Source organism: Calonectris borealis, chromosome 1 (assembly GCF_964195595.1).
Source record: "Calonectris borealis chromosome 1, bCalBor7.hap1.2, whole genome shotgun sequence".
NCBI lineage: Eukaryota > Metazoa > Chordata > Aves > Procellariiformes > Procellariidae > Calonectris > Calonectris borealis.
In genome coordinates, this window is record NC_134312.1 from 66307360 (window position 1) to 66379448 (window position 72089).

Below are 72089 nucleotides of genomic sequence, written 5' to 3' on the forward strand. Positions count from 1 at the left end.
CACACACTATTTCCTAGATTTAATCCAGACATAATAGGTGATAGACATTAATCTCCATGTAAGCATGGAAGCCCTTCCTGAATAAAAACTAACTAAACCATATGTTCATGGAACACTTTTGTGTGTACGAAGGTTGTGGGCTCAGGTTAGTAAATATTCATTCATTCACAAAGCATTCATTTTATCAACTACAGATACATATTCCAAATTCAGATATTTGTATGATAAAATAAAAAAACCCAAAGAAACAGAGCTTCTCTTTTCTATTTATAGAACAAAATGGAGCTCTTATATAACAACTGTATAAAAGCCATCAAAAGTTTTCATTCCTTAAATTTGTTACATTTCACATTCCCTTAGAAATGTCTTCTAAGTGACAAAGGTTGATTCTTTTCTTGAATGTTATTTAAAATATTAGCATTTTTATAAAAGCTCATTTGAATCTGCAGTATTTCTTTATGAAATGTAATATAATCAAATTGCTTATCCAGATCCACACTGCATTACTCTTTTTATAATGGTGCGATAGCTGCATTCATCAGAGTTATACTGGTATAAAAGCTAGATGGAAACAGTGAGGAATCAGGGCCCTATTCTCTTTATTAACAGATCAGTTTTTACTGGAAACAAAGCCTGAATGTTTTCTACTTTGCCTATTTTAAATTATCTGTACCAAAAAAGGGAATAATGTCTATTGCCAAGACCTATACACACTATTCATTATGTCTGGAAAGAGAGGACAGGCTTAGTTCATTAAGAAGTTGTTAAATTTTTTATTAGACCCTGGCTAGTTAATCCATAAAAATGAACAAACCACTTTTTCTGAAAGTTCAATAGCTTGCTTACATCACGCTGTGAAATACGTAAGAATGTGTGAGAGAGACAGCTCAAGTTTTGAAAAGTTTTGTCTTTTCATAGAGTTGCTTATCATATGAAACATTTATAAATGTATAGTAGTCTTGTTTAAGACACAGGAGTGTTTTTAATGAATATCTTGCATTACGTTTACTGTCTTTTATACATTATTTTGATCTATGATTTGTTCTGAGTGCCCTCTACTGAAAAGTAAGATGAAGTGATTAATTATTTAGTACCCAAAGATATAATCCTACAAAACACATTAGACAGTTGTACATTATTAAAAGATACATGTACTGATATATGAAAGCCTTTAGAGCAAATTTACTATTTCAAAGATAAGTGCATTATGCATATGTGTGCATATATATACTAAAAAGTGGTGTGTTTGTTCCTTCTGCTTCCGATTTTCTGAAAATATTTTTTTTTATTATCTCGGATTATATAACGCAGAAATCAGTGCACTTTTTGAGTAACAGACCTCTCTTGAGAGTTTGCTCCAAAACCCCTGGAAGTCAATAAGATCTTCTCATTGCTCAAGTGGCTTTGGATTGGTTCTATGTAGGTATTGAATAATTTTAATCATTTACACAGACAACTTCAGGACTGTTCTACTGCTATAGGACAATAATAAATTACAGAAAGCAAAAGCAGCAGGTGGTTGAAATTTGGACACTAAGAAACCAGTTATAGATGCATATATGTATGCTATATGTATATATATATAAAAAATATGCATATATCTCTCTCTACAACAGTTAAAATGAGATGTTCATCTCGAATGCTAATTGAATTCTTACTGTTCAACACAGCTTCCCATCAACTATGAACCATCATGGTTCTACTCAACTGAGATTAAACAAAATTCATACTTTAAAGTGCTGTATTATTATATTTTTTAAAGTGTTTAATGCATTATGTTGTCTCCCACAACATCCTTCTCTCAAAACTGGAGAGATGTGGATTCGATGGGTGGACTGTCCGGTGGATGAGGAATTGGTTGGATGGTCACATCCAGAGGGTAGTGGTCAATGGCTCAATGTCCAGATGGAGATCAGTGATGAGCGGTGTCCTGCAGGGATCCGTACTGGGACCAGTACTTTTTAATATTTTCGTCAATGACATAGACATTGGCATCGAGTGCACCTTCAGCAAGTTTGCAGATGACACCAAACTGAGTGGTGCGGTTGACACGCCTGAGGGATGGGATGCCACCCAGAGGGACCTGGACAAGCTCAAAAGTGGGACCGTGTGAACCTCACGAGGTTCAGCAAGGCCAAGTTAGGGTCCTGCACCTGGGTCAGGGCAACCCCCGGTATCAATTCAGGCTGGGGATGAAGGGATTGAGAGCAGCCCTGCCGAGAAGGACTTGGGGGGTACTGGTGGATGAAAAACTGGACGTGAGCCGGCAATGTGTGCTCACAGCCCAGAAGGCCAACCGTATCCTGGGCTGCATCAAAAGAAGCGTGGCCAGCAGGTCAAGGGCAGTGATTCTGCCCCTCTCCTCTGCTCTGGTGAGACCCCACATGGAGTACTGCGTCCAGCTCTGGAGTCCTCAGCACAGGAAATACATGGACCTGTCGGAGTGGGTCCAGAGGAGGGCCACAAAAAATGATCAGGGGGGTGGAACACCTCTCCTATGAGGAAAGGCTGAGAGAGTTGGGGTTGTTCAGCCTGGAGAAGAGAAGGCTTTGGGGAAACCTTATTGCAGCCTTTCAGTACTTAAAGGGGGCTTATAAGAAAGATGGCAGCAAACTTTTTAGCAGGGCCTGTTGCGACAGGACAAGGGGGAATGGTTTTAAACTACAAGAAGGTAGATTTAGGCTAGATATAAGGAAGAAAATTTTTACAATGAGGATGGTGAAACACTGAAAGAAGTTGCCCAGAGAGGTGGTAGATGGAAACATTCAAGTCAAGTTGGACGGGGCTCTGAGCAACCTGATCTAGTTGAAGATGTCCCTGCCCATAGCAGGGGGGTTGGACAAGATGACCTTTAAAGGTCCTTTCCAATGCAAACTATTCTATGATTCTATGATTCTATGATATTGGTGTCAATCTCAGTCTCCTGTTCTAGCCTGATTTTCTACTTTAGTTCCTGTTATAATTACCTTTTAAGCAAAGTTTGCTGCTTATTTTGTGGTTTGGTTTTTTTACTAGTCGGAGCAGGCATAACTTTAGGCATTCATTTATCTTTTATTTCACCAGTTTACCTATCTTTTCTTTGGTTCTCTCTTTTCAGATGTTTTTTTCTTAGTTCCCCTGAAGAACCTTTTCTGGTTGGAAATTCTCACCACTCAAGTAGCTGACTGACTGCAACTCATATTCATGCCAGTCTTTCTTCTATTTTACACTTTATTTTAATTACATTTGTTCACCAAATATCATATAAATATTGTGTACTGCAAGTTTTTCTAAATGCTTTATAATAGATTCCTTAGACGTCTGTCTCTATTACATTTGCATGCTGATTTTTCCATGAAAACCACTTTCAGTTCATGAGTTTCACCACCATTTCCACAAAAAATACCAATATAAAACGATTAGTTCACTAGCTCCCAGTCCTACTGTCCTCTCTAATGAGCTCAGATTACCTTACTATTTAGAAATTATATAATGTTATCTTATTTATGGTGTGGAAAAATTGCTACACAGATAATTACTATTTAGGTTTGTTCATCATATGCAATGTGTATAACATATATACAAGTTCATTTGCAAGTGTGCAGACACACACATTTATTTTATTCTTTTATTAAGGCTGTTCCAGTCCAGCCTATTCCAGTTCGTTCTTTGAACAGATTTACCACTTCTTAGAGGGCACGTCTCAACTCATTATAAGTAATTCCACATAAGCGCATAGCAATACCAGCTGGATCCATGGATATGCTTTGTGGGTCAGATTCTCATCTTCAGTCCAAACTCTGCTGTCATTCAGGCAGCTTAGCAGACTAAGGAATTTCTGGTTCTTCCTAATTGCTCTAACAGACTGCCATGCAACACCTAAAATACGTGGGTTCGGGGAAATGAACAGACTCCCAAAGAAGGTAGTTCCCCTTAGTGAGCAAGGGCTGTAATTACAAAGCCATTACATAAACAGTGGACTCTCTACACATCTCGGAGCTGCCGGTTTTAACATGTGCTGCCCACATGGGCCTATGCATATGCAGGAAATCTATTACTTTTTGACTGTTAGGCTCATGAGACCTGCATGAATCAACTGTTCATTGCACGGACAGTCATTGCCAGGGAGCTTTAGAAAGAACATGTTCTCAATCACATTTTGTAAAAGACCAAATCCTGCTCCTGCATGATAGCTCTACCAGAGCATGCTTTCTCTTACATTAGATCACTCAAGCAACTTAGAAAGGAGGGTGTCTGTTTCCTGGTGGGGATGGGCAATATGCAAATACCATATCAGTACTTAGTAATCTATTTGCTATAACAATCTTATGACCCACAATGGAGCCTCTGCATATTCTTTCGAGTCCCAGTCACACCTTGCAGAACTAAGGCATGGTTGCTCCAGAGGAAGGGAGGTTAGGTAGGGAAAACACAAACTGTTTTAGTCCTGCCTCCCAAATCAGTCCCACCTCCACCCCATTTCCAGCCCTGCCACCAAGCACCTATTCTTCTGCCTTTCTATGGCAGTCTGCCAAAGCAGACTGTGTGCAGGAGATCAGTGGAAGGGTTCTGGCCTCCCAGAAGATGAGTTTCTGAAGAAGGAGGTTGTGCAAGGGGACTTCAGGACTATCTTGGCCTGTGGCATCCATCATGGATGATGTTCATCAGGGAACAAATCCAAGCAATCCCACGAGATCAGACTGTGTGAGGCTAGTGAAAGGGGAATCGCTTTCCCCAGAACCTCTTGGTTCTATAGTTTCTTGGTGTACTGCAACATCTTGATGCTTTGTGTGGTGCCATTATCTTAGAAGACTGAAATTCTAAATCACAGCATTGGACTTACTGTACTGCACTGGGATTCATGTGCCTGTCTGAGCTGGTCATCCCTTCACAGTCAATGGAGAAGAATAGGTATGCTAAGGGACAAATTTATCTCATCTTAAGGTAAACAAGTAAGAGGGCTAAGATAAATCATGGTACACTACCCACTTCTGTCCATAAACTATAAACGGATGACTGCTGAGATACATGCATCTGCACTGTAGATATCAAAATGTAGGTAAGATGAATCCTACCCATAAATTATTCTACAGTCTTCTTGTATAGGCCTAGGTCTTAAGCACTCATCAGCTGTGATTTCTAGCTGATCTTTAGCTGATGGACAGGCACGATGGAGTGACAATCTGTTAATGTATTTTAAAAAAGCTTTTAGGCTGCTCTGAAATAGAGCAAAACCGCAAAACCTCATCAAAATCTGAATATAGTAACAGTCTCACAACTAGACCTATAAGCGGATTCTTTGCGGGCTTCTTTCCATTAAATCAAATGATGACTAGATATAGAGAAGAGTGTGGCCATATTTTTATCTTTACTGGCAGGAGAAATTGATATCTACAGTGCCAGACTCAGAATTTGTGTAAAAGCTTTTAAGTTTACGAAAAAGCTTGCTTTTAATTTTTTCTCCTTTTGCTTTAAAACATGCATTTTTAAAGTTTATCTTCTCAGAGTTTTCTCCCTAAAGGCATCATTCACTATTATGAAAGGAACACTAAACACTCAATGTTCACAGTTATTTGGCAGTGATTCTACCCTAAAACTGTGGCTTGATTTCTGAATTTCACAGTGAATGGGAGGATGCTGTAATTAGAGTACTCCAGAAGTTTGTTCTCAGTCAGTTAATATATGACTGATTCAAATCATCATTATATTATTTTATCATTATATTTATTGCCTTTGAGTGTGTGCGTTGTAAACCATTTGGGAAAAGCTCACTTTTTTAAGAGAAAAAGTATTTGTGACAACTAATTCTGAAAAAAAATGTAGGAGTGCGATTTTGCAGGTATAGATTTTCTTAAGGGACTTTGAAATGGTAAAGCATCCTCCACAACTCTGTCATGTTCCTTCTCAGATAGGTATTTTGTGAATGAAATACATATTATGACACCTTCCCGTAAGGACACAGAGACCAGATATCAAGAGAAGCTTCCTGTAAAAGTTAGTGAACCACATGTTTTAGAGGCTCAGATGTACTAGCAAGAATGTTTGGCTCTGCTCCCATCCCTTTAACTTTGTGCCTCACCAGAATTTATTTATTTAAATGCTGTTCATATATATACACGAAGACTGAATGACAAGTTAGAAATCCTGATATGAAATCTTGATAAGAATATTAATGATTCAGCCCCATTTGAAACATGTTGGTTTACATGCTTGAGTTGTTACTATGGGCATACTCTCTTATATCCTGATCCATTCCGACATCTGTGTATACATCACAGGACTCTTATCAGTGTGGTGGGCCAATGTGACAGCATATTCAAACGAACTGAAAAAATATTTTTTTTCCATAAACATGAAAAAAAAGAATATATAGTGCAATTAAAATAAAATAGCTCTTATATAGCCTTCACAATTATCAATAGCTGTGACCTCTAGGCAGGTTCTGCTGCTGTCAGTTTCCTCAATGCTCACACACTAAATCAAGAAATTGTACTTTGTGATATGATAGGTAATTCAAGATGGGTAACCAGAGTTTGGGATGGGTGGAGGGAATGAGCATTCCTGGCATTTATTTATGCCATTTGCAAAACCATAACTATTATATAAGGAGGAGTCCACCAGGAAATCTGACTCCCCTCAGGCCAAGTGAAAGGGAAAAGAGGTGCAGCACACTTCTTCCAGTGCACCAGACTTGCCCATTTTGTCAGTCAGTGCTGGAAGCAAAACCGATGCCATGGCCCTATGTACTCCCTTCCCATCCCTTCTGGGAAGCCATGCACATTGCCAGCCCCCATCCCTACCAAAGTCTTCAGTCAGTAGAAACTGCACTCTGCTTGCTAATGAAAGACCCCATAAACAGATCTCTGCATGGTGCTAACACATTTTCTTTGAGCTGTTTCTGGCTTATTCCCCTGACTGTAAACTAAAGGGAGAGCAGTCATTAAGGGCTAGGAAGAAAACCCTGAAATGACTGATTATGCAAAACTGAAGTTGTGTCAATTAAAATTACCAGAGATTAGTTCCTTTCTTTCACTGAAAAAAAATTAAATTACAAATTATTAGAGAATAGAAAACATCCTTCTAAGCCTAACATAATTTATTTACCATGTCCTAGGTGGGAAACAGGCTCTCTCAGAATCAGCACATGATATATCACTTTATGATCAGGCACATTACTATGGTCCCATGGTCCAGCCAAAGCATTATGCAGCAGTTGTTAAAGTACAAAAGACTTGAGTGCAGCAGGGACAATCTGATTAATTTTCAATTACCTAAGGGGACCGCTTTGGTTGAGGGTGGCCAAGGAGTACTGCATTCCTGCTGCCATGATCAGACTTTCAAAGAACATATCTCACTGTGCAAATAGCAAACCTGGCTTGTAGGACATCTCAGACACCCTGTTAGGGCAGCTCTACTTTTTCCCCAGCAGAATAAGGGCAGGTGGCAAGGAGAGGAGGCAGATAGCAGGGTAAGACTGATCCACAGATGTATATTGAATGGCATCTTCTCATTGTAAAAATTAGTTTTCTGAGTCCATTTTCCAGCATCTTCTGTGAACAAGGAAAGTGAATCATGAGCCACTGGTTAAGAGCTGAGAATTAAGCTCAGTCGTGACACAAATGGACATAATTTCTGTTGTGAGAAAATGGCATTGTACCCACTTAAGTCAAAGCTGAATTTGACCAGAAACATATACCAAGCTCCAAACTAGTGATGACAGAGATAATTAAGAAATAATGACAGTGGAATAGAACAATGTCACAGGATAAAGGTCTTCTGCCACTCAGCAAACGCTGAAATGAGGCTCATTTATCATGAATGAATGTCGAGGCAGAGCTACTGTCTTTTAAAAGCACGAAGCTTTACTCCTTTGACAAAGCTGAGTAGTAATTATTTGTTTCTATTATGTGGAACTAAATGATTGGTATAGATGTAATAATTCTGTTCAGTGGCTATTGATGAGCGTAGATGAACAGGTGTTCATTTCATAAATAGTTGATCTATTTTATTCTAATTAGCTTAGACAGGAGATGTCTTAATGTATTGTAGCAAAAGAGTGTAGTCCTTCAAAACAAATGTTTTTGCTGTTTGCACTGCCACAAATTATTTCAGTGAGTTTTGTACTGCTCCATTAGGACCTAATCATACATTCACCAAATAGTGTTGCTGTGAGAGGGAGATACAACATAATGGGCCACAAAATCATTAATTTATTAGGCTTTTTAATGAAATATTTTGGAAGCAAAATTTGGAGCTGTTATAGGAGGCACTTTACCATGAAACGATCAAATACAGAGGAATAAAACCAGAACAAAAATTATAATCACCAAACTACTTGTGGCTGGGTTCAGGTTGATAATAGCTTTTGGAAATCAATAAGGAGCATGCTCACAGCCATCTCACTAGAAGGCACACAGAGCCATAAATTCATTAGATGCAGATGAATAGCCCAAAATCATCAGTAAATCTGGCTGCATTGAACTATTCTAGTAGCAAAACATACCTTATTTCACCAAGGCTTATGGTTGGCTTGTATTACTAGAGACAGAGTATTTTGAGGAAGCTGGCTTTGAGGAAATCCTTTGAAAAGTCTGCTGAGAAAGAAAAAAATCATTATTCTATCATTCTGAGTTCTTCAAACCCACCTATTTCACAAATCATGAGATTATTTCAGCACGACTTCTTATCCCAGCTGAAGAAACCTCTCTAATGCCTGTCACAACCTCATTCCTCAATAAGTGAAACTAAAAGAAAAAAGGGAAGGTAATAGAAAGAAAAAAGGCAACAGAGATTGTTAACATGCTACCATTCGATAGAATATGTCCTTTTAAGGTACCACGTCACACACACATGCTCAAACACATTGCTTCTCTGTGATCTTGCCTTTCCTCTGTTTCAAAAGGTAGGTGAAAAATTATAAAAATGAGAGGCTGTGTGATGCATGTAATACAGGCAGCTGTCACAGAGCGGAGACAAGGAAGCCCTTCAACTGAGAAATGGCAGATATAAAAGGTTTATTAGCCTCAAAAATACTTTATCTGGTAAAAAAAACTATCAGAGGAGGAAACTGTCTCCAGACCGCTCTTCTCACCTCTTCCAACATGTAATTAGCCATCACACAACAGGAGTCACTGCTACCTTTGCTCCACTGTCTGTCACCAGCCTGGAGCCACCTCCTCACAGAGCACCACGTCTTCAACCACTGTCTCACCCCATTTAGGACTGAAGATTAGCCAGATGAGGTTTTCTAAGCACCCTTTACTTCCATCTAATAATAATTATGACCTTTTATGTACCAAGCTCAGGGCCCTGAGGGCACTGCCAGGCCAGACCATCCCTGCCCATGCTCTGGAGCTCCCCTCTCCCTGCCCACAGCCCAGGACTCCATTTCAGCCCCCGGGACCGTCAGGCCCTGCCCCAGCGACACCACAGCAGGGCCCGTCTCCAGCTCCCCACAGCCCTGCCCTGCCTGGCCACGAGCCGCATCAAGCCAGGCCCACCTGTGGGCCCACGTCCTGGCCAGGCCTCAGCCCATCCCCGTCCCCAGGGAGGTGCCATATGCCTGGGGCTGGGGCTGCCCCCAGTGCCCCCCAGCTGCCCTCCTCCTGGCTGCAGAGTGGGACGGGCCCTGGCTGCCAAGCCTTGCCCTGCTGCCACCCACACAGGGAGCCACCATCGCTCCCGGCTCTATGGGCCTCAGCGAGTTGCCGGCCCTTCGCACGCCCTGGCAGCAGTGTACTTGTTCATTTTGTGGTCATTAATCAATGGACATTCACAGCTCCTTTGCACATAACTGGTTAGGTAGGCCTTAAAATCTTCATAGGGGGTAAATGGCTTGCCATTCCCCCAGATGGCCAGGATGAGCTCTCGGGATCTGCTGGCTTCCCGATCGATTGTTTCGCTATTTCTTCTGCTCAAATAGCCACAGAAAAGACCATACCACATGCTTTTTATTTAATGTATTTTATTTAATTACCAGCTAGTAGCTGAAAAGCAAACAACAATTCACAGTGGGATTCAGGACTCTGAGACACCAGAAACTTCCCCATCCCATGTATCGCTTAAAAAGCACAATTTGAAATAAAATAGAATAGTAATCATTTTGCCCTCTGTCCCTAACCAATTATTCTCGAGGAATTATAACATCTTAAATCTCCATAAATTATTCCATGCCATACACCTTTTAAAAACATTTCCACAAAACTGCAAACGTTATTTGCTGCTGACTCTCAGAAGTTGCTTCAGCTGCCTGTGCAGGTCTTGTAGGACTCTCTGCTCAGATTTGTAGACTTAAGTATCAACTACACCAAATTAAGGGGAAAAAAATAAAGTAATAGTTGCTCAGCATTTCTGAAAATCAAGGAAGAATCTCTTTGGACCAAATGTGGGGGGCTCTGCTTATGATTATGTTTTTTAGTCATAGTGAATTAGAAGTTGGAAAAAGCAACCCAGATGAGGGCTCCATTGTACCAGATACTATGAAAGTATGGAACTGAGAAGGGCAAATTGAGAAGAATGGTAGAAAAGAGGAAATTTGAAGTTTTTTGTATTACTTCTGAAACTAAGACAGGATTCCTGTTCATAAGTGTTCAAACCTTACGTAGGCAAGAAAAATAAAGGATACCAGAAAGACTTACTGTCCTCATGTTAACAGTTTGTAACTCAGAGAAATTAAGGGTCTCCCTCAAAGTCACAGGGACAGCCCGAAGACTGTTGGAAAATGAGAACTCACACTTGGCCCTTCACTGCTGCAGCCAGGAGGCCTCAGTCCTCTTCCAAGGAGGCAGTTCTGAATATTCAAAAAGCTGGAAGCTCTCTCCCAACCTATTCAATATTTGCTCTGATGACAAAATGATGCCAAGCAGTTATCTTTTCATTTCACAAGAACGAAGGGTGTGATTTCATACATTGGATGCCTGTGCTAGCCTTTCACCCTAGCAGAGGCCCAATTCTGACCAAAATGATCTCATCTTCATTCAATTAGGATGCGAAGAACAGCAGTATTCCCATATCCAGCTGACATAATGTTTCAGTCTGTTATTACAGGCACCTTTACATAGCTCATGGCACCCTTCCTCTCTAATTTGCAGGTTAGGAACATTCCGCTTTGACTGTCTCCTGGATTGCTGTATAACTGTAATAATGCCTGTCAGACAGCTCTCTTTTTTTTTTTTTTTTTACACTGGAGTGAAAGGCATTTCTTATTCAAAATTAGAGGGTTAAAAATATGCAGCTAGAATAAAGCAATCTTTAATGTTTCAGGGTTTATTTTGCTTTTTAAAAGGAATTTAAAAGTTAAGGAGATGCTATTAGGAAAAAATTGTATTTCTAACTGTTACAAACGAAAACTGTATTTGTAACCTGTGTTTTCAATTTCTTCTTCTGCTCATAGCTTCTTAAAAGCTGAATGCTGAAATGTTTCTTTTCCCCCAACTCTGTTGCTTTTTTGGTATTCTTATTTAATTCTAAATCAAGAGACCAAGGCGAAACTCTCAGCTGAGGTAAAAAGAAATATTTGAAGGTCCCAGCTAAGACCGGGGTGCCATCTTGTTAAAAATACAGAGTGAGTTCTTATGCAAAATAGCGAACAGGCATGATATACAAGAAGCACAGAGGGGAACTGTTGAAGACTGCACAAGTCAAGAGCGAATCATGGTTCTCTCTGGGTATATCTACAAAGCCTCTATTTGGCCATGCCCAGCAATACCCTCAGAGCCAGCCCCTGCTTGCAGGCATGGCTACAAATGCAATCAGAGACTACTTTGTGTTGCAGATGTCCTTGGCATTGTACACTGACACTCTAGCTGAATTTCAGACAGAAATTCACTTCAGAAAGCGGTCAAAAGCTATGAACTCTGGAGTATACCATTACTATGGCTGCTGTTACATCTGCTTATCATCACCTGCAGCAGAGAGAGCACTTTTGATTTGACACTCACTAGACCAGCCCATTCTTCCTTTGCAAATTACTAGGCCTTCACTCATTTATACCAGATAATTTATGGCCTTACACTTAGTAGCTCAGCTTAACTCGGAAAGTCATCTGAACCTTATCTGCCTTTAGGCTACCCATATTGACTAAACTTCAAAAATCCTAACACAGTGTTTGTTAAAGGATATGTCTTACAAAACTGGGTATTTATCCCATGTTTTTCCAGCCCAAAGCGTAGTACCCTAACCACTGGTTGGATATTGCATAGGCAATATGAAGATATGAATACATGCAATTAATGTGAAAAAAGGAAATTTTCTCCCTCAGTCAACATCAGTCATTAGAAAGCAGTCAAGCCAATATGAACTTGGTAATGACCAGCAGTCAGCATATCAAGAGTGGATAGGTCTGGTGTGATCCCAGCAGCTGGAACCCATGAGGCACGAGTCCACTGTGTCTTAACAAATCACATGTGGTGAGACAGCCTCAAGTGCTTCCAAAGGGGAAATGGTCTTTGTGGATACAAGGGCACATGATGCAACTGCATATTCATTTAAAAACTGCCAGGCTATTGAAAATCCAAGCAGTGGGAGCTGAAGCTAGAAAACAAGCTTTTATATCCTTTCATATGCAGAAAAAGTAGTTTTCTACTGAAAGAACACATTGGAGAAAAATGCCATGAAACCTAATTTGAATTCACATTTTGGACTAAACTCCCCAATACAAAAGTGAAGAATTTCCTTCACCAATAACTTGACCCCAACAACAAAAGATCTCTCTGGATCAGGTTTAGGACAAGATTGTCAGCATATCCCACCAGCAGAATCATTCATCTCCTGGTGAAACTCATCCCATAGTACTTAGGCTGAGAAAAACTATTCTGTTGATGAATTAAAGTTTATATCTGTGCTACTTACTGAAGAACAGGATTTAGATGGTGATGCATTTGATAAAGATACAGTGATACTACTTACTGTAGTAAGGCTGGTATTTTCTGTATATCTAAAAGCATTTTTTAAAGTACTTAGGACAGCTAAGAGAGGTACCAATTGGGTACCCGTCTCCAGACATCTACCTGAAAATCTCAGTCTTCAAATTTTTTTTTTGAAATTACTAATGTAGAATATACTTGTTTGTGCTTTTCTATGTACTTATCAATACTATCAATAGTAATAGTAGTAAGGTGGTATGATCTTCACTGAAATGAAGTTCTTGTGTGCAAAGGCAAACAATATAAGAATGTACCAGAGTGTCACTACATAAGTAAACAAGCAGAGTGGCAAACTGATCTATGTGTGAAACTTTGACTCTATTATAATCGATGGCAAAACTGCCAGTAACTTCAGAGACAAAAAGAATCACTCATGGACTGCGTGATACATCCATGGGCACAAAGACAATAGAAAGGTTCAAAAATAGAAGAGCTTAGGTCTCAGCCTGTAAAAGCAGTCCTTACTCTCATTAAAAACAATTTCTGTTTAAGACCCTTCCTTCATCAGTCTGTATATGTATCTCCTGTTAGCTTCTGCTAGAGTTCTGAGTATGTCTCAAAGATAAACAGACTGCTTAATTATTAGTTGGTGGTGCATGACAGAATTTTGGGAACAGGACTGTAAATGTCACACGAACAGTAAATATGTTCACATTTTGAAGTTTGGAAGTAAGAATCAGTTGCCTTCGCTGTAATGAAAATATGTACACACCTTTTTATTGCTAGCAAGCCTATTTTCATTATATAATTATACAGATTTAGGTCCCTATGAGGGTTAAATGTGTCTTCAAATAGTACTACACAGTTCTGTGCCCTGACTAGTTACAGTCTAAACATTCTAGGATTTGTCAGAACATTTTGCAGAAATAACACAGAGTTTTGACAATGCTAGTCTCAGGAAATGCATCAAACGGGGAATGCTTTCTTTAGTAGCATCTGGTATTTCTGAAATACCTGCTAGATCTGTGAAAAAGCTTTATGGAACAGAATTTCTGTTGATGTTACAGTTTGTATACAACAGAGTCTGTAACTTTCCTACGATTTTGAAAATACATATGTATGAATTCATATCCATATATGCATGAGCCTTCAAAATGCCAAGCGGCTGACTTTCAGAAGTCTCATCTTGTGTTTTTTACAAGTATCTATACTATATAAAGTACGGAATTTCAGAATTAAAACTGAAATAAACATTTCTGTATTATTTCATAATTTACAGTTATTGATGTTTATAAAGTTTTCAAATGTTAAACTTGGCAGTTTGTTAGAGTGAGTTATTAATTTTCAGGTAACAGACAAAAATTCGAAATCTGGAGAAAAAAAAGCACAGCAGTACACAAGTCAACTTCTCATGCTTAGGAAACTAAGACACCCTAGCAGCAGACTACCGGCAGTGCTGTTAAGCAAACTGACAGCAGACTTCCTTTCAACTATGCCTAATTAGACTTAAGTATTGAAAGACATACATATGCCACTGAAGTAGAAGCATTTGTCTTCACAAATATAAAAATGTATCTGAATTGCAGTAAGGATATGAACAAATTAACAGCTCAAGTCTTGTTTGGGCTTGCAGCCAGTAACTGAAACAACTAGCAGTATATGCTGTACCGATATTTAGAAGTATGTTCAAGCACACGCAGTACCTGGAACTTTTGTATCTATAAAAAAACAACTTTACAGAACTTGTTGAGGAAAAAGACCGGACAACCATAAGGTTACTCTAACTCCCTTACAAGTTAGAGAAATAGCCGAAGGCAACTATTCCATAACTCTGCTGCTTGGAGAGTGTAGTGGAGACGGCGATTTGGTTAACGAAGTTATCTGACGTTGCTCGGTAGACCGAATTGAAGATCAACTGCCCAGGTCACCTAAGAAATAACGTTCCTGGAAAAACAACGGGAACGATGGGGAATAAGCTCCGCTTCGTCCTGCTGGCGCGACGAGCGACCGAGGAGCTCCGCACGGAGCGCACCGTTGCCCGCGGGGCTCGGGGGTCCTGCCGTGGGGCGGAGGACAGGACTCCGCCCGCCGGCACCAGCGCGACCCCCGCTCCGCTCTGCTCCGCACCGCACCGCTCCGCTCCGCTCGTCCCCACGCAGCCCCTGACCGAAGCCGCCCGCCGCGCTCCGACCGGGGCCGTCACCCCGGGAGCGGTCCCGGGCGCCGCCGCCCTTCGCCCGGCCGTGGGGCGGGGGAAAGAAAAGTTTCCCCGGGGGACGCGAGGAGCCCCCCCGCCACCTGCGCCCCCCCGCGCCGGGCTGCCATTGGCCGAGCCGCCTACCGAAGCCCGCTAGGCACAAAAGGCGTTGCTAAGTGGATGCTTATTTTTTCCCCCCCTCTTTTTATTTTTTTTTCCCTCCTCCCCCCCCCCCCTTTTTTTGTCTCTCCCTCCCTCCCCCCCCCCTTCACTACTTCTTCGGATGAGAGCGCGGGTTCACTCGCGCCGCGCCCGCCGCTCCGCTCCCGCCGCCGCCGCTCCGCCCCGCTCCGCTCCCCGCGGGAGGCTGCGCGGGTCGGGCGCGGAGCCGTCCCGCGCCGGCCATGGCCTAGCGGGCGGCCGGGGCAGAAGATGAGTTTCCCCGCGGAGGACGGCGTGGGCAGCCTCTGCCACAAGGCGCTGCAGATCATCTCGGAGCTCTGCCTGGGCGGGCAGGTGGAGCGGGAGAAGTGCGCCGGCATCTTCCCCCTAGAGACCGCCCGCCAGGGCATCGGCGGCACAGGTACCGATACCGGCCCCGGCCGCCGCCCCGCCGCCGCCCGGCCCGTCCTGCCGCCGCCGCCGCGGGGCGGGCAGCGCCGGCGTGGGCGGCCGGAGAGCGCAACTTTTTCCTTTGCCTTCCCTGCGTGCGGAGGGGGCGGAGGGGGGGCAGTCACACAGCCCGCTTTAAAATCGTCTCCCTCTCGCAGCCCGTGGAGGCTCCCGCACCCGGGAAGCAACGAGGGAAGCGCCGGGATCGCGGAGCCGCCGTCGCGGGTGCCCCCCGCGCCTGGGGTGGGGGCCGGCGCCCCGGGGACGACGAGGCAAACGTGGGGCTGCGGGCGGGGGTGCCGGCGTGGGGACGGGGAGCGAGGAGAGGCGCCGCGGGGAGAGAAATCGCCGCCGACGTGCGAGCCCCGCCGTCGGCTGGAGCCGCGCCGCCGGAGCCGGCCCCTTTCCCCTGCAGCTCGCCCGTTTGCCCCCCGCAGCTCCGCTTCAGCAAGGTTTTCCCTTCGGTGAGAGTTTCTCTTTAGGCAAAGCTCGGACCCGGACTGTTGCAGGTGTTTGTGGGGTCGTGCGTGCGGGGAGCGAGGGAGAGGGCTGTGTTTGATGCTCTTGTCACGGGTGGGCAGCATTTCCGTGCGACGGGCGCGCCACGCGTGGTTTGCGCCCGGTCGCCCTCTCTCTTCTCCCCAGCCGTCCTTCTGTGTTTGGCGTGCCGCGGCAGCAGAGGTGCGGCGGGGGGGGCGAGGCGATCGGGCGGCTCCGCGGGGGGCGGCGGGGCCGGCGGAGGGGAGGGCGGGCAGCCGCCACAGCCCGGAGCCACCTCGGGCTCAGGGCGCAGCTCACCGAGCAGTGGCTCAGAGTATCCCTGCGATCAAACTTGACGGAGCCGCCGGCGCTTTCTGAGCGGGGTTTGAGATGTGTTACATCCCCTCCGTTAATGGCCGAGGACGGCAGGAGAGCTTTCTGACAGCCAGTGGGAACCTGTGGAGTCAGGGCAGTCCTCCGGTCCGGTCCAGGACTCGTCCAGGAAAATTTGGGGGATTGGGGGGAGGGAATTCGGGTTAATTTAAATATTCCGAAGCCAGAAAAATTGTCGGGGTCGAAACCAGGATTTTGACTCCTTACGGTGTATCTTTGGTCACTGATTTCTGGATTGTCAGGATCTTTCGGGATCGGCTCTGCTCTGTTGCGTTATTCTGCACAGTACACTCTGGACCCCGTGCTTTCCATGGTACTTTTTTTTTAGGACGGGGCTTGAAAATTAGTCCAAGTTCTGTGCTTAATTTCTGCCAGAAGGGATTGGTAACCTATTCTGTCTGTCCGTAAATGCAAATAGACGGCTTGCATTATGGCCAACAAATAACAAGCCTACAGTGCAAATTAAATAAATTAACACCAAGTCATGAAAAGCAGGAGGTCCTCAGCATGTGCCCCAGCTGCGCAGTTGCTACCGCCGCAGCTGTTACTTTTTTTTTCTTCTAATGCCCACAGATTTTACTGCAAATTCCGGGGTATTTGTAGCATCTCAGAAAAAAAAACCGTTGTCTGAAAGAGGAGCGATTCTTCTTTCAGACTCCGGTACCTGCACGGTTCTCACAGGGTTTTGCGCTTGAGGCGAGCGCTAAGTTTCCAACTGGTGAAGGCGGCCGCGTCCCGGCGCGGCAGCGCGGGCGGGGGGCGGCGACCCTGCCCGACCCGACCCGGCCCGGCCCGGCCCGGCCCGGCGGGGCTCGGTCCGCCGCGGGCGCCCCTTCCCCCGCCGGCCCCGCCGCTGGGGCAGCAGGGCACGGGGGGCGCGGGGGTCGTAGCGGGTTTCCTCCAGCACGGATCGTGGATTTGTTGTGCTTTGTAAATGCAAACTACCGAGTATGTTCCAATCGCGCACTGTTAGTTGTCATGGACCGAATCGTAGAAGGTTGTATGAAAATAAAATTATCCTACGGTGGGATGTGAAGGATACAAAAATGTCCCACGAGCTAAACCGAGGTTTGCTGTTTAGGAAACTTGAATCTTCAACACTTGCCTTGATATTGCATTGCATACAATAACAGGATCTTTTTATTAGACATTTCTTCCAAGTCAACGATCTTTTTTTTTTTTTCATTTGTAAACTCTAAGTAACTTGCAATTGTTGGATTAGAAAACAACTGGATTTAACAGACCAGGGGCTTCAAACACTGGGTCCCACATCTCAGCTGAGTTCCTAAATCTCACTTTTTCCTCCTTAAAAGGAAACCATTATTAGATGATGGGTGTCAACTTTATTGGCACACGTATTAAATTAAACATTAATAACACTGCCAGTGAGCATATATTAATACTTCCTGGCTCCAGAGGAGGAACAGACACACTGTCGTTGTTGATAATTGACAATATTTTAGTATGTAAACACTTGGATAGACAAGACATAAATATCACTCACATGAATTTTATGAACGGAAAGGTTGTAAATACAGTCTGAAAGAAATGCTGTCATTGAAAGATGAATCATGCCATCTCTTCTGCTCTTCAAACGCACATAGTGTTCCTCCTTATCATCTCTATGGATAAAGTTAATGTTGTCCACAGTGTTGAACATCCATAGTTCCTGTTCATTAAAGGTAGAAACGTTAAGTTTCTTCTCCATCATCATTCTGAGAATGAAGCCATAAATGTTTGTGTTTTCCTGAAATATCTGTCTCATACATAGGGTGGTAGCATTTGGCGTGAGAGTCCATATCATGTAGCCATATCCTTCTGTGGGTGAGTAAATTCTGCACAGTTCTGGTGTCACGCAGCTGTAGCTGTATGGTAGAGAGGAGGAATGGCTAATTTAGCCCTATCGGTTTTGCTGTATGTCCCGAACAATGATGCGGGAAGCACTTTCCCAGTGTATGCCCATGCTGGGTGAAACACATCATGGAACCAGTTCAGTTCTTTGCTGTCTGGGGCTCCAGCTATAGCAGTGTGTTGGGAATTAGCTCCTGCAACAAGCACTGAAGTGTGTGGAGAAGAAACTACTGTAGTAAGAGTAAGAAGATACTTGAGTTGTAAGGAGGACTTCTGGAAGATGTGGAGAAGATAAAAGACTGTGAGAGGGTTATTACAGAATAATGGTTTATTATTGTATGTTATTATGTTATAGAATCACAGCTAAACTTTCAATGAAAATCCAAAAAGCAAATAGTCCAGGAGACGGTATAAAGAGGAGAGAAAAGAAAGTAATAGTTGGCTATACAGGGATAGCATATTCTCTCTTTAAATGATAGGGTCATTCAATTTTCCTAATCTCAGAAAGAAGACACCTAAAAGTGTCACAAAGATAGCATAAGTAAAAATCACTAATGAGATTTCATTGAAGGAAAGAGGTCTAAAAGATGAAGAGACCCATATTTGGAAAGGAAAGAATAGAGCAAGAAGCATTTCAGAAAGAAGAAGAGTAGATGGTAAAAAGGAAAGCAGACCATTTCTATTTAATACGAGAATAAAAACATGCTCTGGAAGTTGAAAACGTTAAAAAAGGCAACTAGAACTGCTGTGATATGGTTATGTTGGTGGGTGTGATGATTGCTTTCTGTGCAGCTAGACCGTGAAAAGCAGCCAAGCTTCTCAGAGGAAGAAGCTGCTTGAGGCAAAAGATGCACCACCCAGTCACAGGCTCAGAGCAACACATGAGACAATATGAACCTCGTGACCCAAGAAATTTCACTGGCTACCAGAGGGGCTGGGTACTGATTGTTTTGATAGTGTAGGTGTGTAGGTATGAGAAAGAAGCATAACAAGGAGAACAGAATCAAACACAAAGAAGAGGGAGCCAGAGGCACAGTCAGAACAAAAAATGGAAAGTACGGCTTTGGGAAGGCAGAGTACAACAAAATGAAACAACAAAACAGAAAGGAGAGCTATTCAGGTTTGCTGCTAACCAAAAAATAACCTTCATGTGTTTGATTCCTCTTATTCTCAGAGAAATAAGAGTTTGGGCATTCTTTGCAGACAAAGAGGATTACATCAAAGAAATGGCTGATTCTTCAATAGTTTTTTTCTCTCAGTGACAACACACCACCTTAGGACCCTCAATTACTGCTCACTGCTTGGGTCAGGAAGGGGTAATCATATTTAGTGTAAAGGATAATTAATCTATGGAACTCACAGCAAAGAATCTTAATGAGATAAATCATTTTGTAAATTTCTAAGAGCTTTAGACAATTAGTGAAGACACGACATCTGCTGTTATATTTTCTGCCCTGGTAATTACAAGGACTATTAATTCTCTCATCTCAGGGGAATGCTCAAAAGAAAAGATTAGGAAGCTGTTTACAATTATGGTACCTTCATATAGTTGAATGGCTATGTCAGCTTTCTTCTGAAGGGTAGAACATTTTTGACAAAATGCTGAATTAGGTGTGCAACTGTTTTGGTTTTTTTTTACACCTCGTTTATTTCCAGTAGATTTGGGCAAAATGATTAAGATTTTGGTCAAATAATAGGAAGAGTTTAGGTGGAAAACAAATGGGAGCTGGATGTACAGGATCGCACCTAACAAAATTTATCTCTAATCCAAGTAAATTATTTTCTAGAAGTGTCCAAAATTCATATATGCAGCTTGGTTATACCTGCATTTTCACTCAGGTTATCTGATTAATAAAGGACTCTAATTCATTTTTACCAGTTAAGCATCCCTCCTCTTTTTCAAAGGAACCAAGCACATCAAAGTCCCAGTTGGGAGCATTTCTGAAGGTTAAGCCAATTGCATAGAGTGTAATAAGAGGAGCTTTGGCATCCTGCTCTAAGGACACATGTTTAAAATTCATTGCATGTCCTCTGCGAATGGTGGGCACTTTCTGCTGTCTTTGCTTTTTTTTAGGCCTGCTGGTCCTGCAGAACTTCACGATCTCATTATCAGTTCTCACGGGGACCCGATGTTTATAACAGAGCTGGGAACCCAGTTGCTTCCCTGGCAGGAAGGCATATTTTAGCCATCTAAAGTGGCTAGAGAGTTCTAGAGAGTGATGCTCGCTTTTGCTCTTTTGCTTGTCAGACAATTAATTTTTTTCAGTTTACCATGCAAAGAGCATCAGCTTCTACAGGTTCGTTTGTTATTCATCTAAATTCATCTACTCACAATTATTTTATTACCGTAAAAGTTTAACCTACCAAGTTTCTAACCCTACCCCTGATTGACAGTTTACTACAGAAGTATAGAGGGAGTAAGAAAACACTGGAGCATCCTGTGCGTGGCCATTCTGTAATACAGTCTCGCTCTTCCCTGAAGAGCAATGTCGTGAGTCCTCCTGCTGTAGTTGGCATGAGTCTCCCGTTGGCTGTCAGCTGCTTCCCTGACAGCTCTCAACCTGCTGATGGTAGCTGATGGTTTACATTTAGTCTTGGTTCCTTTAAACATGGGTGTGCCCGCACGCATTTGCACGCGCACACATAGAATATAAGCTGTAGGTATACTGACACTGCCTGGATACATTTAGGGTGGAGAAAGAACAGATTTACCCAGTAGTGTGCTTGCAAGTTCTTCTCAACTGTGGCAAAGGAAGCATGAAGGGGACCAGAAATGGCTTGAACAAATGTGAAGACTACTGTCATCAGTGTAGGACTCTCATACAAGAAAGGAACATTCTTCTTCATGAGAAAGTAACTGTTGTGTGAAACAGTTGAGCATTCTGTTACAGAAAAATGTGATAAAATTAAACAGTAAACATCTGAACAGTTAACAGACGGATCGAATTATTTATGTTACAGCTCATCGCCTGGTCAGAACAAAGTTATTGGTTTGGGGGGGAAAAAAGTATTGAGTTACTGAAAAATATGCTTTACAAAATCAGTGTTAACAAGCTGTGAAAACCAGCAGTGCATCTAATTCAGCAGCGTGAAGGTAGAACAGAGGGGTAAACATACCACAGAGACCAGATTTATTTACCGTAATTGTGAAGGCAGTCACAACAATGCGGAAGTGCTCAACGTACAGGCAGCAGTGATACACAGTAAAAGCAAAAGTTTTACGAAATAATCTTCCTCCATACACGTTTTGCAAAGAAATGCAGATGAAAAATACAGTTACAGCAGCTGGAGGAGAAATCTGTAATGATGAAGATAAAGAGACACAGTGTTTTGCTGGGTCTCATCTTATGTGTGAGATGTTCGTTATATAGTGCTGGGTAAGAATAAACATAACCATGACAATTCAAAAATGACACTTGAGCTGTGTGAACCTTGTTACAGCTATGGCATGCCTATGATTAATGGCAGTCCAGTGGGCTTATGATGTGTTTTCATTTCATTTTCCTGTCTGAAAGAGGGTAATGAGGTTTTCTTGCAGATGCTTACAGAGACATCCTCGCATGGGGCCAAGCCCAAAGCTGGGTTTTGTTTAATGGAGGGCAAGGGGGGCAGACGTGGGTTGAGCAGAGACGGGAGTTACCTCCTATTGAGTTTAAGTGAGAGTTAACAAGTAGGAAAGTAGGTAGGCCAGAAAAGCCTCAGAAGTGGAGACAAATAATTTACATTTGGTGTGTTAGAGAGGAGAGGCCAATGTCCAGTGCAACATCTTTTGCTTCCTATACTGCAGGCAAAACATGATGACCCAGTCAGGCGAAAGTGAGAGCCATCTTCTCTAGTTACATACAGCACGTAAATCATGTACTGAGGCTCATGAATACACAGCTGTTGTGGCAAATTCCTTCTGATTTCTGGAAAACAGAAGGTAATGTGGGCTAGGAGAAGCGTAATAAGCTTTTGGGAAATACCCTGTGTCTGCTGTACATCACGTAATCTAAAATCCCGTACATGGAGTTCGAAATGGCAAAAGAGGGCATTCCATTTGTGGTTGGACAGATACAGATTATCAGATGCATTAATAAATAATATAACTTAGATAAAATTATTTTGACAAGAGATTAATAATTTTATGTGCTGTAATCATGTAATCACAGTGATACCTGACTTCGATTCCCTTACTGTCAAGAAACGTGCCACCATAGAGCTCTGTTAGCATTAAGCAGTGATACACCAGCCAGTAGATGGTGATGACTGTTTTGAACGAATTCGGACATCAGACTGAATTAACAGCCTAGGAGGGAACACATTCACAACAGGGCTAGAGTCAAAAGATTTGTGGAAGATCTTCAAAGTATGTTTCTCCATGAGAACAGGAGAGGAGATCACACGTAGACTTTTAAGCGAAAAGCTCTTTTTGCTGTTTGAAATTTAAGTTGGGTGTTTTGACAGGCTGAGGTTATGAGAGAAAATACAAGACTGCACCTGCCACTTTCTGAGGCACGCTAAAGCATTATATCCCCATCTGCAGGGATTTGGACGAAACAGAGGTAATTGTGGAAGATCTGCTAATGCCAAGTAAAAATGAGCACCAGCAACTTTTTATGTTCTTCAAATTTCCCCAAGGAAAACTGAACAGTAGAAATGATGGGTTGGACCAACTAGCTCATATATATGGGGATAAGGGGGACTTACTGGACCCAGACCTTTTATAATTGATAAAGCTCCTGCTTCCCTCCAAATCCTAGAAAACCAGAGACATATTAATTTATCTGATTGAGCTGACTCCTGGTATTCCAGGCACAAGACTTCCCTTTGGAGTGGTCGCTATGGAAAGAGAGAAGTTCCTTATGGCTGATGAACAAGAGAACAAATTAAAAGTTAAATACGTTTGAAAAAAGTTACAGAGACATTGTATTTCAAATATTTAAGAGAAACAAGATCAGATATAGACCAAGAGGTGGGTCAAAAGAGAATATAATCCCCCTTTTTTCGAGGGGTTCCTTTCCCCCTGTTCCTTTGCTGGTAAGAGTACGTTCTCTTTAGCATGGTCCACATCAGACACATGCCTGCCCCTTATACACCCGGGCAGCTATGTCACAGCATTATCTGGTCTCTCTCTCCATTCAAGATCCTGGGTTTGTGGAGTATGTTTTCCCAAAGTTAAGCATCAAGGGGCATATGCTGTCAGGGCATGACTAAAATGTAAATGAACTTAATTTGGTTTGGAAATGGAAGTCTGCCAATGTGCATGTTTGCAAATGGATTCATGGGCAGAACTTTTCTGAAGCAAGTTTCAAACAACAAATTGTTCGAAGCCATAGTACAGAAACCATTGCTCAAAACATTCCCTGGCATCCAGAAAAAAGATGATGATGTTTCTGAAGTACTTGTCTAATATGAAAGACTGGCTATCAAGGAGCTTCTTATGGTGGAAATGTTTCTGAGGATATTTATAAAAAATGCAGAGAGATTTTGAGGTAAATAAAATTCATGCACTTCCCAAATAGACATGCCTTTCTCAAATGAGACATATAAAATTGTCCGAAATTCCATATCTTGAAGGACCAGTTTTAAATAGAAAACCATGAGGAAACAGGATACTTTCTTTCAGTTATGAAATTTTATCAAGACTATGAAGATGACATTAAGGACAGAGGTCAGTAAAGGAAGATCACCAGGAGTAAAATGGTAACTCCATTGAAGTCGCTGGAAGATTTCCCACTGATCAGAAGAGGGGGTGTGAGAAAGAGGATTTTCTTCACATTCCTGAGTTTACCCAGCATGAGAGCAGGAATGGCAAAAGCATAATGCTGCATGTCCAGATGAATACTCAGAAAGATGTCCTGTTCTGCACTAATGTGTAGCATTGAAGACAAGCTGCAACTACCAGTTCAGAAAAAGAGTTGTCAAACAACTGCTTGTAGTTCGAGATGATTTTTCTCTTCCTTTGTACCAGAGACCAGTCAGAACGTTGTTTACAATGTTGGCAATTAACATTGTCCCAGCAGAGTGAATATATCTCCTTCTGCCTCTAAAAACTTAGGCAGTCTTTGAATTTGTCACCAGTTCTACATCTTTAAATAATATTTACATATGTGAAGCGCAACCCTGGTTTGATGACATATCCATCCTTCAATACCCATTTTCCTTCCCAACCAGGTTTCCTTGGCAGGGATGTGAAGAAACTCCTAGTTTGCAGGACTGCCTCTTAACGTTTTGTATTCTTAAACCAAACTTCCTATAAAAAGGTAATAAAAGAGTCAGATCCAGTCTAACACGCAAAGGATCTGGGAAGCTCCATTTGACTGCTCTTCTACAGATTATTTCAGTCTTCACATAACAGCAAATCTCTCATAATTGCTTAATTGAGTGACTGTCAGAAGTGAGGAAATGAAGCAATATACTTTTTATGTCAATTTATATGGCATACTGATTGTTTTTTAGCAGTTATGGCAGTAAATGTAATTAAATACTTTTTTTTGTAATGAACTATTTTTTTGGTCAAATTCCTCGCAATTAAATATTTCATGTTTCCGTTTAAGTATTTGTTGTATTTGTTGTATTATGAAGTACAATATGTGAGGTTGTTTATTTTATTAGTAAAATAGCAAAAATGGAGACTGTAATTTATACAACTGTTTGTAGAATTAGCTCCTTTGCTCTTGAGACTTCAGATGTTTCATGTGATTATTTTAGGGCTATAAAACATACATTTTCTGTAAAGATTTTGGGAGTGACTTGAAAATTTGAAACAAAAAAAAGCTTAGAGAAAGTTGAAGTATGGGAGTAGGTGTTGAAAGGAGACACCAAATTATTTGAAGGCTTAAAAAATGTCTTGCAGTGAAAAACTTAAAATAGGATTGGCTAGAAATGCTTTGATGGAATGTTTTTTAGCTGATAGTATCTATTCATCAAATTGAAACTCTGCTGGAAGGGATCAATTTTCTTATTTCTGGTTTTGAAATATTTCCAGCAGTTTTAAAGTTGTTAAAACATCCTGTTTCAACATTTTCTAAATGAAAAAAAAACCAAACCAATTTTCTGTTTTAAAAGCCTTTCTCTCAAAATGTAACCTAATTATGCCAACCATCTCTAAACTGAACTGGAAATATTGCAAATGACCCAAAATTGAATTGCTTTTTGTTTTCTTTTTTTTTTATTTCTGATAGATCATCAACATTTTCATGAGTTCTGCTTTTTGTCAGGCTTTGAGAATGGAGAAATACTTTGTCCAGCTTGATCGAAAATTCAGCTGGTTGAGTTTATCAAAAAAGTTCCTTCAGTGGGGCATACCTCTGTATTAATATATTAAATTCACTTCTGACCCTTCTCTGAGGCTGAGGCCAACTCATATGTAAGAGCCTCTCTCCACGCTATTAAAGTCTGTCATTGCTGAAACAGAAGGGCCACCTCCAAACCACCTATTAAGAATGATCATTGGCCTACTCTTAATTCCCTGATCCATGCCCAGAAATTGGCTGGGAGGGTATGAACTGGACCAGTTTAAAACCATTCCAGGGACTGGTATAGGCAATTGAGTTTCAAGTCCTGGGTTTGTTTCCTGGCACAGTTTATTTGTATTTTGTATAGCCATGTCTTATGAAACATGTCATATCTTTTAATCTCTCATACAAAGACATGAAAGAAGCAATGACTGTAAATTAGAACTACATAAATACACATCAGAAATACAAATTTGCAATGAAGTGATTAACCATTGAAACAACTGTAAACTCAGCATCTCTTAATGTCTTCTCTTGTTGTCAAGACAGGACAGTCTGCTGCAGAACACGCGCAAGCCAAGTAAAAATTACTGGGCTCAGGAAGGATATCAGGGTAAACAGTAGATTAAACCAAAGAGCCTAATAATCCCTACTGGGGATAAACTATCTAGAAAAATCGTATGCAAAAGTATTATTTGCTTCTTGTGTTACATTATTATTAGATACAATTATGCATCCTTTCATTTTATGGAAGCATCTTAAATCAGAATTTGCCATACAAATTTCTCATTAAGCTGACATGCATATTCCAAGGGCTATATTTTAACATTTAACTGCAGGCAGAAAAGGAGGACACCTTTCTCAGGGCTGGCAGGGGAATGGTCAAGGAGGCATACTTCTGTTCAAGGCAGGGCAGCAGCTTGTGCCAAACTCTTTAAATCAAGAAGCACATCCTCTGCCAATTCCCCCATGACACTGGCAAGGACGTATATGAAGTAAGGTTGAGGAGAACTGTATCTTTCAAATCTCCAGACTACAAACATTTTCTATTTGCTTTTGCTATTCTCACACATTTTCATGTTGAATGGCTTTTAAGCTTGGTGTTTGTTACTGAGAGTTGTATCTGGATATTATGTATTAATAAAGAAAACCTTTCCAATTTTTTTACTGGAATCTTCATCTGTCAAAGGGACCTGTGAGGTACATACCGTTCCATGGAGCTAATACATACCTAGAGGACTATTTTTCTTCCTGTGATCCTCTAGAAAAAATATGCTCAAATTCTTGTTGCACTTTTCCACTGGTTCAGTTTAGTAGCCTGGAGCCTGGATCTGTGGATACGAAATATTAGCTGTTAAACTGTCAAAACTTGTTGTAACAAGTAGCAGCAGCCATTGCTTGAGGGACATTTAAGCAGGGTTTATTGAATACTTTTAAAGCATGCAAAAGGCTCTTTTCAAAAGGAAAGGGATTTTTTTAGTTGTATTTTATAATATTACATGATACTGGAAAAATCAAACTGAAACACGTCACATAGAATAAAACTCCTAATTAGGGCTCAACTGGCATTTCTGGTGATCCACCATCTCCTAAAATGCAAGTCTGTTCACAGAATTTCATTGGTATGAAATCTGTTCTCCTATCTTTGGCCGTGCTATTGGATATGCTAACTAATTGTGTCAGAAAAAGTCAAATACAGGGCAGCAGGGGTAGCTAAGTGTACAGTATGGTCTCTGTACAACTCAGGACATTGTATAGTGTACTCTGAAGCCAGCTGCTTTCAGCACTTTCCGAGCAGAATTTTAGATACCGATGTATATGTGCTGTCTTGATCTAACACAGTCTTGGTCCAGAGCTTAAGATTTAACTCTAGAAATTTCTTATTTATGACATACTTTATCCTGTCCTTATTTATGCCACTTAAATGTTAGGTTTTAACGTGTTTCTGTGACTCTGTTAGCTCTCAGAGTCAAAAGTTTGGCAAGTCCTGAAGAAATTTGTGTATCAGCCTGGCAGTTTAGGACTGGTCTATCTTCATGTGTATCTATAGAAAATGTTGACTGTGGTTTAACTTTTTCAGCAAGATGTGTTCCTGAGCAGACACCCTTTGATAGCAATGGCTAGGAGTATTTGGGACCATTTGGGTAGTCCCTTACTTCCTGCGAAGTCTGACTGAGTGCATGGCTAGTGGTACAGATGCTGGCCCCTGGCCTGAACAACAATTAGTGGAGAATTTGTGAAACAGATGTTAGAGAATGATAGTGTTTTAAAGGTACAGGCTTAGATGTCAAAAAGGAAAAAAACATTAAATAGGACTTCAAAGCTCTACACAAGATAATGATCGAAATGCTTCTGTCTCCTTACCTGTGGCATTTTAATTTTTTTTTTTCTCTCCATGTTTGTCTGTCATGATGATCTTTGTTTCTAATTCCTTGCAGACATCTCAGTCAGTCTGTTAGCAGTAGTCGTCAGCTTCTGCGGGCTCGCCTTGCTGGTAGTCTCGCTTTTTGTCTTTTGGAAGTTGTGTTGGCCCTGCTGGAGAAGCAAACCTCTCACTTCCAATGCCAGTAATGTCCCTCAGAGCAACTCCAGTGCTCCTACGGAAGTTTTTGAGACCAGTGAGAAAAAGGAAGTTAAAGAAAATGGGAAACCTACAACAAAGGTACTTGAAGCTGCACTGAAAATTAGCCACACTTCACCTGATATACCAGCAGAGGTCCAGAATGCACTGAAAGAGCATCTGATCAGACATGCACGCATGCAGAGGCAGATCACTGAGCCCACATCGTCATCACGGTAAGTCAGGGGCACTTGTGTTTGTGGTGTGTTTCTTGGGAACAGGTAGAGCCAGAATGCTCTGCTGAAAATTTCCAGGATCCTGGATTATCCGCTGACTTCTTAGCAGTTATGGGTGAAACAGCAGTCATGTGAAAGCAAAGCCTCAGTGTCCTTTCAACAGGATATTCTAAAACATATGGTGTACCTTCAGTTACATCATTATTTAACATATGAAGACCAAATCTACTCTTCTACTACTTTGTAAATACATATGTTGCTACTTTAAGCATTTCCATTTTAGGTTTTGTGTATAGGAAAATCCACTTCAGTGTTATTTTTTTAAAGTACTGCAAGTCTGGTTTTTCACAGAGTTATTTTTATGCATACAGCAGTTGCTTTTGCAGATGAAAGTTTCCCTCTCCACTAAATAAATGACAGATTCGTTGTTGATGGCACATTTCTTTCAGACATGGTTTGCCACTTACAAAAAAGTTAAAATCCCAATCTAAGAATGTAGATTCTTATGGACTGATCTTAAAGCAGTACAGGTTCTATATAGATCTTTAAATAAGTGACAAGCGTGCAGTATTCCTGAAGTTATTTCTTTTGTATTAAAGTGGAGGACACAAACTTTTATTTTCTCTCAGGTACTGCTTTATATTGAAAAATAGTGAAGACGTGTGCAGTGACCTATAGTTTCAAACAAATTTTCTTCAAATACTGTCAGCAAATTTAATGCATGGAAAACAAACAGTGAACGGCAAAGATCACTTTTTACATAAAAAAAGGGAATGCTTTATAAACAAAGAATGGGAAAATGAAGGGCTAAAGGAGGCACCTGAAGTATTGCATAATGCTGTAAATTAGAATACAAATACTGCATAGGAAGTAGCTTTTCCTCAATCAACCATTTGCTAAATGAACACATGCTACCAAAGCAAAAAAAAAAAAAGGTTCACATTCACAATAATCATTGGAGATGCAAGATTGGGGAAGACACGTGCTGTACATTTAGTGGGCACATACTTTGCTGGCCTTCTGTGAATCCCTAAGACAGCGTTTTGCCAGCTCAGCGCGCCATGAGGTGGTGAGTGCTGAAGTGCTTTTTCCCAGCTATTCCAACAACGTGGAACAGCCAACAGGCAACCACAGGAGGCTCCCAAAAATGAAAGCGGCTCCAGCCAGGGGAGGTCTAACCGACTCTGGCAGCTGACCTGTGAGACCGTACAGCTGGCTTTGAGCCACATTGCCCTGGCTATGCCTGGCTCCAGCTACTGTATCCATCTGCTAAGAGAGGGAGCACAGTATCCAAGCCACTCTGAGGAACATTTCCAAAATACTGGGACAAGAACTTTGAAATCGTAACTGTTATACTAAACACAGAGGGACCAAAATTGATACAGCTTAGCCTGACAAGGATATTACACAACTTGCTATTACCTAATAGGATATTATTTGGAAGAGTTTTATCCATCATGTACCAAGAGGTAAATCTGTAGGTAATCAAACTGTCTGACTTCCTGAACAGACAGAAGAAATAGCTGGCTGGCAAATGGACTTGAATAGTCCCTGTGGTACTATAGGGGAAGAAAGAAGTTCCAGGGACATGATCCAGAGCTACTTCAGGCTGTGAAAATATTCCCACAGACCTCTAGAGTGATTTGGGCTGGGATCTAAATGCATATAAAATATTTGTGAAGCCAAGGACAGTTTTACAAAATTAAAACCTGCCATCAATCCTACTCTTTCTGCATATGTTGGTAACTTTGTAAGGGAGCTTTTTCTTCTTATCCTCTCTAGATTATCAGCTAAATCCCTCCTGAGAGGGAAGTTCCTTTGCTTTGAGTAATCCTGATTGTCCCACCTTAGCCAATTAATAGCAAGGTGTTTGGAGACATCACCTTCCTTTACAGTTTGCTGAAAAACTCTGCACCCTTGCTACAAAACATGTTTAGAATGAGGTGTGTCTTAAAAATTATCCAGAAATGGTCCTTTCTGTGTTTGTAAATGCATTTTTTCTATACCCTTGCCTGCCTTAAGGGAGTCTTAACCTTCTGACAGACCATATTAATTATTGCTGCCAAGAATATCATGTATGAGATGAAGGCTGGACATTTAGACCAGCTTTCTGGATTAATCCTCCATTCTGTCGCAGAACGTTGGATCACAAAACAACTAAAACCTGACTCTGGTGTCCTTCATTGGGGACCTCTAAATAAAGGGGAGCCATTAGCAGACACAGAGGTAGCAGAACTTTCTCTTGCACCATCTTTGATGCAACACTGCTTTGTTTTACTCAGGAGTCCTGAGTGATCCAAATGCACGATCTCCTAAATGTATTCCATTGACAAAGGATCTAAAAGAAATATTTGCTGTCTGGATTGTCTCCTTTACACTGATCTCACCTGAGCTGGGGCAAATAAAAGGGTTGTAACCAGTTCTGTGATAGGTTCATGCAGCCATCAGCTCTTAATAAAAGAAATGGAATCATATTAAGTCATTGTAATTGAAGCATAAGGATTTTAAGAAACCATTCAGAGCAATAATAAAATGTGCCTGATCACTTTTTATAGACGGTACATTTAACATGAAGACATGATAGTGTAGGGAAATAATGCATTTCTGCTTAATTAGAAATTTATCATTTTTATAGTTCCCGATAATATGAAAAGACCTGCTTGTAAAAAAAAAAAAAAGCTCTTTAATCCTTGATCCCAATTAACCAGAAAACTACGATAGAAGAAGTCCTGCATCAGTGGTGTTCATTTACAAACATTTTTGCTGTGTGTTATTGAGAACCACTCTTCCCAGTACTTTGTGAAAGTACTCTGTAATATAGTTTATTGCTTCTATGATACTCCTTTCTTCAAATGTTCACCTGTATTTTCAAGGGACATGCACTTTGCTCTTTAGCATTAGGTGGGAGAGGAGCTTGTCGTTCAGCTCTGCAAGGAGTAAGTCGGTTCCCAAGAAGCACAAAGGCAAAAGTGAGGTGCTTGGGAATGGTAAGGTTAAAGAAAAACAAGCAGGTCTGTGTGACTTTAGTGATTGCAAGGAGGAGACAGCAGCCTGCTCTGTCTAAATACCACAAGTGCTGGTGTCCATTCCTGGATTTGGTCCAAAAGATTGGTCTAATGTCATCTAGGAAAGCTAGACCAGAGCCACCCCTCGTAAATCTCAAGTCATATCATAAATCAGCATCCTATCCTTCTCTTTTGTCATACATATGGCAGTCTTACTGAGTTAGAAATCAGCTTCATACTATAATTATTCCTCTGCAAGCACAATTCTATGTTAGAGACTTACGTACAGATTTACTGTCACTCAAAACGTATTTGTTCTAAGTTATGGAAGGCATGTCTATTATAGGAGTGTTACATGTAAGAGCCAGTAGAGGTTGAAGTACCTGGGTTTGCACACGTTTAGTAGCTTTGCAGCATTTTCACAACCTGGTTGCCTGACATCCTTGTACTTCATTATCACAGTCATTAATTCCTTTGTTATTGCAGAACAAAGGAAGATAAATATGTTGCCATGACAACAATGAAGCGTCTTAATAATTAACAGACCAATTAGCTATCTTGGTGAAATGCTGTGACTCAGAAGAGATACTAGGCACTATGTAATTAGGACTTCGGCTTACTAGGGCAAAAGCGCTGCTGGTTCTCACGGGGAACAGCCATACAGCTGCACTGTTTTACTTAGTGACATCTCGCAGCAATGACTGTGTTCACTAGAGGATCTTACGTGCATAAAGTTTGAAAATTTGAAAGAAGGTTGGTACCTTAGAAATCATAGATTTGGGTTTTTATATGTTACTTTTACAAGTATTAACCCAGATCTTCATAAATGCAAGAGAAGTTGAGGAAAAGAGAATTTGTCTTGTATCCGTTTTCACTCAAACTGGAAATGCCATACAGCCAGCTTCACTGTTCCCACTGCATAGGCAGTTTTCTCCACTGCTTGTCTATGGCAGGGTTTGAACGTGATTATCCGGGCGTCTCAGTACTACAGCTGGAGGTGCGAGGAGCACTCAGGAAGGCCTACCTGCACAGGTTTCATTAGCACAGACAGAAGTAGCAGTAACATAGGTCTTCCTGGACTTCATTAAGAGTCGAAGATACTAGAGAGCTAGTGCCTAAATTGCTTCATGCCCAAACATTTATTGCCACTACATTTTGGGTGGAGTTCAGTTCCTTCCCTATGTTTAGCACACCTATAAGGCTGGACTTCTCGGAGGACAAAGGCACAAGGACAGCCCTGAAACTTCCTGAGGACAATCTTGTACTTTTCAGACTAGTTAGGGCCTTTTGGCTCCTCACTGCATTCCAATGTAGACATCGTATACTGTGAATTTGGCGAGTTTTAACATTTAAGAGAAAAAGAAATCTTTCAACTTGTCTGTCTGTAAAAAAAGAAAGGTAGAATGCGTTATGAGAGGGGTGTATTGTTCATCTAAATTTGAGATCAAAACACCTGGATTTTTTGGAGCTACTTCAAACCTAGGCTATGAAGTTCTCCCTCTCCTATTCTTGTGTTACAATAGGACTGCTCTCTGCACCTACCAGTACTGAAGCAGCCAAAAAGGGAAACGTTCTTGTCTATTATTTAATGGCTGCAGATTACCCTCTTGTATCTCTGCTCAGCTGAACTGCGGTAGTTTTGTGCTTCATGCCTTCTGCAACCACTTCACTTACAGCAAAAAATACAAATAATATCTATGAAATGAGTCCTGGTTGCTTTCAAATGGACAATTTGCATTTCTGATTTAAAGAAAGACACACACAGCTGTGACACCTCTTGTTTTCAGAACACAACACCGCAGGGAAACCAAGCAATAAGGCAAGGCTGCATTTGGCATTAATAAGCAATTGATTGCAAAAAGCAGAGGAAATTCTGACAATTAGATTGGTTTTTAATGGCAATTAAGTATGCTCACAGGAGGAGGTAGTGAGCTTTTTCAGTACAGATTGTTGGGGTAGTAAAGTACCAAGGAAATGTGAAAATGTCCAAAAATTAAACTGGACAGTGTGGTCATAATGGCATCTGCTGATGATTAATTCTATGAAGCTTTTTAACCAGTGTTTTTATACTACTGCAAGACTGTATGGCATGCCAGGGGTTGGATTTCAGTCTTAGTAGGAAAGGCACAAATTCCCATTGATATTCATGAGTCAAGATAAGCCCATAAATACATACACTTATGCAGTATTCAGAATTACAAGGATTTAAACATATTGTTTCTTGCTCGGAGTACAGGAATCAGCTTTCTAATACACTACACAGCAGAGTGTGAGAACAGAAGGGAAAAAAAACTATTACAGAAAAATGTTGACCAAAACTTTGAAATGTATTGCAGCCAGAACAAAGTGTTCCCAGCATGATTGGAGAAGGCAGCCTGTACCTCAGTGTGGCAAACACCAAGCAGGTGTATATAAAATGTTGTAGGATGGCAAAGCACTATGCTGAAAACCTCCAGACATAGGTCTGCATGGCCTTTTCAGGCGCCTTTCACAGTGATCAGTGTGAAGCTTGGTAAATATTTAATTGGAAAAACACCACAGAGTGCCTCCAAAAACCAGGAAGTACTGATGACGATTCTGCAAGTGATTTTTTTCTACCTGACTATGCTTTACTCAGGCCTTAGCACGTAAGATCAAGCAATGTTGGAACTGTCAACTTGTTCTGTGAAAGAACTTGAATTCAGTTCCAGGTGCATAGCCTGAAAACAAGGCTATAAATATATGTATTGCCAGGACACTGAGTGTCTCTCGGGCTAAGAAGTTCATTCTGAATGATCATTTCCTCTCAAGTATGTTTCAACACTTGCAAAACATTTGGGGGGATTATTTTTAAATTATTTTAAAGAGAGGAACCCTTACTAATTTGGTCTTCTTGTATTTTCTACTTAGTAACAGCCACGTCTTTTCCTGGAGATAACCATGGCTCGTTTTGTGTGTGTGTGTGTGTATGTGTGCAGGCACAATTCTTTCAGGAGACACTTGCCAAGGCAGATGCAAGTGTCCAGTGTTGATTTTAACATGGGGACAGATCCGATTTTGCAAAGGGGAGAGACAACAACGAGCATTGGGAGGATAAAACCAGAACTCTACAAACAGAAGTCTGTGGATTCTGATGGGCAACAAGAAGATGTGAAAACGTGTGGAAAACTTAATTTCACTCTCCGGTATGATTATGAGAATGAACTTTTGGCTGTCACAATTGTCAAAGCCTTAGATCTGCCTGCTAAAGACTTCACAGGAACATCCGACCCCTACGTTAAGATTTATCTGCTTCCGGATAGGAAAAAGAAGTTTCAGACACGAGTTCACAGAAAGACATTAAATCCTGTCTTTGATGAAACCTTTCAGTTTCCTGTAGCCTATGATCAACTCAGCAACAGGAAATTGCATTTCAGTGTTTATGATTTTGACAGATTTTCTAGACATGACATGATTGGGGAAGTTATTCTTGATAACCTTTTTGAAGTCTCAGATCTCTCCAGGGAAGCCAATGTATGGAAAGACATCCACTGTGCCACCACAGTAAGTAATGTGTTCCAAAAGCATTAACGTGATATTTTCATTTCTCTTGTAGTTTGTGGCAGAGCATCCTGTTTATCAGCAGAGTCTGGAAGAAAAAAAAAAAGTTGTCAATATTTTCCTTTGAGCATAGGGAATAAGATGCTTAGGAAGCTATAAAATTTAATTACTAAAAAGTCTTCTGGAAACATACTGTCACCCTTATGGCTCGCTGTGCAAATATAAATTAGGTTTATTAATTAAATGGTACATCATGAAAGTGGAACTGCTTAACAAGAACAATTAACATTTTCCTGTTAGCAAAATACCCTGTCCTTCAAAATGGCCATCTATTAAGGAACAAGGCCTGTCCTGCTCGTGTTAGCAGATTTTTATAGGTTGGGAATCTTGTGAAGGAAGAGAGAGAGGCTGAAAATGCTTGAAGTCTAAAATGTTCTTTGCTGGCTGCCCTGTGCTTAGGGTCCCCAGTAGATGTATCTGTGTTGCTGCTGGTTACTAGCAAAACGCAAGAGGCACAAGCAAGTAGAGTTAGGAAATATAAATTATTTGTTTATTGTTGCAAGCAAGATAAGGAGGCCCATGCATGGATGACAGGATGGATGACAGACTACCAGTGGGAAAACCACCAGTCTCCAAACATTGTCTTTATTAACCTTGAAATCCAAACTCATCTTCCCTGTCTGGAATCTGAGGGGCGGGGGGGAAAATGGTGGGATGTGGGTTTTTTTTTTTTTGGTTGGTTGGTTTTGATTTATTTAACTACTATGCTATTTATATACAAGTTTTCCCATCCCTTGTTCTGTGGAGATATCCAAAACAGTCTGAGTCATCCCTAGGTTTGAGCATGGGGTGGACTTCCACAGTGGGGATGAACAGCGGGCAGAGCAGTACTAGACACTGCTTCAGTGACAGAAGCTTCATACCATCCCTTCAATAGAGCTGGAGACTTCCCATGCCTCTTTTCCCAAATGTTTTCATGCTGTTCATACCTGCTAGACAGGGAAGTCTAGGTCTTCATGGCTAGAAGGACAAAGAGGACCGATATTTCCCCGTCAGTTTGAGCACTGTGTTCCTAAGAAAGGAGAAATATTAGGGAGTGGAGCATAGTGGAGACAGTTTTCGAATGTGAATTCGCAAAAACAGCTATTTATTGTAACTGCTGGGTCTACCAAGCTGGTGTGAACAGCCTCCGGCACACCTCCAGAAAACCGCATCTGTGTATGCTTAGTTTGATCAAGCTCAGATTTCAGGTAAATTTAAGAACTGTGTTCTCAAGCTTAAAATTGAATTTGTGTTTAAGGTCTTGGAATAATAGCCCAGTAACAATTTTTTAGATTTCTTCTAGCTTTGATATTATCTTTAATACTTCAGTAATGATTTAAACGCTCACTGGTCCTTTGCAACAGGCACGTGTGTGAGATTTTTATCTGCTAACTAGAATGGTTTCAGCAAATTAGAATCCCTGGACTGTTCATCACTGGTTTTAAGCAGATTGAAATGCCATACCAAATTATGCAGTTGGGAGAAATACTAATATACATCTGGATGCAAATGGTTGCTAATCTTGGCGCTGAATTCTAATTCAAGTTTCTTCCTCACTAAGGATTAGTACATGCAGTTATAGTGCTTAATTCACCCTGCCGGTGTTTTACTATGTATGAAGTGTAAGACAAAGCATGAAGTTTTTGGATTTCAGCCTTTCAGCCAGTATAGTTTACAGTATTCCATTTGTATGAATAAGTTGTCTCCACTTAAACCATTAACAATAAACACATAAAATTGAGTCTAGTATTGGGTGACTGCATCAGTTTTCACAAGCCTTACACTATTCTCAGAAAATTGTGTAAGAAACTGATTGAATTGATTTTTCCTGGCCAAACGAAACCCTCCTATAAGATATCGTGTTACTATATGTGCAGTGTGCTGTCTTGTGTTGTACTTCACCTGTTTCATGTAGATTAAAATTGATTAGTAATAAAGGTTTCTAATTCTACCATTTCAGAAACTGTAAGATGAGGGAGCCAATCCTGCACGGGAACAAACAGTGCATAAGATGTTAATCAATGGGGAATTACAGTCTTAAACACCAGATTTAAAGTTTACCAAAGTCACTAACTAGCAATTAAATAACTAACTAATGCTTGCCAGAATCAATCGGACTTGGATTAAGCCTTGAAAAAGAAGACTCAGCTGGTTCTACAATTAGTGTAAAATAACCGTATTCCAGGCAAGCATGCTTTGGTGTTCATAAAAAATCTTTAAAAAACAAACTCTCAGTGGGAAGGTCGTTACTTACACAGTAGAGCATGGGAACCAAGATGCCATTCTGCAGATATATTTCTCTCATGCTTTTCCTTCTTCACCTCTGCTCTGTTTTGTTGTATGTTCTGCGAAGTTTTTCAGCCTTTTGGTTAGACGTGCTTCCTACACCCAGTGGTTTGCTCATGATAGGTGGTAGAAAATGGTAGAAGTGATAGATAAAAGGATTGGTCCAAAACTTAAAAAACACAGCAGAAGTAGCCTCTCCGCAGCTTTGAGTGTTTTACATCTCTTCCATAGTCAAGAGTTTTCTATTCAGAAGGTAGGGTGAGGGTAAAATTCATTCCTGTTACCTGCTTGGAAAGAACCTGTTTTTATCTCACAAGGCTCTGCAGCCTTGGAGTTGAACACCTGCTAGACAGATTTACCAAGGAAATGAACTGCAACATTTTATCAGTGAAGGAGGTTACCACAGGAGATCAGGAGATTCTCTGCTATGCAAAAACTCTGTCAGTAGTTAACATCATTTTTTAAAAGATTTGCTTGCACATCCGTAAAGAGTTTTTATTCGGTACAGAAGATACACAGTCTGGGGAAAATCAGGCTGGATGGTTGCACTGAGTGCTTTTGGACATAAAACCAATGACTCTGTGGGAATTCACAGTTTTAATACTTTTTTTTTGCTCATAATAGTAATTTGAAACTATTTTATACAAGTGCAGGATTGGCCTCCCCACTTGCTTATTTTTATTCTTATGATTTTCAACTTATTGATATTTATTCATCTTTTGTAGTTTGTATTTTGTTCCTTTAATTTTTCATTCATATCATTGTTTCTTCGTTATATGTTAAGTTGAAAACCTGCAGCTATTATATAATATAATATGTAGCATATATCTGTTGTAAGTGCTGAAGCATTTTCATTTCTTAATGTCAAATTATCAAGGTAAATTTGGTGTAAAATCGGTTGTGGAGAAGAAGTATCCTAGATATCTGATGATATTAATATCCCCAAATTTTGCTTATACATGGGTGATTGAATTTTCAATAAATAATCCATCATTTACTTCTGTTTGTTTGATTAATTAAAAAAAAGAAAAACTCAAGAGGCAGCTTTGGACCACCTGTGAAGGTTGTTCAGTATATTGGAATACTGTAATTCTTAATACACTTTAGGAAATTAATTCATAACATCAGAGGTGAACAAATAATATCAAATGAATTGTTTAATCAACATATCTAGCTTCTGTTTTTGCAAAGTGCTTGTGATTTTTGCATACATTTCTGAGGTTTTGTTACTATCAAAATATACCGCATATTTTAAAAAAAGAAAACTCCTTTATTGGAATTGTTAACAAGCACTTAAGTGCAAATATTCCGTGTTGTAAAATTGTTTAGGCAAAAAGATCACCTCTTGTGATCTAACACTTTCTGGATGTAAAAGTTTATTAACTTCCTATTATACTTTTTAAAATGATTGATGGCTTTGGAAATCTCTGCCTCTAACGTCATTGCCTGAAAAAATTGGCAAGTGACTGTCAGAAACATTTTCTGACAGGTATTCTGTGAACTCTGTTAGTATAACCAATTATAGGAAACTATGCAACTGGGGGAAAAAAAAAAGGGCTCAGAATTTAGACGAAAGCCATTTCCAGCACAATGGTAGTCTCTTGGGGATCTTAGTCATGGAGCTGTCATATATTTGTAGCCTCTTGAATTATCTCATGTAGACGGATGGAACTTGATTATTTAGTTTTCCAACACAAGGCATTTCAGTGCTGCAGTTTTCTCATTTGTGAAGTGGGATATAAAAGAAGGTTTTGTAAGGACACAGACTTCATGTGATGCACATGATGTGTGATTGCTGTTTCTAAAGCACTTGGAATAGCATTGCTGGAAAAGCATTGCTGGAAAAGACAGAAGTGCTTAGATACCTTTTTCAAATAAATGGGACAGTAACAGTTGTCTCAGTAGATCAATCTCAAACTCTCGCCAGAGTAGGATGTCACCCAGGTAATCTAGCAGGATTAGGCTGTTGGCCTCTGTTATGGAAAGAGTTTCTTCTGACTTGCTGATCAAACAAGAATGAAGCCCACCTCTGCAGTTCACCCAGAGCAGATGCAGGCATTGTCTTTGCTTAGTTTTCTCCATAGTTCACTATTTTTGGGTGGACAAAAATTGGCACATTAGACCTTACTTTGAGTAAGGCAGTAGTGGTATAGAGCTGGCAAAGATTTGTCCTATGGTAGTCAAACTTTGAGGCCACATTATAAGGATTGTCCTATTTCTTAGTGTTCGAAGAGCAGCACTATCAGGAAATGCTTTATCACCATCAAGGTGGGGGACTACGCTCTACAATTAGCCATCCTCATCAGAATGGACTTAGACTATTAGTGTTTCTGGAAATGTACATAAAAGCTTTAACACAATGTTAAACATACGTGAAAAAGTAAAGGCTTGTCAATATAGAAACATTTATGATCTCTATAGTGGGAACAGCCCCTTTAAAGCCAAAAATAGCTGGCACTTTTCAATTCTAATCAGGGCTGGTGACACAGGATTCACGTGATGATCTGCTGCTGAGTACATGAGCAAATACTCTGGGTCAGTCTTTACAGGAAACGTGTTGAGGTTTTTCATTTAGGTTTGGGATTGCTTTGGTTCTGGGCGATAACTAGGAAAGACGATGGAGAAAGGGTAGGTTTCTGTCCAGTTACTGAACACAGGGAAGGTTTCTATTGTTATTGAATGTTTCTTTTCATTTGAAACAATAAATTATTTGAATATTCTGCTTTTCTAGAGGCAAACTGCTTCTTTCAGTCTACCTTAAAAGTAAGAAATATTAGATGAACAAAGAATATGGTTTCCTCAAGGGAAGTTAATATCTCTGCGTCCAGGTGGTACCACGGTACCTATGCTAAGGTGCACGGCTTGACTGATCTGTGCCCTAAGTGCTCTCTGAGTTTCTCACTGCAAATAATCTCTTTGCAGTCAATGCATTGCTGCTCCAGAAGAGCATCTTTGTGTTGGAAGCTGCATACATTTTGTTTCATTCACGTGCCGGTAGATGCCACAGTTAGTTCACAGAAGTACCTCTGTTCTCAGCTGTTCTGAAGCAGGAATGGGCTTCCTTGCTGCCTGGCAAGATGAAACTACCCCCCTGGTGCACAAGACAGATGGTTATGTACAGAGGGAGTGACAAAAGAAGCACCCAGGAGGCTTCCTGGGTTGCTATTGAGAGCACTCAGCCTGTTGGACCCAGCGTGCTATCTCAGGGAGTCCTCTCTTTGCAATCAGGACTGCAATCAGCAGCTACGCTTACCCAGAGCAATCAGGATGTCAGGCTAAAACAAGCATTAGGCCTCCTCGAGCTGAAGACACAGTCATTATAGAGTAACAGGCCCCACTGCTTCCATACTGCCTTCTACAGAGGCAAGAACAAACACAAACCTCATTGATTCATTTCCCAGGACAACAGCTCAATCAGTAAGTGGTGCTGGGAGGAAGAAAAAGAGCTGGATTTGATATGCAAAGAGTAACAGGAGAGGAAAACAAATATTAGCTGTGGGGGCAAGGTTTCCAAAGTAAAATCTCCTTGAGAGGTGGCAGAATTAGCTCTCCAGTTCAAGCTTCATGTAACTTTTGACAATTTTTGTGATAGCATAAATGCCATCAAATTCTAAATGCATAGATGAGAAAACAGACAGACTGGTAGATTTCTGTACTGCTCTTTCTTATCATTCTTTTAACTCTTAATCTATACCTCAAACCCATAAATGTCTTCATACATTCTTAACTAACTGTCTGAGGGGACAGGTTGTCTTCTTTCCATGCAACCCCCAACATTTATTTTTATGTTTTATTTTATCCCTGATTCTTGAAGCTTGAGGTCAGTAATTTTTATTGGAAAGCAGGAAAATATATTTTTTTTTTTTTTTTTAAAAAAATGTTTCTAAACAGAACAAGAAAAAGAGAGAGAGAGAAATCTGTCCTTTGGGGGAATTATCTTCCTGTGTATTCAAGTAATCCAAAGTTCTAATTCTGCCAATGTTTTTTTTTAATTTGCATACTGTAAGAAAAGAAATTTTCAGTGTGACTAAAGGAAGCAGTTAAAAGTCTAAGCATGTAAATGCCTGAATAACTTCTTTGATATCTAGAAAAGTATTATTACTTAGTACAGATGCTTACTCAAAATACAGCAGGAAAATGAAGAGAAAAAGATTTGCAAATCACTTGTTTAGGAATCAAGCACAAAATAAATTCATGCCACCCCTTTGTATTTTCACTATGCTATTCTCACATGCAATCTTTAAAACATCATTTAAATTATAATTAATAGGAAAGTAGTTCTGTGTTTAAGAATTAAAATTATTAATTGCTGTGGATTATGATAATCTGAATGATCACGAAAGTAACAACAAAGATGTTTTTTAGGGAATTAGATTTCTAACGCAGTATTAATTGTTCAAATACTTGTTATTTTAACCACAGAAATTAATGACACTCAAGTAACAAAAAAATTGTATGATTTTTTTAGTTCCAGTAACATTTACATAGCTTATTGTAAGAATCCATAGTGAGTTGTTCTTTTAAGACTTCATTTGAATTGCAAAGCTTCAAAAACCAAGGGAAAAGAAACAACCATTAGTAAAAAAATGGCCTAGAGTTCATTTGTGATCAAAAAAAAGATGCAAAAATGACACCTTATTGCACATATTAGCTCCCTATAAGGTTTTGATTCCTGCTGGCATACGAAACCAGTGAAGATCTTGGAATATAGGAGGGAGATTGTTGTGGCATACAGATACAGCCTTTATCATAACAGGGCAGCCCTGCCATATCACCCTCCATTGCACCTCTCTCCCCTGTCTCTCTCCATTGCCTCCCTTATATCTTCCTTCGGGCAACGATCACATGTCTGCTCACAATTCCCTTCACCTGTTTCTGTTCTTGAATCAGCTGATGCTCATTTAGGCCACCTCTTAATTCTTCTCCACAGGAGATTACACAAGTTCTTACACTGTGAGTAAATAAATTTTCCCATTCAGTTTAGGATTATGAGTGGTGGTGTGTGAGAAGAAACTACCCTGAACATGGAAAGATCTCTGCCTAACTTCCTCACTGAATTTGCAGAGGTTCCTAGCTAAAAGTTGTCTCTTCAATTGAATTTAATGGAAACAACTGGGAAAATTAAAAGGAGTAAGAAACAGCAAAGCTTTCCCCTGCAACAGTGGCTCTAAAATCTTGATCAGACTAATCGATGCTCCCCTACAAGGGCTTCAGACTTCTCCTCACATCCCTCCACTGTTTATCCATATTGTGAGTAGGGAGCCCAGCCTCTGTGGAAATGCTCCTACTTCTTCTACAGGCATAAGTGTGAAAATGAGAGCACTGGTGTCAAAGGGGTCAGATAACAAAAATAATAGAATAAGGACCATTTTTTCATCTGACTTTGCCAACCCCTGGTCTGATTTCCCAAGAGTCCATAAAGCAGGGAATGTGGACGGATCCTTGGTAACCTAATGGAAAAAATGATTAGCACGTCCATTCAGGTGCGGTTGCTCATGTGGGATGATAATTATGCTATTTGAAAAACCTGTATTCTGTAGTGTAGCTAAAAAAAACCAAGTTCATCTGAATAGCTGACATACGCATTTGAGGTCAGTGTTTTCTTTGTTTTATTTTGTTCTAGCATTGCCGTACCAGAAAATGGATTGGATAGTGAGGTAAACTGGGAGCCATAAAAATAACTGAAGCTGGTATAGCACTTACCACCGTTCCAGTTCCTTAGTTCTATATGATGGCTTGTGTACACAAAAGGGAAATAAACAAAGAAGAGATATGCAGTACCAACAAATGCTTCCTTTTGCTTTAGTGCAGCTGTGCTCGATGCTGTTTTTTCTGTACCTGTTATTGGAAGTCGGTGGGGAGGAATCATTACAAGCATCTGTAAAGCTAGCTGTTAATTGAAATCTAAGTTTAATTTAAGAAGAAAAAGAAAAACTCAAAATAGACCTAACAAAGAGATAAAATTTCATGGGAGTTACCTAAGTAATGTGCAATTCCAGTTGAATATATGATACACATAAGACAATCTGAAGCATATTTAAAAATTTGCATGAATGGCAACCACTGGGTCCAGGCTTGTGTCTTCTGAGTCGTGTTTTGTTTGAAGTGGACTGTAATGCAGACGTGATTGTTGAGGACAGTCTATGCCTTGGCTTGTACTGAAGGGTTCCTTTCGGATGAGTTGTGTGAACTTAATTATCTAGTGTATTATAAAGTGAGAGAAATAAGAATTTTCTAGAGCACTGGGATTCTGAAGCAATTTAAATTCTATTTTTAAATCTCAATTAAAATCAATAATACTTAAGGATCCAGGGCATTTAAAAATATTACTCATGATAATCAATGTGGTAGACAAAGACTGCCATGAGAAGTTTAAATGCTGAGCTTTACTTTGTTCATTATCTAGGTCTGAACCTGTATTTTCAGCTCTAAATTCATGAGTAATGCTCAAGTTAACAAAAAAGTGGGGCTGGTGGGGAGTGGACATTTTACCCAATACCCAGTCTCTGATGCTATCATATATATGCATAATTTTAATGTTAATCCCTCAAAAGAACATTTAAACGTTCATAAGTCTTAGGTTTCACTCTGTGTGATTGGGTTCCAAAGAATATTTATTTTAATGATGCACTTTTTAATATCTTAAACCCCAGTTGCCCTGACTTCTAGAGCTCCTTACAAAATGTACTCAGTTCACCCAAGTATGAGGAAAGACCACCAAACTCAACAGATACTCAGAATAGAAACTGAGTAAAAGTACTAGGATTTTCTATTCCTTACTAACCAAAAAGACACTCTCTACCAAACATCAGATGCCACAACTAGTACCAAATTAAATTGAAAAGATAAAATCATCAGAGTTGTTTCAAAGGATTCTGAAAGGACTTATATTTGAACTTGATCTGAGGACCATGGGAACTTCTAGTCTGTGGCGGCAATATAGGACAGCCAGTTCTCTCCACCAGGAGGAGAGTTAAATGGTGTTACGGACTAGTGTAGGGTAACTACTAATTTTATTTCTAGCCCTTTGATCTTACAATGCGTGACTCATAAATGTCTTTGATATAGACAAGAGTGTTTATTTGAAATATCTATTCTAGTCTACTGCAGAATTTATCTATTGAAATAGTGCATAGAGCAACATGAGTGTTGTTCCACAAAATGAAAGTCAGACATTTCAGGGCAGCACAAGCCACATTTTTTCCAGTTATAGGTCACAGGTGTCAGAAAATGCCTGCATAAACAGTAGAGTGGTAGAGAGCCTTTTCCCAATCCTAAAACCATCCCTTACCACTTTAGCTTGAGTAGTCAATACACAGGTTACAGAGGTCCGGTAACTTCGGACAGTCTGCTGTGCAGAGTGAAAAGATTCCCCTCATTTGCTATCCAAACATTTCTTTTTGCATTAAGTCATCTTATTCATTGCATGCTCAAATCACTGGGTTCGATTGCAGGGGATTTTTCAAGCTCTTTTTCAATATAATTTCAGTGCATGATGTTCAGAAAGGAAAGAGAAAGGACAGAGCATAAGCCTCAAACCGTTGCCATTTTGTTAAGCACTGATGCTTTTCTTTGCTTTTCAGAAAAGTAGGGCAGAGTAACCACCATATGGAATTTTGCAAGTATTTTGAGCAATGTTTCCTTTAAAGTATTTAAGTCATGGTAAATAGTCCTGTCTGTCTGTATTCTTGTTTATCATTTGAGCTCACCCAAACCTTTGAGTGTCCATCCAATTTCTCTTCAAAAAGAAATAATAGAATACTCAAGTTCATACTCCCATCTTGCAAAAATGATTTTTTCTATATTCACCTACACAAGTCATCTCTCTGAAGCAGGAAGAATTAGTCCCTTTTATGAGCTGCCCACTGTTTTTTTTGATCCAACTCATCTTCATCACCTCCCTCAGCATACACCTTAAACTTTGAAGCACTGGATATGGGGGAACTATATTTCCTTTTCAAACAGAAGAGTGACATTTCTTTCACATATGGATATGAGGAACAACAATCAGACTCTAAATTCAGAAAGTAATGCTAGCAACAGAAGTTGTGCTTAAACCAGATTTCAGATCTGACAAAAACTGTAAAATATAACAGAGAGAACTTGCCACTTTAACAAATGAGTGAAAAGAATTACACTTCATTTGTTCAAGTTTTATTTATATTTTCTGAATTAGAAAAGTGAGTTTGTTAATGTACTCTGTGGCACAAAATTCTGCGCTCTGTGTGGCAAAGCAGGGGGGTTGGGCTAAGGAGATGTCAAATAGCTGTATTCATCCTGTGTGGACTGCATGAGCTAGACCGTTTTGATATGCTGAGAAATCTGAAATCCTGAAATCCCGAAATCCCGACAAGCATGAAATTTGCTCACAGTGCATGTTCACAAGCTCATCAATCTTTTCATTCTCAGAACAGAATCCCAGCAAAATGACTGAACATGTGAATTGAACAACCTACACAAAAATCATATTTTATTAACAGTGCAACAGAGAATTTAAAGCTATTCTAAAACTGCGTTCTTCAATCTAGAGTCTGCAATGCGGGGGGTGGGGGGGAAACCAACAACAATCAACCCTGAAGCACGTGATTAAGTCCATCTTTACTCAAGAAAGATCTGAAGTACCTATTTCAATTTAGACAGAGCATTAACCCAAAGGAAGTCAATAAAACTGCTCATATAAGCAGCTGAAAAATGTGAACAAGAAGCCCCAGTCTGTCTCATAACTATAAGCAATGTATTTGTCTTCTACACAACAATCATTATTTTAGTATGTACCATTTAAAAATATATCATTCTTGCCTTCTCACACTAGAACAGCTGTACCATAAATCCAGCAGTTCTCAAACAAATTTGTACTCTTGGGGTAGCTGGAGGTTTGACAGATATTAAAAATAAGCTTTTTAGTAGCAGTCAAAGAAAGTCCTTTGAGATCACATAAGCATGCTTGAGAATGGCTGCCTTACAGAAGTGACTTCCTTATATGCTCCTTACAAGCTCATATTTAAAAATATATGCAATTTTCCGTGGGCTTTTTTGAGGGTGTTTTTAAAACCTTAGAAGAACAGGAATTAGGAATTTAGAACATAACTAACATCTCAACAGCTAAACTTTTGTGGTATTAGGATAATTACATAACTGTGAGGAAAGAAAAAATAAGAATTGATGGAACCTCTCTTCCTTAGATTACATTTCTCAAGTGTTGTAGCATCTGAACTGTATAGCAACATCATATTGCACGAATTCACAGCACATTGTCTCAATGTAGAAACTATCTCTTTGTGAGGATTATTAAGATGGATCTTATTCATCTTTCTGAGTATATTATCCTCCAAAAAGTTGCCCTTGAGCCAGGAAAGTTGTAGGTGCTACTCCTTTACTTTGCTTTTCTCTAAAACAGAACAACCCCTCAAAGAACAGTAAGAGCAATAAAGCTAGAAACTTTAAAAGCACATTCATCTTTTCAAAGCACTTGGTATAAACTTTTCATATGTGTACATGTGTGCAGAAATAAATCTACATAAATTCCAGTAGCTAAAAGGCATGTAAATGTGTGTGATCTAAATATTCCACCATATTTCTTTCTATTGGGGAGGAAGGAGTCTGAGTCTTTTCAACATCAGAACTTGACATTCTACATTCAGTACTTTTTCATTGGTGTGAATTCAACACAAATATATCAGGAATCCAGAAAGTTTTGGCTCTGCTTTTGGTTTAATTTCTCAGTTTAGTAATTCTAGATCCTGTCACTAAAATATTATCCTGTTGGTACTCTTTCCGTATTTTATAGAAATAATTTCTGAAAATTGTTTGTGACCTCTTCAAAAGCATCTGAGGCTACAAAAGAAGTCTCTCCATGTTAAAAAAAATTCTACATTTTTGCATGATCTGGACTGAATTGTTGGAAATACGGTCAGATTTCTAATCATTGCTTTTCTTTTTCAGGAAAGCATAGATTTGGGTGAAATCATGTTTTCCCTTTGTTATTTGCCTACTGCTGGGAGAATGACATTTACAGTCATCAAATGTAGGAATCTCAAAGCAATGGATATAACTGGCGCATCAGGTGAATCTACTTCTTTTTTAAATAAGAAGGCAGAGTCTATTCAGGAAGGGGACAAAGAGGAACTCCTCAGTTTTTGTATGTTTAGCATGGCTGTGAAATGGAAGTAGCAGGAGAATCAGTATAGGCCCTGTTCAGATCTACTGGCTGTCTTTGGTCTGGCAGTCGGTATGTCTGTTCAGAATGCCTATACCTTTCCTTTGCATTGACAGCATATTGAAAGCAGTGTTTGCCAGGGTCACTAAAATCTTTGTAATTTTTTGTCTTATGAAGATGACATTCCTACAAAAAAATATTGCTCTTATGCTACGTTTGAATGATGTTGAGTCCAAATGCCCATGATTATCTGTTACACAGATCCATATGTCAAAGTGTCACTGATGTGTGAGGGTCGAAGACTGAAAAAGCGAAAAACGACCACAAAGAAGAACACGCTCAATCCTGTTTATAATGAGGCCATCATCTTTGATATCCCTCCAGAGAATGTGGACCAGGTCAGCCTCTCCATTGCAGTGATGGATTACGACCGGTAAGCACAGTTTGCTTTTTGAACATTAAACTTCAGTGAGAGGTTACCTGATTGTTGCACTGTTGACTGCTTTCTACCTCCCTGAACTTTCAAATTGGTTCACTGTCACAAAAGATAAAGCCTTTAGGTCTTTTCCTGAAGAGGCTTAAAGCTTCTATACCGTTTAGAGCTCAGGCCATTTTATCTGCATCATAAATAACTGCGATGAGGAAGAAACATGGCTCAATCTTCTTATGGGCCACTAGCATTGGCATACATTTCTGTCCCCCTCTGGTGGCTGGACTATGTAAAAGCTTTATAAATCAGGTATGTCTCAGTTTTAAAAAGACCCTCACATCTCTGATTTCTATTTAAATGCCAGGTATTTAGAATCAAAGAAAAATTGGATAACTAAAAAAGAATTAGATGCTAATTACCTCATTAATTAAGTCATAATTACTCCTTCGGTTGACTCAATAAAGAAGCTTTGTAACCTTTGGGTTCAGCGCTCAACGGGTAACACATCTGAGCCTCAATTATCTATGTCCTCACCGAGAACTGACAGAAAGATACTCCTGCTTAGAGTAGCTCAAGGACTGCAGGTTAAACTAGACAGTGACTGGCAGAATCAAGCCTGAGCCAAGTCTGCTTCCTTCAAGTGCTATTAGTAATGAGCTCTTGAGACTGCAGGGCAAATAAACAGTGAAAGTCCAGTTTAGTAACATGAACCTTCAGATTATTTTTCCTCGCCGTCAGATTTCTGATCATCCTCCAACTTCTGTCAGGAAGACTTTCTCAGTCAGATGTGAAAGGGGCACTGCGGGTGCCCTTAGTGGGGGGAAGAGCACGGCAACTTGCACACTTTCCATCCTCTTCAGCTGCTCCTTTCAAAGCATTGGCTAAAGGAAGTTAGGAAACATTATTGTAAGGTACATATAGGCAAGGTACAGCAAATTACTTTCTGGAGTCCCTCGACAACTCTATGGTGCTGCCAGGAATATGAAGTATTAAGGTATAGCCTATTACGGCTATACCCCTCCCTTTCACATTTTTGGCTGATGGTCCAATGACCACAAGGGTTAGAACTGGGAAATATAGTGTGAGATGACATCTGAAGCATTTGCAGCAGGAAATGTACTCTCCACCATCTTCCTTCACTTTCCTCTCCCACAAAATTTAAGCGTGTTTTCCTTCTAGATCATTTGGTGTATTATCATCCTTTTCTGTCCTTGTGCCGTTTGGGTTGTAACCTTTTAATGGCAAGGGTTATGTCTTCATTGCTATTTTTATAGCTGCTAGAAGCACTCTGGTAGTGGCTGGAGGTTTTTGATGCTACCATTACAGAACTTAATATTACTATACTAACACTAAAACTAATAACTGTAATAAATAATGTGAAAACTTTGGGCATGTATTCTGTGCTGCACTAAACCAGTAAACTGAATTATACATCAGATGTTATTAAAACTATTTTTATTAAAAAAAAATTCTGCCTCTCTGCAATTCTCAGAGTAGGGCACAATGAGGTCATTGGGGTATGTCGGACAGGAATTGATGCTGAAGGGCTTGGAAGAGATCATTGGAATGAAATGTTGGCTTACCCACGTAAACCAATAACTCACTGGCATCCACTAGTAGAGGTAAGAAGTAGCGAAATTCTCTCCTTCTCAGTATATTGAATGTTTTTGTCTCTCTCACACTTACGTGCTTCTGAGAATCATGAAAATCAGTGTAGCATCTGTGGAGCAGCTATAAGATCCTTAGCACAACCTAAATCTAGTTGCATTTATTGATTACTTAAATGCACCACTTCAAAAGTTTCCATGATGCGCTGACAGCATTGTACCATTAAACAATTAAGACAGTTGAAATTTCCAGAGATTATGATAAGGAGCCTACATCCACTTAGAAAAGATCTTTTGCAAGTATTTCAAAAGCAATCATTTCCTATTAAAAAATCTTTAGCATGAACAGTTATGTTGCTAAAACATTAATCTGGAACTGGCCTGCTGATTAGGCTAAGTTGAGGCAACATAACAGCAGCTACCTCCAGAGTTACTCAAACAGACACTTATTGGAAGTTTATTCAAATGCATGGGTGATTATATTTACAAGTCCCTGGGCTTGGACTCCCTCTTCAACCCGCTGTGGCCACATCTTACTGGTTTTCTGTATACAAAATGCTCACATATTTGGGTTCAGAAAGATTCATATTGAAGCATCAAGAAGTATCAGGCCCTGCTTTGGGACACAGAGGACATACTGTTTAGCCCTCCCCAAACCCAATCTCTGTAAAAGAATGAGTTGCTGTCTGAGGCATCATGGGCCGTTTGTTTTTCCCACTGTGTAGCACATGGCTGCACAGCATCTCCAGTGACAGGTAGAAAAAGCCCAACAGCAAGGCTTCAGTAAAACACCTAAAGTGTGAGGGCAGGGAAACTGAGTCAGTGCAGCAGAGAAGGCTCTTTTCAGAGGTTCATGGCTTCCTCTGGATTATGTACCACCCCTGATTGGTGAAATAAACCCACTCCTGTGGAAGGTGTCAGAGGTATTTTTAGGAGCTCACTTTAGGAATTTTCTTTCCATTATTAGTTCTGCTGGAGACTTTGATCCAGAAACGGTCTAGATGTGATTCGGGTTCTTCGTTGAGGGAGTCTCTCATCCTCTGAAATCAGTGTGATGCATGGCCAGATATGATGACGTTTGTAAAACTAACACTTTTCTTGCAGTTACCTGGCAGAGCAACCAGTTTTGATAGCCAGGGATCTTGTTCATCACCAAAACCACCGCTTACGCCCTAGGGAACAAGTGTGGATTCATCGTGTTCAGTGTCCAAAGCTCCTTGTAGCTCACATCTACATAAATAGAAGGTTTGGCTTCCGCAGATGAACTGTATCCATATTTTTTTATTAAAATACATTTTTCCTATTCTAAGTCTTATATTACAGTTTATAATAATTTCTTAATATGTGAATGAAGTTGACTTGAGCCAAATATCACCCTTCCTCATACAAATTCATTCACCTGTTTTCTCGCTGGCATATATCCAGTGTCATATCCAAGCAGTGTTTTGATATGACATATCTTTGCATAGACAAAGAAATCAGAAAAAAAAATCCCTTAAGCAATTCAAAACCACTGCAACTTGTAATGCCTAATTCTTTTGAGGGAGAGCATATATAGCTCTTGTAGTAAATTTCTTCTAAATTGCACTAAATCCTGTATGACTTCTCAAGATAACACTTCAAACTGAATGTTGCATGAAAAAACAACTGTTGTTACGTTTTGAGTGTTTGGAAAGTCAGTTCATTCCTTGGGCAGGGAGGAAGGGCTGATCAAAAGCCCACTGAAGCCGATGAGAAGGACCCTACTGGCTTCACTGGGTTTTAGTTCAGCCTTTATGGAACAGGATTCACAACTGGATCTATGCAGTTATACTCTTCCAGCAATCAAGACGCCCGCTGCTCCTACAGGAACCTGTTAGCCTGTCCAGCAAAACAACCAGGCACGTGCACCCAGGCAGGTGGCTGTACTCAGCGGCTGTTTTGCTTCAGGTACCCAGCGGCTGATGAAGAGCTAGCTCGGATGTCTCTGCGTGGCACTGAACAGCACATGTACGGGTATCGTTGTGGAAAGTAAATATGTCTGCAATGAGTTGTGTGGAAACTGACGTAGCTCCACGGAGATGTAGGTGTCTCCTGATGAGGTGCATCCAGGCTCTTCAAAATAGCCCATTTGCTGCTGGCATCATACAGTCCTTACTCTGTCTTTATGCAGGTCAAACCATAGGCGAGAGAATGCTCTGAAGTAGAGGAGTTTATTTAATGTATTTTAGCTGTTCAAAAAATCGACCAAAAACTGCAGTTACACAGAACATTTTTCTGATTCTTGACTTAGTATTAGATTTCTTTGAAGTTATTTTGACTGAGTGAATAGCTCACGTGGAGTAGTTTCTGGTCCCTGGCTGGATGCCTCTAGAATTATATGCCAAATATGAATTTGAGATATGTTTTGTGTCAATATACAAAGAGAGAAATTGAAATGTAACAATTTTATAAACTAGTGAATTCATTTATTAGAATACACAGTGACAGCAAATGCAAAAAAGTATTGGCTGAAGTGAGCCGTTTTAAAAATTGGAAGAGAACTACATATTATTTTGTGGATGTAGCTCTTTCTAGCACTGCAGTTTACCTCAATCAGACAGTTATTTTCTTTTTTTTTTTTTTCTGTTTTTTTTTTTCTTTCTATGAAGAGCATGGCAAAGACTGCATGATTGGGCCTGAGATTTTGAAAGCTGAACTTCATCTAGAAAAAAAATGGGGTGGTGCCTCTTTTTGTATCTTTGTAATGTATAAAGAAAACTGAGAAGATAATATTTTCCAAAACAAGTGTTTTTACAGAAGGAAAGTGTCATACATCAGAAAAATGGCAATGGAAGATTGTTTTACAATAATGGAAGAATATGTGGGAATTAATCTAGTTATGAAGGGAAAAGGCAGGTTAGACAGACTTCTGAAGAACCGTTTTGGCTTGGTTAGTTTGGCCTGGTTGACACAGAATACATTTATGGAGATCCAGTCCCTCCATTCTGCTAACTAATCTCTAAGACAGTCAAATATGCCTTGAAGTGTCTTAACTGCACCAGGAAAGTTAGGAAGTCTGGTCTTAACATTACAGGTGTTTCTAAGGCAAAAAAGGAGTCAGGTTTTATACCTCGCCTTCTGTGCCTACAAATACAGCAAGCAAGCAAACAAACAAAAAAAGCTTTCAGACATTCTTTACAAATTTAAAGAAAAAAAAAGGAAAAAAAAAGGCTACAGCCCAAGTTTTTTAATGTCTGTTCCAGGTTGCTATTCATGACCTCTACACAGAAATAGTTTTTCCCAGAGAGGGTTGGTAATGCTGAACACTGATCCTCCCTGCTCAAAATTGTATTTTCATCACCATAAATACAGAGCAGCCTTGCAGAATTTCATTCCTCTCTTTGCTCTGGCTGAGTAATTTTTTAAATAGGAGAGAAAGCTCTTCTCTGTGGGGTATTTTTCCTCCCATCACTGTTATCATCATGAGATTTTGTGACCTAGATCATTTTCATCATGATTTTGCAAGGTTGATATAGAAACAGAGAGATATATATATGTGGAGATTGAAAAACTATTTTGTGTATACATTTATCTTAATATAAATTATATCAGCAGTGGCCTTTGTGGCCTAGAAAATACTTTTTGTAATGTGGTACTGTAACAGTTAACTAAATATTCTTTGCACTTTTTTGCACCTAATATCCAAAAAGCTAACAATTTCACGATCAAATGTAGCATAAGTGTTCAGCAATGAGCAACATCTTTTTAACTATTTCGTTGTTCTCTATGAGTATCCTGTATGTTTCATAATAAGTAGTAAGGTATTTCAATATTCATTTTCTTAAATTTAAATTGTTGTCAAACACCAAAGGAATAATAGCTCAGTTTGTGCCCTCTTGTTGTGTTATTTTTGATATTGTTAATAACAATAGTGAATGACTTCTGTGTCTAAACTTCATTTATGGGTGCTCTGCATCTAGGAAAAATCAGGCTGCAAAATTTTCAGGATGTCTAGCTTCAAAAATGATCCCCTAATTAATTATTTTTAGTCCCTTATCAGTGATTAATAGAATTAATGCAAAAGATTTTTTTTTTTTTTTTTCCCACTGCTTTCTTAGCTATCTCACAAGACAGGGTATATATTTAGTATAACCAACCCATTGCCTCTAGAGCCTGTTTCACAAGCTACTCTCTGAGTGTACTCACAGAAGCCCCAACTAAAAACTTAGTACAGTTTTAGTCAATTAATATGTTGCTTTATGTATCTCTTTATTAAGAAATTTAAAATATTTTAATTTGGTGAGGTGGTAAACTCCCTGCTCCCATCCTGAATATTTTTTTGTTGCTTATCCACATTTCTGCCGTATCACAAACATTAGCCTAATTTGAGCAAAATCAAATCCGGCAAATGGTTGGTGTAAAATATATTGTAGTAATTTTACAACAGTTTGAAAAACTCACATTCTTAAAAGCTTGAGTTATTTATTGAAATGATTTACTGGAAACAGTAACAGTACTTAATAAGGATTGTATTTTGCACTGCAGAGCTTTTTTATACTTTCACAACAGTAAACCACAGAACTGTACAGAGAAAGTACGTGATGGATTAAGTGGTTCCAGGGGAGCTGTTACATTTTTATATTTATTTTCAATAATGCACTGTAAAGTGAAAAAGCCCATATACAAATGTATCTAATGAGCCATTCTAGTCTTTTGGGTAAATATTGTTTTCAAGCAATTGTTTCCCTTCCCCACATTAAATAAGTTTTCAGGGACCATTAGATTTGCTCTAAGCAACCATAAAATTCTTATTAGGTCTATGCAAAATGTTAACTAGGACCCTAAACCATAGGTGCATTTAGGATTCTAGTGGCACTGCAGACAGTAGCATAGGTGAGCAGATGCTCAATAAGATATGTCATGTATTGCACTCCATGATCTCAACTTTAGATCGATGTATTGTATACTTCTGCCGATATGGCTCTTCCCCTCACTCTCCCAGCAAGTAACCATCTCTTTCCCCACCATCTTTTGTCTATATTGGGCTTCTGTTCAAGCAGTAGAGACCTGACCCTTTTACTTTTGTCTGCACTGCTGAAAGATGACTACCTGGCCTTGAAAGGTAGTAATATGAAACCCGTGGAGTCTTGAGCAAAAGGTGTAGGATAGCTACATCTCTCATTTTCATTCTACAAAGAGCTGTCAAGGAAGTAATAACTTCCCTTCTCTGCAGTCCTTTATGATCGTCAGACATTCAGAAATCAGTAATACTGTCTGTTTTTTTGCTTCTAGCAAGCACTAAAAGAGCAATATACATATCCCAGGGATATGTATATTGGCCAGGAACAGGGAAAGTGGCCAGAACCGATAAGATAAAACAAAACAAAATTTCTTCTTCAATATATGGGATTGTTTTGACTTCTTATGTTTAAGTAACAAAACTATACATTTTTCTTAAAGAATCACAACCACATTCAATATTTTTGAAAAAAATTTTGAGGAAACATAAAATGTTTTCATTGGGTTGTTTTTTTCCAAGGGAAAAAAGCAATTACTTCCTAATTTCTTTCTATGGATGCATTTTTGAGGCAACATTAAGAAAACTTTAACTTTAAAAAAAAGACTTATTTGATCCATCCATTTCTCCTATTTCTCAGGTTTTTTAATTGGCTTCAATGTAATCCTTTTGAAAGTTTTCAACATGACGATGCACAACAAATACATGATAGTCTAGTTCCAAGATTATTTTGCTATATCTTTTTAATCAAATAATTGCTTTTATCTTATAAATTTTTATATGTACTAACTTTTTATTACACTCCATTAATTTAACAAGCTTTATACATCTAAAATAATTTGACTATATTTTAAAGTGTGTAAACATTTAAAAGAAGGGTGAGTAACTATTTTAGAACTCAGTAATACAGTTGTTCTCATTCTGAAAATGTCAAATTTTTCAGAGATCCATAAGTGTGCCTGCAAAATTTGAAAACCACCTTATGAGAGCATGCAAAAACCTAGATTTGCACATACATGTATTCGCACTTGCAAAATGTATAACCATTATTATTTAGCACTTCTATTACAACAGAACACCCACGCCTATTCAGAAATATGTTTCAGTTTGTGATAAATACTGGACAAATCTGTACTGAGTGACAGTTCCTTGACCTGAAAAGTTCACATGACTTTATTTCCACAAATGAATATGCTTGAAAATTCTGTAGGTGTTAAAATATGACTTATATGTTAATTAGACAGTGAGATGACTTTTGAACAAAGCTCGTATAGTATCTATTAGACCATCCAAAATGTGGATAAAATACAGTATATATGACAGGAAATTTAATGCATGTTTTGATGGAAAATTTTCTCTCTTGTTCACACCACAGCTGAGACTCGGTTTAACCCTTTGCTCAAGATTCACTTTCACTTAGCTTCTGAGGCTTGCCAGTCTACACTGAGCTCTCTGATGTCAGAAAATAGCTAAATCATGGCACAGAGTAGACCGCAGAGCTAAGACAGACAAAGGAAAATGTGGCAGTAGAGACACAGCTATTCAGTGCAACTGCAAACACTCTGAAATGAAAAGCCTCCTTTCAAAACTGATAATCATTACAATATTCATATCACTTGTCCTTTCTTTCTGTACTGTAAAGCAGGAAGAAAGAGGGGCGTTCCTGAAGAAGAGTCAGCATTAGGCATACAAGTTAATTGAGGTGCTGATCACAGGCATTTGCCATTTCCAAGGCAAATAATACCTTAACTTCAAAAAGTGTCTTTTGTTTACTCATCCAAACGAATAAATATCTCCTACACAATTCCCCTTTTCCTTAGCCCCAGCTAGACACTGGCAGCTTTTTAACAGCACGCAGGAAAACAAGAGCTGGAACTCTAAGAGAAAGTGAAGCTGCAGGTGGGATTTAAATATCACAGGGGAATTTGTCCAGGAAAATGGAACACCTTCAATCTTGTGCTGAGTGCTAGGGGATGCTTGATGATAGCAAGCGCTCAGGGCTGTGATTTTATGTTTTATCTGATAGTACCTCTGCAATGTTGCTGTTGCTGGGAAACCTCTTCTTTACTGGCTCAGAGAAGAGAATGCCTCTGGTATTGCTATGTAAAATTTTTGCACCCAAGTATAGACCGTGACTCTTATGTTACATGGGACTCAGTCCTCTGGAAGGGCACAAAGCGTGTTAAATTTGAGAACAGGAAAAATCAATTAAAGCTTTGCACTGTACCATCATGAGGACTATTCAGTTTGTTGATACTAAGGAGAAGTGTTGGTGCCTTACTGATGCAAGGGAGGGCATTTTGTACAGTACTTTGTATTGCTAAGCCTGTGTTGGTGAACCACGTTAGCACTATTGAAGACCCTCAGTATCAACATTGTTAAAATATAACTAATAAATATAAATACAGGTTATATAGGTTATCAGAGTACCAAAGCTCTCTCAGGCGGGAAGGACGTAACCACTCCCTGATACATAATTCAAGGCAGCGTGCTCTGCAAGTTGGATCTGCAGGAAGTCACATAGCTGCTGTGATGAAAGTGGAGCTCCTCTGTAATAATTTATGAATACAATATGTTGACTTTGCTATTGGTCTCAAATTAAGTGAGTTCAGTAAGTAGGCTTTAGGGAAAAAAAGAACAGGCAGAAAATGTTTGACAAGGGAGTGCCTTTTAGAAGAAAGTGAGATTTACAAAATGTTAATGTCCATACTGGTGGCCTGGGAGATTCTACCGACGCTACCACCAGTCTGAAAAATGCATCTGATCTAAAATGGTGAAAAGCCATGCAGGCATAGGAAAGAACCATAGGAAAGATCAAGAAGTCTGTTTCAGGACAGACAAGATTTATGTCTGAGCAGGCTGGGATGCAAGATGTTGCTATAGTTTACAGAGAAATTAAGTTGAATTAATCTCCCATTAATGGATGGGAAAGCTTGAGACAGGACAGATATGCATATAGACTGTTTTTTTTTCAAATCCATTTATTTGAAATATTTAAGCTTACATATTTAAGCTTAAATATTTAAATAGCATTCTGTTTTTAATGAAGTGGAGTATTCACAGACTCCCTGAAAGAAAAGTTGCAAATCCATTCAGACTGTCTGGGTTAACTCAGTTACTACAGACACAGACAGTGTCCCATAGGCCGGCATAATTATAGCAGAATTGTGAAATTCTGCCTCTCCCCTGGAGAGGTGAAGTCAGGAAGCCGAACATGAAAGGAGAGCTGAAGACAGATCAAGGAAACAATGGGTGTACAGCTATTTCATGACAACTTCAGAGCTCAGAGAGAGCTTTGCCACTCATTTATTACGCAGGGCATAGCAAAAGAGTGCCAGCAACACGTTTTCATGACAGCAACCTACCCTGTATACACAGTTTTACTCTCCCTCAAAATGCAAGCATAGAAATGTTTTGAAGAAATTCCTTTTTTAAATAGTTTGGGATCTTTTTATACCTTAGAAATTCAAACCCGTGAAGTAAAGCAAATCTACCCGTGCATCTACCCATGAGGAAAAAAAAAAGGGGCAAAATCAAAACCTTCAGTAAAAATCAATAAAACTCTAAAACATGCCTAAAGTTGCTTTCCTGTGTAGAACAATGGTATAGATTTAAGACCTGATATCTTGAGACCTCTTAGAGTTAAAAGGAAAGGCTGTGTCTCCTATTATAACACAATATTCTTCTGCAGGTACAGAATTCCTACTTGCCTAGTCCCTGTGTGACTCCTAAGATCATAGATGTTCTTACAAATGCTTGTCAACATAACAGACAGGCATTTTAGGCAATTAAGATTAACATCACCAGAAAGCAACCTGGTTTTTGGGACAGTTTGTCATTAATTTCAGGGGAGGAGAGGTTGTGTTAGCTGGTTTTGTGAAGCAGATGTATTTCTATAAATACAGTCTGCAGGAGGAGAGAGATAAAGGGTGGAGTTGTTTTTTTCAATATACTGTGAGTTAAAGCTGATAATTGCATCAGAAGTGAAGAGGAATGAACAAGACGATATTTATATCTTTTGTGGCATCTGAGTTATGGACATGAGAGAGGAGGGAGAAAGTCTATTGAGCACAGGAAGAGCTCTCTAGAAAAAAACTGTTAAAAAGAAAAGTGGAAAATATAAAAAGGAGTAAATTGAGAGCACTTTCAATAGTCAAAAATGTATGTGTAGCAAACACTTCCAAAAGAAAGAGATTTTTGATGTAATTCCCCTACCCATATCTTGTACAGTTGTTTGCAAGCTTACAAGGGTAGTGGGAGCCATGTTACAGAACTTGGGTCTGTTCTTAAAATAAAACCAGCCCTCCACCTCACAGATCCTGACTCCAGAGGATACACAGTACAAAGAGCACTGGTAGTTGCTCATGGCATGTCCTCCCCCCGGTCTTTCTCTTGCAGCATAATTGAGGCAAAAAAGGCACATTGCCGGCATGTGCTCAGATGCATTCCTCTCTAGATGCTGTAATGGGGTCCTATTTCTTTGCACCTGGCATAGATTGGAAAGTCTCCAATAGGTGAAAAATCATTTTTTGTAATGTCACCTTCACATTTTCAAAGCTTCTGACAATCAGTACTTGAATTACCAATAGGAAACACCTCTGAAAATGCTGCTGTGATACACAAGGTACTGGTTTTCTTCTCAAGTCAAGCCTAAACTAATGTCACACAATGGTGGAAAAGTCATTGGGCTGTTGCAGGTGCTAATTCTCCGATGACTCACAAAACTGAAGTCATAATTATGGTGTGTTTCTCACTTAATATCCCACAGGTCTTTGTGTATGAATAGGGTCCTGGAACTGATGTTCCAGGCAAATCCCATCTCCTCCTGTTCTTCCTATTCATGCAGGTTCAGCTGAATAATGAATTCTTATTTCTTTGTCCTAAATTGTCACATAGGACTGGGTGTACTGTGATTGTTCACCCTGGGAGTGTCTGCCTCTTTCTGAAAATCAGAGTGATCAGAAGAGGACCATTACTTCCCTCACCACAGTCTTCTGAGGCTTAATTGCATAATAATAGTTATGAGGGAAATGACTGCATAGCTGAACAAGACATAGAATTGCCAGTTGTAATTATTTTTGCCAAATGGGTATGTGTGGATGGGTGTGTCTTTCTTCCTTATGTAAATGGAGATTCGGCTACCACAGAAAATGAAAAAGGAGATTTTGGTAGACTATCCAAAGAGCACTTTACACTCTTACATTTATTCCTTTTAAGCTTTATGTAGTATAAGTGCTTAATGATCTTAATTATCCTTACAGCACAAGAACTTGATTCATTTATTTAAACCTACAACCTTTTCAAGTCTTAGTCCATCAAGGTAACTTTGGGCCAGAGAATCAAAATCACTAACAAAAAAGTATAGCTTTATCTTAGCCAGCAACTGAATCTGCACAGCTAGAAGTTTTCTGTATTATTCTGAAAGGGAGCCTGGCACTATTGCACTTTAGCTACTTGCCAGTAGCAAACAATTGTAGGTCATAGCCAGGTTTCAGAGAAGCTCTGAGGATTAACTTCTAAAATCTTGGGTCTAATTCTGCATGCCCTCCAGAAACTGGGCAGCCTATGAAGTCAAAGAGCAGTCCTACCTAAAGAGGGCTTGATGATGAACAATCCGTGCTGAGAAAAGAGACTTCATTCAAATTATTCCAAGGCATTTTTTAGAATTTTTTGCCTTGTTTTCTGTACTGTTGTTAAAAATTAAGTTTTTCTTAAGACAAAACTTTATAATTTAATCTCTAGCAGGCAAAAAGTGGTACTAAAGTACCAATCTACTCATGCACTGAAAATAATATTGACGCAAAAAAAAATTAAAAAGCCTTTTAGCAAAAATACCTGTGACAGCAAAATATAAAGATGCTGACGAAAAGACATTTTTGCTTTTTCTGTGATTTTTTTTTTCTTTTTCTTTAAATAGAATTAGAATATTTCACCTCCCTTTTTTGGGGCTATCTCAAGAAAAACACAAAATAGTAAATGTATCTACTGTAGCTTTAATATTTATTGAAATAATATAGCACAAAAAAGTGATTCAATTCAGCCTTTTAAGGTGTAGTTTTAACAATACCCGTTTATATATTTTGCATTACTACAAAAGCTTACCGAAATCTATTCATTACCTTATTTCCAAATCTTATAAAAGATTTATAACATGCTTTCAAAAGAAGCTTTCTTTTAGGTCTATCACTTGCTACTTTATATGGCAACTGTTCTTGTGTTAATTAAAATGAAAATATTTTTTTAATATCATGGCAGTAGACCATTAAATATATCCAGCAAAATTACTCTGCAGGTCTTTTTAATACGTCATTTCATTTCAAAGCACAGCATTACGTACTTGACCAGCCCACCACTGAAATTGAGCAGAAGCACTGCTCTTGATTTCAATTGGCTTTGCGTCAGGTTGCATGTGATGATATATCGTAGCATCTTATTAAATGAACCCAGTAAGAAGTTTCAAGGCAAGCAGAATGAATTCTCTTATATCCACCATGGATGTTTGTGGCTTGCTGACAGTTCGGGCTATATTAGAAGTATTCAGTGCATCTCTAGGGTATGAACTATTATTGCAAATGCTGATTTTAGTAATACCAGTAAGAAATATGACCCTCAGCTGCCTGATTTGGTAAATAAAAATGTCTGGTCTCTGTAGTCAGGCACGGAGGTCAGATGTATTTTTACTGGATTTTTCCTTTCTAATAGTGGCCTACAGTTTTCCACATGATGCCATCTTGCTATTAAAGCTCAGAGGGTATCTGTATAGACTAAATCTTTAATATGTAACATTTAGATAGTCCTGTTGCACATCAGATATAAAGCACTTCTTTTCACTCTATATTTCTATGGAAAAATATTGAACAAAATTTACTTTTGTTAAATAAATAGAAAACTATTTCTCAAGAAAAGAAAAAAGTATAGATATATATTTCATATTGTTTCTTGTTTCTTTTTCTTCCAAGTGTGAGTCTAAATTACTTCTATTCTTCTCTATTTACGTGAGTAGTCTCAGTAGGATACATTGGACTTAAATGCACATGTCTAAGGACGGGATATGGCTAGTTCTCTACCCTACAAGCAGGCACTGTTGGCATCCTGATTTGGAGGCACACTTCTGACTTGTGCTTTCTCCCCTTTCTGGTAGAGGTCACAAGGGCCTTTGTTCAGCAAACAATGTGAAATATTTTTTAAATATGACCTGCTGATCGAGTCCCTGTGAAGTCACAATGGCTTGGGCACACACCCTGAGCAGAGCAGCCACTCAGGTGCTTTGCTGGCTAGGAATGGAGCGATGTGGGGAGTCTCACGGCTAGTCTATGCTAAAAGCACATCTCAGCACCCTCCATACCAGCGTAGCTGTACTAGCCGGGATGAGAGTGGGCAAAGCCAAATTACATTTCTTCACTGTCCTGCTCTGCCCAGTCCTCAACACCTTAGGCAGGCGGACGGCAGTGCTGGCTCCTCTGCGTGCCAGCCAGACGCTCCTCTAGCCTCTGCAAGGGGAGTCCCAAAAAGCTTCTCCTTTCTTCTCATGATCTTGTAGTCCGCACTCCATTCAAGCCAACTGGCTTCAGTGTGCTCCTCATGAGAACTGAAGCAAGGGGAGTAGAATACAGAAATTAGCCACATCTTTTCTTCAGCATAGAACATTACGTTTTTCTAGTATATGCTTGTTTGTGGGGAAGGCATTCTCCAGAGTGTATGCTTCAAAAGGTAGGAAGTTAAAGTGGAGTTCCTGGCCATAGGAAACATTGACAGCTAAAAAAAAGCCACTCAAGATTTAAACACTTAGTATTTTGAAATATTAAAAGAAAGCACCCAATACAATGCCTGTCAGAATAAGCATCTTTGCTGTGACAATATGGGGTTCTGGATTAGGCCCTAACCGGCCCAAACTCAACAGAACTCCCTACCTTTAAAATAATCTTTATGATTAGATCAGAAATGTTGCCAAATCTATGTAGATTACAAAGAACTGCAGAGTTCTACTAAAGATTTTGTCTCTTCTTGCTATGTGGTGTTGGCTGACCAAGATCTAATATTAAATACCTGACTGTTTTAGTACCCTTTATTCAGTGTTCATGATGTGACTTTTTAAAGGAAGTCTGTGATCTGGTACCTAGCCATTGTTCAAGTCAATATCCTTGGCTTCTGCGTTATAGAGACAAGAAAAAAAAACTTTTTGAACTTGTGTTTCTGGCTTTTTGTATGCGCTAAATGGCCATTTGTGAAACTTGACAGCATAAAATTGTACTACTAATAGTAAATGTTTTTTTTGCACTAGCCTTTGAGAGCTGTAACACATTTCAGTATTTTTACAATGTATTCTCTCGGAAGTGTGAATCTATTTGTCAGTTCTGAAAAAATATGTTACAATGAAACCTCAAAAGATGTTATGAAATGTACAGTTTGTGATAATTTTATATTAATAAAAGACAAGAAAAAGAAAAGAACACATTTGAAATAATTTTATTCTGATTGTTTCATATGTATTTTGAACAAGAAATAAAGTGATTAAAATTATTCATATTTTGTCTTTCTTACAAAAGCAAACTGTTCAAAAGTAAATAGAGGTCAGTGGGTTATAATTGCTTTTTGCATTCTGTTTTACCAGAAAACAATACTGGACAATACTGGGAAAAATTGCTATTGATCAGCTCCATATTCAGAGCCATAATTAGGCAGATGTAGAGATCATCTTTTCCCATTTATTCTCTCTCTTGCCAGAATTCCTTGTGCACCTACAGCATATTCCCATTGACTTGATGCCTTAAGATCAACTCTAAAATGGAAAAGTCAGTTCACTTTCATTTCCATGGGTGGGAAGAGCAGCCTTCTTAACCTTTTGGCCCCAGGTTGAGCACCCCTGCTGGCTGAATATTAATCTATCCTAAGTCAAATTTCTGCTAAGATATTAAATGCAATTCTGTTCTTCACTTCAAGTCAGGGACTTGGTTTACATCTGTGATCGAAAGATTCAGTTTTCTTTGAAAAACTGCTTGTCTTTATCTGGCAAGGTGTCCTGGTTTCGGCTGGGATAGGGTTAAATTTCTTCCTAGTGCTGTGTTTTGGATTTAGTACAAGGAGAATGTTGATAACACACTGATGTTTTCAGTTGTTGCTAAGTGCCCTCCTAGTCCAAGGACAGCTCCCGTGCCTACTGACTGAGCTAGGTACACAAGATGGGAGGGTACATAATCAGGACAGCCAGCCCAACTGGCCAATGGGGTATTCCATACCATGTGACGTCATGCTCAGTATATGAACGGTAGGCGTGATCCAGGAAGTACCGATCGCTACTTGGTTATCGGTCAGCGCGGGTGGTGAGCAATTGCATTGTACATCACTCATTTTGTATATTCTATCATTATTTATTATCATTATTCTCCCTTTTCTGTTCTATTAAACTGTCTTTATCTCAACCCACGAGTTTTTCTCACTCTTACCCTTCCGATTCTCTCCCCGTCCCACTGGGGGGGCGGGGGGAGTGAGTGAGCGGCTGCGTGGTATTTGGCTGCCTGCCAGGTTAAACCACGACACAAGGGTAATGTCATTCCCATTTGCCATTGCCTTTAATCTTGGTATTTCCTTTTGAATATATAAAAAACTCATTTTTGTTAGAGGAATGGGTTCTGATGGTTATGAGTAGTGTAATTTATTTTGGAAAATTAGCTGTAATTCACATAGATGCAATACCACCTTCTCTAAGATTTCATTGCAGTGTGTGCAATATATTTTCCTCTTAAAGTCCTAAATTCTTCTACTTAAATCAGTCCTGAATGTTTCTGCATTTCTTACAATAGTCAAATTTACTGACCCATAGAGGAGCTGGAGAACGTGCAGCTTAAAATGGTGCAAGAACCAGAAGGGAAACTGGGAGAAGATTTGTCAGGAAAAGAGGAGAAGAAAGGAGGGCAAACAAAGCTCTGGGAGACTTAGCCTTTCTGTTAGCTCTGCTCCGATCACAAAGCAAGAAATGGGCATTCTCCAGGGCAGTGTGGTGGCTTCTCCTCAGCTCCCAATGCAGGCTGCATGGGGAGGGGTGTCAGGGCGGAGGTACAGGCGTCTCCCCCGCTCTGCAGTGCCGCATCCCCAGCCTGGCCCCCGCGCAGGGCCCAGGTCGTGCTCCACGGTGGGAGGCTTTGCCTCTGCCCCTCTCCTGCACCTGCTCCTGCAAGTGAAAGGGCTCGTGATGCACCATGATATGTTGTTTCCAGACTTACATGTGTTTTCAGGCAACCTTACAGTTTGGGGAAACTTTTGGTGGCTGTCGCCTCCCTTTCCAGCTTGCCTCAGAAATACACTAAAACAGTTACATCCTATTGACTTCAGGAGAGGAGAATGGCTCTTTTTTTAAAGCTGCACTGTTCTAGTCCTTTAGCCCAGTGAAAAATAAATATGACATAATTTCACAAATTAAATATTCTTACACGCAGAAAAGAGCACTCTGTCTCAGCCAATGCACACTGTTACCACAACATTAAAAGTGATGCAGAGAAAATCGGGGATCAGAACTGAATCCAGATCTCCTGTCTTCTAGGCCACAAAACCACCATTCCTCTAGACAGATTTCTACTTTGCATGGAATATATGAGAGTCTCCCAAAGGAAAAGTTGTTATGCATATGGAGGCAGAAAATGAGTTTTAAAATGTGTATCTATATAGTGCCTTCTTATCCTGCTAAAACACATTTGTTCAGATAAGGAAACAGAAATATTATTTTCTCACAATATTGCCTACTATGTCATTCTGAAAGTTGAATAAAAGCCCTCCTGCTGCTACTGTTGTAGATAACAGTCTGTCTAACTCAAATGACAGACACATGTATTTTTAGAACAAAATGTCCTGCCTGAACTCCCATCTCTGTGCTGCTTGTATGCAGCTCAGTTGATCACAATACTGGTTACAGTCATACAAAACAGATTATTTTAAAAGCTTTAAGTCTATGACAGTATAAAGACAGAAATCTTTATCACTTGTCACATTCTGAAGGTGGTATTTTGGGAGCAGGGCAAGTGTTCTGATTTGCACATGCACTGATTTTGCTTAACATGCCCACCATGCTTAAATTGCTCAATTACTCTCCCCTTTGGAATTTTAAAATGCAGCAATCACAGCCTTAGCTCTTCTACTGAAAAGATGAGCATACTGACTCCCACTCAGGTGCTTTTTTGCCTTCTCCAGCATATATCTTTTATGTCCTCAGGCTTCACACTACACCAAAACCAGCAGTTCTCTTTGTGTCAGTGTCATACATCCCATGGAGTAGTGCATTTCCAGTTAAGATGACCAGCCACAGTTTCCCACTTTAATTTCTTTCATAGCTTTTCAAAATAAATTCTCTTTTCTCTAATGCTGGAAGGAAAATGGTGAAGAAAATTGCTTTGCTCCAAAGAGTGAGTGAGATTGACAAGAGTTTGTTGCCTGTCCCAACTCTAACAGAATTGCAAACATAGAGCGTTTGAGAATCAAAATTTTCTTTGGAGTCTTCTGTAAGGTCAGCTGTTACAAAGCTGAGATTCAAGAATCAAGTCAAGATCTGAGACTTTACATATTAAATACCATATGTGATGTTATATCAAAACAAATTATTTGTAAAGTCTTTGCAACAGTGGGATTGGGTAGACATGTTTTATGCAAAGCTGGCTGTGTTTTACTCATTGAATATTAATTTTGTCAATAGCACAAAACAATCCTAAAAATATTGAAATATGATAATGCTTTTGTACTTAAATATAGATGAAACTAGCAAAATGGAAGTATGGCTCACTTATACTCAGATTTTATTTAACTTACAATTTACATTTGGGAATTCTTGATATTTGAGCTCTTCATTTCTGAGCTCTGTGTCCATTAAGTACACAAAGAAACCTGTCTAATAAGCTTCTCTGCCCTTTAGCCTTGTTCTTTAGGATATGTTTGTTAAAGCCAGCTTGTTAATACCAAGTCATAACTATCAGTTTCAGACATCCCTGAATTAAAAATCTTGAAATATTTTTTGTTAAGGAAACTTGCTGCTAAAATCCCTCTGATACCAAGTCAGTCTAGCTAACTGTCTTAGATAGTCATCCACCTTCTACATCATTTACAAATTATAGCCAAACAGAAGAGTACCCGTGCTCAGGTCCTTAAGGCCAGAGCCCTGACCAGCACAGCAGCCAACCTCGCAGACCTGGAAGGTATCCAGAGAGACAGCATCAAACAATTCCTTGCTGATTTTCCATTGTGGCTCGTGCTTCTGACTTAAATGTGCTGGCATTTATGCAAATAATGTCAGGTCTTCTAGCTGGTGAGGTGCGCATGGGAAACACCTGGCTGGAGAGGTCACTTCCACGCAGCTCACTAGCAGCAGGGAATTGGCAGCTTAGAGAGTTTTGCCCGTGCGTACAATCAGGACAGGAGAGGTGTTTCACAGGAGTAAGCTGTAGCAAAACTTTGGTTTGGAGTTGTGGCTGCTGACTAAAAAGTGGATGTAGATGTTCTAGGAAATATTTGCCTGTTCTTTAGTCCTAAAACTTTATTCCCAAACAGTTGATCAGTTCTTTATTCCTAAAACCTGATAAAATCAATCCACTAACATTAAAGGTTGGGAGGTGAACTCATCACACAAGCATACAACAGCAGCAAGCATCAGAAAAAATATTCCCTCCTCTTCTTCCCAAACTCCATTAAATTACTTATGTATTCAAAATGACCGCCCACTGCAGTAACACAGGGGATTGTTGTCGTTGTCTCACAAACATTTTTGTTGGCAGCAGAAACTGGTTCACATGCTCTAACTGTGGCACAAATGCTCTTTAGTGAGATGAACATAACCATAAATTCAACCACCTTTCAGGATGTTTCAGAGAAGCGGCCTTTTGGGTGAGGCAGAAGGAAGAAATCCAGGGTAGATAAGAAAAAGAAAACAAAATGTATTGTCAAACTACACAATGTTTGGTTGCTTTCAGCTGACTCTCATTAGTTCTCTTGGCCTGATTTTAAGGTCACTTTACATAAATATCTCTAGCAGAAAAACAAATGTCAGTCAGGCAGATAGAACCATTTATCTGAATAGCAGCAGAGCCTGGTTTCTAATTCTTTCGAATGAGAGAAGGAAAGCTATCTGACACTACCCATCCATGGTGCCACATGGGGCCCTAGTTAACTGATTGTGATAACCTGCCTACAGTGTGGAAATACAAGCTAATTTTGGCATCCATTTTATTGCATAAAGAACTCACAAGCTCATATAAACTTTGATTGTCTTCCAAGTGCAGTGAATTATATGTAATTTTGACTGACATTGTTGTCGGGTAATATTTATCTGTGTGCTTGCCTGCTAGTAATAATTGGATTTCAATATTTACATTGAGTTCTAATTGAATTTGGATATTTAAGTTATATTATGCAGACAAATACAGGCTGCATATTCAAGTAAAATGATATCAAGCATAGCTTTCGCAAATCTAATTGAAAACCTGTAAGTAATGTTTTAAAAGTGCGTGCTGTATGAATGACTGTGTAAGCATATTATGAAATGAAATTATTCTAAAGTGTTTACTTTTTTCTCCTAACTCAGGAATAGTACATGTGGCTAGGAAGCTCACATCTAGATTCTTTCCTGTTTACCAATGAACATAAACTTCTATTTTGTTTCAGCTAGAGACTCTACCACAGCAAGCTGTGGGATTGTACTGAAAGGAACTATGTATTGTTCCCTTTCAGGCATGTCACTTATTCACCTCCTGCACCATTCAATCAGCTCCTTTCCTTCACCCTTCATGGTTGACATTTAGGTCACTGGACTGAGCCTCACTTGTCTCCCCAGGGGCAGAACTTACAAAATCCAGGATCAGCCTGGGGAAGTAAGTGTAATCTGTGACATTTCACTGTCTTCATGGCTTCTCTTTTTGCTTCACGAAGAAAGCACATGTGATGGCTCTCCTCGTGACAAGTTATTCTCTCCTCAATCCAGGTCATTTCCATTTGAAAGGATACTTTGAATAAAGCCAAAGCTTAGCCTTTTTCCTATCTTCTCTACCTCCCTACCTGCATGAAGAGGAAGAACATGACATGAAACCTTCACTTTCCTCTGAATGACTGCTGCTCTGATGTGCAGAAGTTGTAGAAGATAGTATGAGATGCTGGTCTATCTTCCAGCACTGTGTAGGCAAGACCATGTCCTGTCCTCAAACCAACTGGTTACAGCCAACTCCTCTATTCCACGTGAAAGTGGAGTCCCACCAGCACAGCCCAGGAACATGTTGTTTCCCACCAACATAATTTTCAGCTGCAAGGGTGACTATCTGCCTTGCCCATCAGTATCTGCTCCTGTTAAACACTTCCAACCTAACTAAAATGATGAGGAGCTGGCAAACAAGGGAAAGGGAAAGGGAAGAAAATGGAACATACTCAATTCTAGTGAAAGTCATGCAGTTTTGATCCTGTAAGTGTACCACAGCTGCTGTTGCTTGGTTGTGTTCATACAACTTCATGTATTCAACACTATAGACTGGCAGATATTTCTAAAGAATTGGTTTGTCCAAAGTTGAATTAAAAAATGGAGCTATCTTTAAAACCTATTGTGCAAGGTGAGATGCTAAAGGGTAAGAATATATTGTTTCATATCTTCAAAAGCTTTCAGCATTACAGCTGATTGTCTGGTGAGTGATGACTCTTGCCAAGTGCTGGCTTCAGTCCTAGGCTGAGGAGAAATCCACTAAAAATATTTTTCTATGTTGAATTCAGGCGGCCTGCTGCTGTCAGTGTTGGATTAGTCACCATAATATGTTATTCTTCTTTGGTCCACTGGCACAGGGCTTGATGATGTCAGTATTAATCAAAATGCCCTAGGGCAAGAATAGAGGAGCGCAGACATATTTCCTTCAGCTGTTTACCTAGGAAACAGAAACACTCAGTGAGTTTTCTCATCCATCTTCAGTAGCAATGCTTGGTGACAGCAGTCAGGCAAATTACTTTGAGTGTTTAGTGTCACTTTGTATTATTTAGATTTAATAAACCAATGAAGCTGTTTCTCCTTCTTATTTTAGAACATACATTCAAATTGCAAGCATTTTGATTCAAATATAACCATGCTTTCTAGAGAAACAAATGAGATATGCAAAAAGATATAACATCTCTTTACATACAAAGGTGAATTTTCCCCTGGAAGAGGAGTGTTCTTGTTCCCTTGCATCCAAAGGAGAGTTTCTGAATATGCAGGTGGATTCATTACAGTTCACAGTCCTGACTGTTTCCGAAACAATCCTGTTGCCCTCTGTGATGAGTAAGGCCAAGCTAATATTGTTCAGTTTTTGTTTCTGAGGAGCACTGGTACACTGACATACAGCACTGGCTGTTGTATAAAGTCTGTTTTCAAACAGTGATAGATTTAATTATTGTCTACCAAGATAACTACAGCCTTTGTTTTGGTATAGGGCTTTTGACTGTACAAGGTACAAATGAAAACACAGACCTGGTCCTTTCGAACTGGCAGTTGCCAGATATCTTAGGTTTCTTAGGAATCCTACAGTATTTGTTCTGAGGTTTTTTTGGTTTTGTTTCCCAAAAGCCCAGCCTTTGGCCCCACAAGAAGGTGCTAGGTTTTAAGCTTTTATTAAAGCAAATGTTGTCATTATTGTCATGCTGTAAATTTGAAAGTGCAACTGAAGTGTACCTGGAAGACTACAAATTCAGATATATGTAAATGTTGACATTCACCACCCACAAGTACATACCACATACCTTTTGAAATAGTCCTGTGAATTTGTGACTCTCTGGATTGGGAGCATTGCATTTATGCTCCTGAGAAGTCTGTAGTTTCTTTCACTTTTGAAGTAATATGGCAACTAAAGCCAAGGATTTGTTGGGTGGATTACTAGTGAGATAATGTGCAAGAGTTTGCAGGATAACTCCTTCTTTATGAAAGGCAGAATTAAGCTTCCTGAGCTGTAGCGAGTGTGAGCAGAGGTTATCTTATTCGTTCCCTGCCTTACCCATCTGCATGGATAAATAGTTCCTGTTCTGCTCATCCCTGAGAGTCTGAAACTATTTCTCATAGTGGTAGCCTCCAAAGCCCCTCAGTCCCCCTCTGCCTCCCTCAGCTGCATCAATTTCATATTCCTCAACCTGCTGAGCACTCATCTCACAAATATAAAGGTAACATCTTCCCCTTCTGTCACAGAAAAGGGAAAATTTTCCCTTTCTTTGCTCCATCTTTTCATGTATCCAAACCTCGGAACACTACAAGGACAAGGCTGGCTGTCCTGTACGTTTCCTCATGCACTACAGTCACTTGAACAGACGTGTAGAGGTAACTCGTGTCATGCTGTAATTAGGATGAAGAAATCATTGCTTCATTTTCTGAGAATATTTGTGCAAAATCAAACCATCACCATAACTAGTGACTGGGTTTTCCTCTATTTGTCCCCATACTCTGATAACGTGATAGCACTATACCAGGTATTAGGAAGAAAATTAACTCTACTCCAGCCGAAACTAGGACAGTATAGCAATACATGTTGATTCATAAGTGTGCGATACTTATATCCCATATTCTTTGTGACCTCTTGCTGTTTAAAAGATTGTTTACTTTGTCAAATCTGAACAAATGCCACAGCTGAACAAACTCTTTCAAACTGCTTTTTTCTGTCTCATTCAGCAAAATAACAAACTGTTTATTACTAATAAACAACCATTTTTTCTTCATTTCACATGTACATGCTTAGAACGATCTGTTTCCATTAAAATGATTCTGAAGCTTCCTATACAGTAAATCTCAGAAGACTGGACTTGAAAGTTGTAGACCTGACTATTACAGACATGGCCTTTCTTCTGCCTTTCTACTAGTCTCTTCCCCAGTGACTCCAGGCAGGAGTGTTACAGGAATGCATAGGGAATACCTCATTCTCAGTTGACTAATTTTTACAGTTGGCACCCCACAACTGGCTGCCACCACCAATGATGTTCATGATCTGCTTGTCTCAAAGGGTCTCAACACCTTTGCAGCATTCAAAGTGAATAACAGATTGTTTACACTTAAGTCACTCCTCTATTCTTATGACTAAGCTACTCCCTGATTCTAAGGGGCTAACTAAACCTCATCTACCTATGCTGACAGAGTTGTCAACTAAGCTTAACTTATGCTAACTCCTATACTCACTTCAGTCATTCAGCACATTTTGAATACGTTTTCTTATTGCTTTTCTTCTTACACTTTTTTACTTTTCATTAAATTTTTCACTGTAAACGTATCCTGCAAAAAGGTTGAATTCAAGTTTAGCTTAAAAATAAGCTCTTGTGGACAACACATACTATGGAACTTGTTGCCAGCTAGTATACCTGGTGATGCCTCCACCTGAGAACTCAAACAGCAGTGACCAATTTCACCTGGTAAATTGCACCAAAACAACTGTATGTGGAAGTAGTGTAGTTTACCAATTTTAAGATGATCATTTTAGGCAGCTGAACCAGAAAAAACAAACAAACAAACAAACAAACAAGCTCCACAACAAACCCCAAAAACTTAAACCATCACAATTTAATACTAGCCATGGATAACATATAATTTGGTAATGTGGCATCATAACAACAAATAATTATTTGAGATTTGCCCATGTATTACTTGAAAAAGTTCGAAAGTAATTCATAAGCTCAAAAAAAATAGAGAAAGCAAAAAAACTCCTTCGGCCTGCTTC

General features: G+C 39.6%; 1 protein-coding gene across 1 annotated transcript; it reads left to right on the forward strand.

Annotated features, from left to right (window-relative positions):
• Positions 1-14849: 14849 nt before the first annotated feature.
• On the forward strand, positions 14850-52602 carry SYT10 (synaptotagmin 10). Its single transcript, XM_075158294.1, has 7 exons — positions 14850-15622; positions 28034-28391; positions 34354-34918; positions 47186-47306; positions 47661-47832; positions 49322-49451; positions 50541-52602. Exons 1-7 carry the CDS (start codon positions 15220-15222, stop codon positions 50610-50612), a joined length of 1821 nt encoding a protein of 606 aa, XP_075014395.1. The 5' UTR covers positions 14850-15219; the 3' UTR covers positions 50613-52602.
• Positions 52603-72089: the final 19487 nt, after the last annotated feature.

Bases quoted from the DNA above. Each gene is read 5' to 3' on its own strand.
- SYT10 (XM_075158294.1), top strand. From the start codon at position 15,220: ATGCTTATTTTTTCCCCCCCTCTTTTTATTTTTTTTTCCCTCCTCCCC. The intron at 28,392-34,353 runs GTAAGTCAGGGG...GTATGTGTGCAG, and splicing joins GAGCCCACATCGTCATCACG to GCACAATTCTTTCAGGAGAC. The intron at 47,833-49,321 runs GTAAGCACAGTT...TGCAATTCTCAG, and splicing joins GCAGTGATGGATTACGACCG to AGTAGGGCACAATGAGGTCA.